Source organism: Convolutriloba macropyga, chromosome 2 (genome assembly GCF_964194025.1).
Source record: "Convolutriloba macropyga chromosome 2, txConMacr16.3, whole genome shotgun sequence".
NCBI classification, from domain to species: domain Eukaryota; kingdom Metazoa; phylum Xenacoelomorpha; order Acoela; family Convolutidae; genus Convolutriloba; species Convolutriloba macropyga.
Genome location: NC_134469.1, coordinates 52,591,141 through 52,663,229, shown reverse-complemented (window position 1 = coordinate 52,663,229; position 72,089 = coordinate 52,591,141). Strand labels below are relative to the sequence as shown.

The following is a 72,089-nucleotide window of genomic DNA, read 5'->3' as shown; positions in this document are numbered from 1 at the left end:
CCTCCTTATCCAACTGGAACATTGGACCGCCCTCTAGTGCAGCCTTCCTAAACCTACCCCCCTCCCCATAACCGTACCCCACCCCACTATCACTTGGAAATTTTTTATGCTAATTTTCATGTATAAACTTGATCGCAGCAAGGTACCTTTCACATCAAATTCATAAGAGGAATTAACTACTTTCCAACTCTTTGTATACTTTCTAAATTTTAAAGAGCCCTTGGCTGTTCTAAGCCGGACAATTTTCTAATTTTTCAAGTAGCCGCCTCTTTTGTTCTTCCTAAATATAATGCAATATTTTACAGCTTAATCGTTTTCAAGCTTAGTTCACTTCATATTTATTTTTGACTTGCATGTTTTCACACATAGTGGCACTGTTTTTTTTTTGTAGAATGTTGGCAATCTGATTCAATGACGCCATGACGTCACCCTGACCTATTCCAGTCATCTGTCGTCATTTTTTTAAATTTATTTTCTCGAATACGTTTGGTGCCATTGCAGGTTAGGGGGCCAAATGTACAGATTTTCCGATCAATTGTTAGCTACGTATTTATGGTTCTAGTCTAAGTTCGTGCGGAATGTGACGCCTTCTTTCATCTGGACAACGAAGACCAACATGACTTACGTTAAGAGGGCAGGAGTGAACACTTTCTACAACCATTTCCCAACCACAGCCTCATTCACCACTAAAGTATGTACACAGCGGTGTCATGACACTTTAGCCAATGCAATTTACCCAAAGCTATTAGACCCGCAATGCCGTCATACTCGACCTGCCATTTTACCAAATGTCATTTTCGTTTTACCCTATTGTGAAACTTACCAGAACAACTGATTAGCACAATAAAATGCCTTCGGACTTGATATAAAACTATCACAACGCAAAATGGGATTATATTGTTGGCTTAAGTATGCATAAAATTAAGTTTTAACATATGTTAAAACATCCTTGAAAATTGCTACTGCTAATCTGTAACTGTATCATTGAACGAAATGATAAAAGGGCATTGGGTATCTTGGGATTGGCATGCATACCTCTTGCGAACAGAGTTGTACCTCATCTCACCACATTGTCTAAAAAGTGTGACACTCCAAGAGTGTATTGGATAACTCCGTAATATAGCAGCTATTTTAGCGTTTAACCCACAGGTATATTTCTATCTATTATAATTCACTTTGGTAAAAATATAGTCTCAATTTTTGCTGAGAAATTGGAGGAAAAGTGCACTGATTTAGACTTCCACGAATCAAAAGACGGCGCCTTTTTGACTGTAAAGGGACTTTTGCTCAACCTAAACAAACTCTAGACTTCTAGAGCACCCAACTTATCAACTTATTGTCTCACTGCTTTACCCAGGTTGAGGTCCACACCAAAACCGTCTCTGATCAGACTTTCCCAGACCGAAGTGACCTTTGATCAGACTATTGTGCGCTCGAAACTCAGTGCTATATATAGCTGACCCTATATTTTCACGCTCGGTCGTTAGCTGAACACCGAATTGTGATGGGAAAGTACTTACTGTGTGAGTACATATTAGAGTTGCTTATTGTTGTTGTGTCTGTAGCATGGACTCACCACAACTTTGAAGAGTGTGTCATGGTACGGACAAGTGTGCGAGGATGAGATATACCCAAGATGTTATCGGATTGCAATCCCAGAGGAAAGACAGGCTTTCATTGGTTCGTTTTCAATCTTAAACTACCAGTTTTGATATGAATCAGATTAATGAAAAGGATTAGTTTCTTTTTCGAGAACTATAAAAATATAAGACTCGGTTAAAAATAATTTCGAAAAAAAACATTAGTAGCAAATCAACTTTGAGTCATTCTCTTTTATCAGAGGACTTTCGGCTCACAGCTTGTGTTGCCGTGATCACCATGGCCACAGAGGCATATCAGAGGGAGCAAATTCAACGAAGAACGCTGGAAGCACAACAAGAGAAAGAAAATATTTTGGAGTCAACAATAGATCACCCTGATAACTTGGAGAAAGATCTAAACAATAGCAGCAACAACAACAATAACAATAGTATTAGCAACGAGGATAACAGCGGTCAGATAAAAGATGATATCAAAGAAAACATTTCTAGTCCAGATGGCAATTTTAAGGAATTGAAGTTTAGTGATGAGGTCCTAATTGACAAGCCCAGCAAACGGGAACACGACGAAAGTGTAGTTCTGTCTCTCCTAAATGATGAAGCAAATAGAAGGCCCCCTTCTGTTTCTAGAAGACGTCCAAAGTCAGGTAACTCTCAAATGTGATTGATGAATATCTTCGGAATATCCTCTCGTAATTGCATTTCATCAAAGTTCAGAAAATAATTTCAAGCTCAGTTTTAGTTTCGTAAATCGTGCAAGCTCAATTTTCGCACGGATAATTTTAGCAAACGTCACATAGCTTGGACGTCACATAGCTTTGTACATAGCTTGGACATTATTGAAGAAAAAATTGGAAATCAGTAGTATTAAACTTTTATGACTAACAAGAAGCCATTTGCCAACGTATGGATGCCAAAAATAACAAGCATAGTATGATTACCAAGAAATCAAATGTGTTTTTGTAAGAGATTTTGCAAGAAATCACATATGAGTCTTGTGTGATCAAAACAGGATTTTGTGAAGAGAGAAATCATGCATGAAAAAATTGGACGATAGATTATTAAGAACTGTTGTTTCTTCGTTGTTACCATTAGAATGTCTTGAGTCCCGAGAATCAAGAAAACGAGAAACCTTTTCACCTAACTGTCATTACTCCAAGTTATCAGTAATCCAAAACATTTACTCCACTTTTGACTTATTTTTGTTTCCAGGACATTTATGCTTCATTTTCGAAGATTCTCTACTCAAACTCGTTTCAATTAAACCTTTTAAAAATGTCAACCAAAAATGCTGCGGTTTTTTGGAAATTTTACTGTAATTTACGGGCTGCTTTTATATATTTTGTTGTTTTGGGCACTACTTTGCTATAATTTTTCTTAGAACAGCGCTATATTACCTAATATTTCGTGTTATTTTGTTGATCCTTATTACATCTTTTTGCTTACAAAATCAAAGTCTTATTGAACCAGTTTATAAAAGGATTCGAGCGGTTTGTTTTGATAATTACTTGTGGTACGAACGGAACAAAATTTTAGTTAAAAATTATCAAGCAAGGTGTCATTTTTGTTATTAATACCCGCAAAGCAATAGCTGAGTCTAATATTGGATTTCTCTTAGATTTTTTAAAATTCAAAAAATTTAAATTGTATTGGGGCGCTATCTTTTTCTTGAGATCTGTTCGCACATTTTCATGATTTTTGAAGTCAAATTAGAGTATTGATTTTGGTCACGCCGAAACATGAAGTGGAGCGGAAAAGCGATTGATTTAGGGCGTAAAATTTTTCATTCGAATTTTAAATTAGAAGCGTGAGAAAATGGTGTTTGAACAAAAATTGGCTTTCTCGCTAAGGGTTTTTTGTTCACATGCGGCATTTTGGCATAGATATTCACTGTTTTTTCTTCTTTTATGATCTAATTTTAACTGAACTGCGTGTGTGACGCCATTTTTCACTCTCAGTGTAGGGTGCTTTTTTCTAGTTTGCGTGATTAAATTTTTGGTCACACGTGATTTTCCTCACTTTCAAAAATGGCTCCCTCTCTCTGAATTGACTTTTCTTTTTTTAATTCAAAGAAACAAGATCAAATGATTGTGTGTCACTTGAACTGAAGGTTATTTATGGGCAACTAAAACAATCAGCAAATCGTGAAACACTTAGAAATTCGTTAAATCAGCAATTAGAAAATGATAATCATTTTAAAGTTTTCAAGTTTTTCCGCAACAAATGTGACGTATTTAGCACTGTGAAAGATCATTTTACGTTTTCGCAAGACTTTTTCCTGAACTTCTGCCAACCTCATAACCTTGGTTCGATTTTGAAAATGAATGCTGTTGTAAAAATTTCAGAGTAATTGCCGTCAGCATATGACATTGGTGTTTACCTAAATCTAAGTTTTTTTTGCTATTGCGGATCATCATAAATAAAAATTTTTCATAATTTTCAATATTTGGTTTGAAAAAACTTTGAGGTCAATTGAACCAAGTTGACCTGAAACCAAGTTGCTTTAACTTTGTATATTACGATGCTAAAATATGGAAAAACAAAATTTTCTGTTAATTTTATTATGTTCTTCGTTTTGATTTCTGAAAACTATACATAAATTATCTACAACCAAGTTCTCCCAATTCGCGAGTCGATTGAGCATGTGCCGGCGTTTTGAATCAATCCAACATTGTTTGAGGACTACTACTTTTTATATCTGTTTGTCGCTTCTTGAAGAGCACAGCTGCACAGCGGTACTTATACCTTGTTGTTCCGACCTCACTTGTGGGGGGAGGAACTATATACTCAAATGGTTTTTTTTGTTCAGACAATTTTGGCGAATCGATATATTCATCGTAGAGACATGTGAGGGGTATCATTAAAAAGCTCGTGCAGTGTAGAGTTAGGAATTAAAGAGATTTTTTTTGTTTTTTGCGAGGAGTTATCGAGATTTAAAGTTATGTGTGAACACCGGATATTTGGCATAATTTGGTTCACTTTTAGCTTAATTTTCGACCAAATTAATATTTTTTCTATAAAAATATCAATTCAAGACTACATTTCATGCCAGTAAATGACACCTTTTTTCCTTCCTTATAAAGAAAGGAGAAAAAAAAGCTAATTTCGGTCTCATGGGTAAAACTTTAAAACATAAAACTCGAATTCTCTCCGAGAGCGGGTTTTTAAGAAAACTTTTCTTTTTTTTCTTTTTTAAGTCATTTTTCGACTAGACACTTTCCATATCAAGATTCTATTAATGAAGAACCTCACTTACATTCATAAGAAGCTCAATGAACAAGAAAATTGTTTTCGAGTGGTCGCACTTGTTTTCTTCTCGCTTCTACTCTGACTTTTCGTAATTTTCAAGGAAATTATGATTCTCTTTTTGAGATTTTACTTAATTACGCTTTAAGTGAACCTATCTAATGCTTTGAGTGAACAGCTAATGGCTGTTAAGTCATCAAAAACGAATTTTTTTAATGACATTAACCGATCTTAAACCTATTTTTTGAATTCTATGTCATTTTCAGTAGCAACAGGACCTTCCTCCTTTCTACTGCAACCAAAATTAATCTTGAGAGCGTTTTTGACTTCTAACTAATGGTTTTCCGATTCGATGCCACGAGCTTTCATTTTAATGAACTTTTCTTTAATTTTTGGTTTATTTTTTCTCATTATTTTGGTTCCTTTTGAAATCTTATTACATTATAATAATACCGATATTTCTCATTTGGTCAGTGAAAAACGTATAATGGATCATAGAAAAAGTTTTCACAGAAAAACTTATGGTTTAAATGGCGTAGACAATTTCCTCTCGCACTTTTCTATTGAGTTTTTGGTTTTTGCCTGTATTTGTTGTTGTTTTCTTAACCATAAGACTTATCGTGATGTCTCATTGAAGACTTATGAAGAAAAGATATAATAGTCTTCCCATCGAGGCATAATTTAGCGTTTTTAATGATTTCCTTTCAAAGCTATTGAAACTAATGGCGTTGATTTTACGTGTTTTTCGTAAAAATTTTAGGGTATTGATAAACTTTTTCACATTTGTCGATTTTTTTAAGTCGTTTTCTTAAACGAAGAAGCGTCCCCTTGCTGTTAAAAAATAATTGAAGATTGAAAATTTTGCTGAAAAAGTCACTTTGCTGTTTGTGATTGTGTTTTATACCGATTTGTAGTCGTAAAATGCTGAGAGGTCTCAAAAGCTTCGAATGAGGATTGAATGAAAGATTCTACTCAATGCAGTCAGTTTATAGCGAATAGCTTTAAATTTTATGATATTGTTCGTTTTCATTTTTTTTCAGTTTTTGTTGTTCTTTTCAAAATTGATGGTTTTCTTGACATGTTCTCGTAATAAGAGATCCCAATGATTTTCAAATAAAAATTTAGTGAACTTATAATCGTTCAGTATAATTTCAACTGAATAAGTATAAATAATAACTGAAATAAGAGAAACAGTATTCAGATAAAGCTGATGATTTTAATGGCTTCAATAATTTGTGTTTTCGCAACTTTTTTTTAGTTTTTCTGCAACTGTAGTTCATTTCTATGGCTTAGTCTAAGCAAATTTAGGTTTTTTAGGTCTTGTATTGACTTTTATCATGAAATATTTTGTTAAAGGTTAAGTGTTTTTAAGACGTAAGAAGTTATGAAACGTTTTTAAAAATATTCATTGATTTTTGACTTTTGCTTCATTATTTTTTTTGTCGACTTGTTACCTAGTCCCATTAGTGAAAAAATCCCATTTGCTGTGTAGTTAAGAAAGAGTAACTTTGTGTAGCTAAGGTTTTATCTGATTACAATTTGACGTTGTTACAAGGTGCTTTTATTTTTAGATTTTGAAATTTGTTTTTTGTTTTTTTCCTCGTAGTCCTTTAATAGCAGATCTCGTGAGCGCTTTAATGAGGCATGGCATTATGTAATTCAGTTAGTAGTTTGGGTGTGTAAAAGTTTTTTTAAACTCGAACATATATTTTTGATTATCTCTTCATTTGGTTGACAATTGAGTCAAAAATGTAGATGAGCTCGGGTCGGAATATCATGTGCGAACGCACATTAACGAGCCTCCTTGTTTCCTTTATTTTCAAATGTCCATTAAAATAAGCAAAAAGTTGTTGTTATCAAAATTTGCAAAACTAATTCAATTGCACATCAGCTGTTTCTCTTAATTTTTCTCTCACAAAAGATGAAATTTTGATTCCAATTGATCTCGTTTTATATTATCAACGTTTGATGGTTCTGCCTACTATTTTCTCTTCTTAGTTTAATCCTGAGTTTCATTACTTAAAGGTAATAAATACTCTCTAATGTCTCGAAAATTTAAAATTTTTTTGGGTAGTCGATTACTTTTTTGCTAGAAACGGCAATCATCTATTAAGTTTTGACTGCTTTTTTTGTTTTCTAAGTTATTTTTTACCTGAATTGATTACTGACGTGTTTCAAATGCCTTCTAATGATGTAAATTTACAATTAGTTTACAAGGATGCCTACACTTTTAAAATCTTTTTGGTGGTTTTTTCTTCCAAAACAAATATATTTTTTGTTTTATGGGAGAGTCAAGTATGAAAAGCAGTTTTTTTAGCATTCGAAAAGCGATAGCTGCTATTATTGGGGACATCGTTGTTTTTTTACAATCACAAAAAATTTTTTCACACTTTTTGGTGATTTTTGAAGTGAAATTGGAGTAATGTTTATGTTCACACCGAAATAAGAAGTAAAGAAAAAAAGTGAGTAGTTTTGCGGCGTGAAGATTTCACTCAAATTTAAAGTAGAGTGAGACAATGGTGTTTGAACAAAAATTCGCTTTCTCGCTAGCGATTTTTTTTGGTTCACATGCGACTGTGTTTTTTCCATATTCGGATCGGATTTTTTATTACTGGTTTTCTCAATCCATTCATAGTTCATTCATAGGCTTAGTTTTTCTGCTTTGAACCAAATTTCCTTTTTTCGCTAGTGGTTTTTTGTTCACATGCGGCATTTTAAGTTTTTTTATTTTTTATTTTTTTTCCCAATTCAATCATAGTCCGTTCTAGGTCAAGTTTTTTGTTTTGTCAAAGAAAATGCTTTGAATTGTACGCCAGGATTTGTGCTGCTAAGTTTTTATACCTTTGGTTGTATAATTTAATTGATCGGCTGGCTAGTTGGGTGATAGATTTTGTTGTTTTTAAATTATTTTTGGGTTGTTTTTTCAACTCTTTCACAAGAGCTTTAGTTGTCTGTCAATCGTTATTTTTTTTGTTGCAAATTATCTGAATTACAGGTTCCCTTACCAATATTTTTTTTCTGAAGTTGCCAAAAAACAAAAAAAATTTTATCAGGTTTTGCATCAGTTTTTGTCAGATACTTTTCTCATACTTTTCCTGTTGTTTCAGAATTATTAGTATAAATAGGTAGAATATGCATTAGGTCAGTGAAGATGGTCGCCTATCTACTTCGAGTCGTTTCCGGAATTCTTCCGGCTATGTTTTTTTAAAAGCCGCACAGCGATAGCTGAGGCTATTATTGGCCTTCTCTTGGTTTTTTTTTTATTTCGTCGTCATGATTTTTGTTACGACCATATGACGTCACAGCCATTTTTTGTTCATTCGTTCATGCAATTTCAATTGAATTGCATGTGTGACGTCAATTTTTGATCTTAGTGGAGCGAGTTTTTTTGTTCATGCGCGTGATTATATTTTTGGTCACACTTGACTTACCTCACTCTCAAAATTGACTTCCTCACTTTGAAATTGACTTTTATTTACTTAAATTCAAAGAGATAAGGTCAAATAGGTGTGTGTCACTCTAAATGAAGGTTATTTGAGAGAAGCTGATGGAGGCAGCAAAAACTTATACAGATTTTTAATCAAAATATAACAGATCAGCCTGCAATGAAAAGACGAATTTTTTTGGTCTGTCTTTTTTACTGTTTTTTTAGATTACCGATCTACGAATCTATTGCGGCTATTTTCTGGCAATCTGCCAGCTATGTTTTTTAATTCGCCGTCTCTATCGATGATTCTTGCTACCATTGAATTTTTCAATTTCAGTGACGTCTACTGCTTTGCAGTGAAAATTTGTGTGCGCGACGTCATTGGTTCTGCTTTCAGGTCGATTGCGTGACTTGCCTCACTCAAATAAACGACTTCCGAACTCAAAAATGAACTTTAATTTTATGAACATTTACCGGTTAAAGATCAATAGTCTGAATCTAAGTAGTGCCAAACGTTTACTTCCTTATTCTTGAGTATTAGTGTTTTGGGTTTTTGATTTTGAATATTAATTTTGAAAAAGCTTTTTTATGGTTTTTTCCGTATAGAGAGTTTGTGTCACATAAAAATTACAGTCCGACGATAACCCAAAATTTAGTCTATTAAAGGACTGGTGGTCAATCTGTCTATTTTATTTCTTTAGTTGTTTCAATTCCGTGGAAGGCCACAAGTGTTTATCACAGCTATTTTTCGGTAATCTGTCGGCTAGGTTTGTTATTGTTTTTGATGACTTTAACATCTGTTTTCGGTTTTAGATCTAGGCATCTGAGTTTTTTTTTACTTTTCTGATCGCATAAGTTAACAGTGATTGTTGCTTCAAAATGCTCCCCCAGTTTTTTTGTTTTATAGTTATGGTTCTAGGACAATATTTTTTTCGAATAGTCAGTCACGATTTGACGCCCTGTGTATTCTGTTTAGCTCTCTGACGGTTCTTTCCGTTTTACTTTCGTCCGCAAACTTCAAAAGCGTAGTTAGCCTAATTGTTGTGATAAACTTATTAAATAGTGACCCCTTTCCCTTTTTCAAATCGTGTATTTTCAGGAGTTTGATCTAGAGGACTGAACATTCAACGAAAATTAAGTTGAATAATTAAGTCCCACTGCCTCTAGATTAGTGGGTGAAGATATTCCCCAGAACACCATTTATGGTGTTTATCATCGGCGCTAGCTGCCTAGCCAACGCTATCAAAGTTGCTCCCGAGGCACTCAGAAGTCAAGTACAGCCTATACTTTTTGCCAGAAAAGGACTGAGCCTGAACCCCAACGCCAAGAATAAACGGACGAATCTCGAGCTCCTACTCACCCGTGGACCATTAAAGAACAAAAAGAACTTGATACTTTGGCACGGAGTGATCAGCAACTCCATCACCAGGCAAATCTCGAACAATTACAGTGCCCTACCCGTCTCCAGCCTCGTTGAACTACTGCGACGTTTCAGTGATCGGATCTCGGCTATAGTGTACTGTCAACGACTAGGATCCCCAAACATATTAGAGGAATTAAGAAAGCTTGACATCCTGGTGATCGACGCAGGAAAGAAGTTACTATCAAAGAGACGCCAACGATCAGGGTGGTATCGGAAACAGCTTTCATTGGTTCATCCGGACTCCGCGATAGAGTTAGGGCTTCTTACAAGAGTGCTCCAGAGAAGAAATAACCTGAGGAGCATCGTTCTTCGGAACAGGACCTCCGGACGGAAGCGCCCATCTCAGAAGAGAAGCGAAAGAAAAACAAAAAGGAAACGACCTTCAAAGAATAAGAACAAAAAGAAGAGAAACAAGAGTACCGGCACCAAGTAGTCGCTAGCGCGTGTATACCACTGCTCTGGTAGCTTCCTTGAACTTCTGTTCCGGTGCGGCCTAGGTGGTGGTATACTCCAAGTAGTCACTAGCGCGTGTATACCTCTGCTCTGGTAGCTTCCTGGAACTTCTGTTCCGGTGCGGCCTAGGTGGTGGTATACTCGCCCCTGACAAAGTGAAAATGCCACCCAAACAGACGAAACAATTAACTTCTACCAGTGGAGAGGAAAGAGATGGCTGGAATTGCGAGAAATGCAAGAAAGTGTTTATAGACCCCAATGACAAGATAATTGAATGCGACCGCTGTAGCAAACACTACTGTATCAAATGTATCAACATGCCAAGCGCAGCCTATGAATACATGACCAGACCAGAAGTTATCTGGTGTTGTGATGCATGTATCGACTTCGCCAGGACAACCATAAAAGAGGCAACACATCCACGGAATGATGTCGAAGAACTACGTAGCGACCTAAACACCACGATGAACTCGGTCAAAGCGCTGATGAATGACTTCTATTGCTTCATGAACGGACAGAAGAGCAGAGAAGTCCCCCAATCGAGCGGATCTACCGCCCAAAATTGGGTCCCTATTCCTCAGCAACCGGTGAAACCTATAAAAGAAATAATCCTAGAAGCATCTGCCGAACAGAAAAGAGAACAGGAGGAAGAAAGTAGACGAAGGAAGAACATTGTAATTCACAGAGCACCGGAAGACAACCAACAGGGAGAAGAAGAGAGACTCAAAGAAGACGACGAACCAGTTGACTCATTACTGTGCGAGATTGAACTACCAGACTTACGAGCCAAAAAATGCAAGAGACTTGGTAAGAAACCCACCCAAGATGACCCAAATGCAAAACATAGACAACTGATGGTAACATTCGAGACAGAGGAAGAGGTTGCAAAAGTTCTACAGAATTTGACTAAACTGAAGGTGAAGGAAAAACGACTCGTCAACCTGAGAGTTTCTCCAGACCGAAGTATGAAGGATCGAGAAATTGTCCGAGAACTAGTACAGAGGGCAAAAAACCTGACAGCAAACGAAACAGGAGACTACGTGCACCTCGTCCGAGGGAAAACCATAATAAGAGTCAGAGCCAGAAAAAAACATACAGACGGAACCTCGAACTCTGGTTCAGCAACGTGGACACCATAAGTGCCCAGAAGACATCAGAACTTAGGATACAAATTGAGGGATCAACTGTCAAACCGGACATTATCCTGTTATCAGAGGCAAAACCAAAGAACTCAACTCTACCATGGGACCCATTATGGCACAAAATTGACAACTATTCACTGGAGGGTACCAATATGAACCCAAAGGAAAATGGACGAAAACTTCTGACCTACATCCGAGACGACCTAAAATATAACTTGATAAGTGAGGAATCCATTACCGAGATCCAACAACTTGAGATCAAATTAGCCGGCAGCACTTTAACAGTAGTAAACATGTATCGTAGCCCGAGATCCTGCGACGAAAACAACGCGACAATCAACGAGTATCTGAAAAATATCGGAAGATCAAGGAAAAAAATTCATAGTGGTAGGCGACTTCAATTATCCAGATATTGATTGGGAAGTGGCACGTGCAACTGGTGAAGCAGAGAGCAACGAATGGAGATTCCTGGAAGCCGTGAAGGACTCTTTCATGGAACAACATGTGAAGACGCCAACTCGAAGTGCCAGAAACAACCGACCATCTTTGCTAGATCTAATGCTGACTCATAGTTCCCTGGAACCAAAGAGAATAGACCATTGTGCACCCTTAGAAAAAGGCGATCATGTAATGACCAAAACATCGTTTGCTCTAACTGTAGGAACTGACATCAAGTATCGCCGAAACTACAGGAAATCCAACTTCAAAGCCATCAGAAAGTACCTGAAATCTAAATTAGACACCAACTCCACAGTCACCCAAAATGTAAACGAGAAATGGGAGCTCTTCCGGGACACGATCCAGACCGCAGTGGAGAACCACGTTCCATTGACAAAAATAACAAGGGGAGAAAAAAGTAGATTACCACTTGACTCCGCAACTAGAGAAGCCATCAAACAAAAGAAGAAGACATGGAAGCAGTTCATCAAGGAGAACTCGGACTGGTCATATCGAGAGTACGCACGAAGACGGAACATGGTCAGGAAGCTAACTAGAAAACGCCAACATGAAAAAGAACAAACTGTGGCAGCGTTGTGCAAGAGCAACCCGAAAGCGTTTTGGTCTTTCGTCAACCAGAAAACGAAAACAAGGGAAACCATCCCCGACCTTGAGAGGGAGGATGGAAACACGACAAGCTGTGACTATGAGAAAGCAGAAACGTTATCCAAGTTCTTCGCATCTGTGTTTGTCCACGAAGAAGAACCAGACTGGGACATTGCAGTCACAAACCGAGACCAAATCGACGACAACATCAATATATCAACAAGTGAAGTCTTAGAGCAACTAAAAAAATTAGACGACACGAAATCACCAGGATATGACGGAATCCACGCTAGAGTTCTGCTGGAAGCAAGAGAAAAAATAGCTGAATATCTCACAGAAATTTTCAACGAATCTTGGAGAACAGGTACAGTCCCGGACGACTGGAGAAGGGCCAACATCTCAGCGATCTACAAAAAAGGACCAAAGAAAGACGCAGCTAACTACAGACCGGTTAGCCTGACATCCGTATGCTGCAAAGTTATGGAGAAGTTTGTAAGAAAACACCTCATGAACCATATTCTGACAAACGACCTGATTAGTCAGAAATTGTATGGGTTCATGACTGGAAGGTCGACAACACTGCAGCTCTTAAGAGCAATGGACGATTGGACAGAAGCGCTAGATAAGAATAACGAAGTGGATATTATCTACCTTGACTTCAAAAAAGCCTTCGACACAGTCCCTCACCAGAGACTCTTCAGAGTACTACATCAACTTGGAATTGGAGGTAAAACCCACGACTGGATCCGAAGCTTCCTCAATGGAAGAGAGCAAAGAGTGATGGTAAACGAAATTCCTTCAAGATGGGAACCAGTACTGAGCGGAATACCGCAAGGATCGGTACTAGGACCAGTCTTGTTCATCATCTACATCAACTCAATGACAGACGTGGTTCAGTCCCCACTCCTACTGTTCGCAGACGACGCAAAGCTCTACAGAGAGATCTCAACAGTAGAAGATCAACTAGTCCTCCAGAAAGACCTAGAAGAACTCCGAACATGGTCGAAGACGAGCCTCCTTGAGTTCAACGCAGAGAAATGTGTAAAGATGACATTGACATCAAAGAAGAAGACCACATCAGAGAGAAGGTACAATCTTAACAAAGACCAAAATCTGAAGAGTGTGTACAAAGAAAGACCTGGGAATAATGACCGACAGCAAACTTAGTTTCGAAGAGCACATCTGTATGAAGTTGAAGAAAGCGAACTCTATTCTTGCCCTAATCCGCAGAAGTTTTATTAACATCAGCGAACAAGTATTTTTACAACTGTACAAAGCATTAGTCAGACCCCACCTAGAGTACGCGAACCAAATCTGGTATCCAAATCTTAAAAAGCATAAGACCAGTATAGAAAATGTTCAAAGAAGAGCCACAAGGCTAGTTGGATCCCTGCGAGGTTTAAGTTATGAAGAGCGGCTCAGGGAACTCAAGCTACCAACCACAGAATACAGAAGACAAAGAGGCCGGATGATAGAAATCTTCAAAATCATCAATGGAATGTACGACGAATCTGCTACGGGAAATCTAATTCAGTTTATCGAACGAAACTCGAGGAAACATGGGCAGCAACTTTCCATCAGAAGAGCACGACTGGAGCTGAGGAAAAAGTTTTTCTCAGTTGATGGACCTAAAGATTGGAACGAGTTACCAGAACACGTCGTGTCAAGTGAAAGCTTGGATATCTTCAAGACACGACTTGACAGACACTGGCGACACAGGATGTTCCGCGAATTGTCCTAGGGTAAGGGACAACACGGAGGAGCTGGTCGACAGAGGCAACAAACCTACAGACCAGAATACTCGAACTCGAACTCTGTAGTTGTTTTGTTTATCTTTTGATGTCCTTATTTATTGCTGTAAATTAATCCCGTATGATGAAGTCTGTTAAAAAACATTGAGCCTAATTTTGAGAAGCGCGTCTTTTTCGTAAAACAATTTTTCTAACAGTTGCCTTTGTTTGATAGGTTTCCTTTATTTAATCGGCATCTCCATCAACTCTATTTTGCAGCATTTTCAACAATCTACCGGCTATGTTTGGCCTATATCGCGTCCATTTTTTTGAGAAGAAAACTTTCCTATCAGAACTGTGTTTAATAAATCTGTGTTTGCTTCAGGCAAACAATCGAGGAGTAACAATCAACTAGTATACCTAGATACTGCCATTTTGGAGTTTGCCGTCAAAATTTGTGCGCAGTATTTGAGGGAAGTAGATGTTGGAAACTTGGATGAGCCGGATCTGGACTATGGTCCAGACAAGTTCCTAGGTGCTACGGAGAGCGAGTGGCATGGATTCACTAACAACTACTACAAACTGGCACAGTTAGTAATTACAATTCTCGACACGACGAAAGAGCCACTAATCGCTTAGCTTACTTATTAAGTATTTTATATTTTTATATGCATGATATTTAGAGTATGCTGTAACGTAAGAAAAATATACAAAAAATTACCATTTCAGTCGCAAACGTTTGCTCAAAAATACTCCTAACAGTTTTGTGGAAGGTTGAGTGTTATAACCTGCTTTCCTAACTATGACACCATTTTTGTGATCATCGGAAACATAAAGGAAAATTTGCAAGAGAAAAATCGGATCTGAAAAACAACCTTGCTGCTTTGTTCTTAAACTGAGAACTAGGGGTGCGAAAAAGTTCCAGAACAAATTTTGCGTACTTTGGAGGCGGACCTAAATGAAAACGCTGGAGCTATTCATTGTTTACGAAAAGTTTTTGACCGGTGTGCTGTAAGTTGTTATCATAGCGACAATTTTTAGACAGATTGAGTATTTTTTTATAAAACCAAGAGGAGTCTGAAGTAGGTCTAAAAGTGTTTTAATTGGTTTTTGCCTACTTTCTACGAAATGTTAGAGAAATTTTTTTTGCCTTATACAAAAATTTCGCCTATAAAAATTAGTTTTGCCTAATCAAATCGAGCCGTCGGCTAATATCCTACGCCGCTCGTATTTAATTAATTTTCTGGGAAATAATTTTCGAGCAGGAGTTGAAACGCGTGAACAATTTAAGAGTGGCTTGAGTGTCAAACAAAATTGGAGCGAGCGATGTTTTCAAGTGCAGCTTTTTAAGCAGTCTTGTTGTTTGGAATGTTATATTCAGCTGAAAATATTGAACAGGCTATTTTAATTCGAAGGACTATATCGATAGTGTTACCAATTTTTTCGTTAGTAATCTAGGTTTCATTCTAAATTAGAGGTTTATCAGCAATTTTGCTGTTTTTAAGGATAGTCATGCATTTTGTGCTCTGTGTTTTTTTTCAATGCAGTCACTGAGAAGGGAATAGAGGCCTATTACCCCACTTTTGTCTGCCTGCTTCATTTTTTGAATTTTTTTAGCAATTGGATGAATTCGTGTGCCTGTTACGGGTTTTTTTTATTATATAAGCGTTTTTGTGATCTTCTTTTGGTTCAAAAATGGAGTCCAATTGTTGTGCAGTTATAAAACATGAGAAATTAATTGAATTTTTCTATCTTTTTAATTCAGTAAGAAAGAAATCAGACTTTTTTTTCATTTTCCATGGTTTTTTTCAAGACTTAGTCTTTTTGTCGCCGAAACAACGTCTCGATTTGTTTCTGGAATACTTCCGGTTATTTTTTATAAAATTACCCAATCTGATCTTTTCCGTTTGTGCCCCACAGTACGTTGCACACTCAGTTACAGAGACCTTACCATTACATGTTAAATCATTATGTAGAAAAATGGCACGTGCGTCGGGGGGAGGGGGTGCAAATAATATGCACTCACTATACTGGGGGCACAAGTGAAAAAGATCCTGTTTATTTTACTTCGAACAAAAATTTTCCTTCTACCTTATTTCTCTCTTTTTTAAAACATTTTACGCAAAATCATTTTAAGTTCTTCAGGCTAGTTTCAGTTTTCAATGACTTTGCTTAAAGTTCTATACTGTAGCAGTTGCTCATCAAAGAGACAGATTGAGTATTTTTTATAAAACAAAGAGGAGTCTGAAGTAGGTCTAAAAATTTTTTAATTGGTTTTTGCCTACCTTCTACGAAATGTTAGAGAAATTTTTTTTGCCATTTACAAAAATTTTGCCTATAAAAATTAGCTTTGCCTAATCAAATCGAGCCGTCGGCTATTATCCTACGCCGCTCGTATTTAGTTATTTTTCTGGGAAATAATTTTCGAGCAGTAGTTGAAACGCGCGAACAATTTTAGAGTGGCTTGAGTGTCAAACAAAATTGGAGAGTGAAGCGAATAGACATTGTTTTTTGTTTTTGCCACTGTGTTTGAGAGAGAGCGAGATATTGATGTTGACAAAATATTATGAAAGCGAGCGAATTTTTTTTGTTCAATTGCAGCTTTTTAAGCAGTCTTGATGTTTGGAATGTTGTATTCAGCTGAAAATATTGAACGGGCTATTTTAATTTGAAGGACTATATCGATAGTGTTACCAATTTTTTCGTTAGTAATCTAGGTTTTATTCTAATTTAGAGGTTTATCAGCAATTTTGATGTTTATAAGGATAGTCATGCAATTTTTGCTCCGTGTTTTTTTTCATTGCAGTCACCCATAAAGCCCAATTTTAAATTCTCGCTAACTGATTTTTGCTACTTTTTTGTCTGAGTAATCTTCTCTAATGCTAATTGTTTTTGACTATACTATGTATCTTCTCATTAAGAGACAAAAAAAATTGTCTTAATAAGAAGTGAAATCAAAAGAATGCTAAATATGAAAATGTGTTAATACATCAGTAAGTTTTAATTAACGAAGTTTGAAGCAGTCATACTAGTCCAGTGGTCTTTTTTAATGCAATTTTTGGCTGGACCAATTTGTCGTTTGACCCTAATAGCTTTTCGTCCTCACAAATGGGATGAACAGGTAAAGCCCGGAGGGCATTAGGTGACTGGGCAGCTTTCTTAGAGCATTACGCTTCTAACAATAGTCTCTAAGTATGGGATTCACCAAAACTGTTTTAAGAAGTTAGTTTCCCTCTCCCCAACACTCTGCCGTCCATCCTACTCAACCTTATGATTTGAACTCCTTCTTGTTCAGCCCTCCTAACCCTCCCCCACATCGCTTGTCCCCCTCCTATTGCTTGACCCCCAAACGTTTCACCCTCCCCCTGCTACTATCTCTAAGTCCAAGCTGGCCACTACCCAAGCCAGGCGCCAACCATTCGCCGTTGCTTTCTGTTCTTCAATCGCAATCGGGTTATAGAAATCGGTCGCAACTATCTTCTGGAATTCTTCCTGTATGTCTTAATTAAAGTATTAAGGAAGTTTAATTTTTACAAGCAAAATTCAAGCTCATGAAATGTCGAAATATTAAAAATTTTGGTAAATTATAAAGACGAAACGCCATACAAAATTTTTTGGTTTGCTTGATGATTGCTAGGACTCCAGGGAAATACAGAGTGAAAATTAGCCGAACAGGAGTCCTAATTTTAAATTAACCAATTAGACTTAAGAGAGCACGAACTTTATTGAGCTTGATCATTTGTCACAATTTGCTCGCTTGTTATGGATTAGTTTCAAGTTCCACATGCTTTGGAGGTGTGATTGGGTCTTGCGGGGCCAGGTGATCAAATGTACTTATCTTATGCGTTAGCTAGCGACACTGTTGTGTGTCCCTCTCGTGTTGCTCTAAATAAATGAATCAGCAATAAATTGTTCCAATATGCCTTTTTGAGCTAATTTTTGACTGATTTGCACGTTGGTTAATTAACAGTCATAATTTTCGATGATTTTTCCCTTATGCTTTTCCAATGATTTTTCCAATATTCAAATTTTTTATCCATTATGAGACTCATTTTAAATTTGTCCGCAAAGTAAATCTTTCCTATTTTTTTAGTTAAGTGTTATTTCTTACTACCTATTTGGTCTTTTTTGTAGTTTTTTTGTACAGCCAATTTTTCGTTTTGAGAAATGGGATAAAATGGTAAAGTCTAATGGCACTGAGTTGCTGAGCAGTTCCTCTTCTCTTCGATACTAGTTTCTTCACAACCTGTATACCCCCACCCCCACCCACCCATCTGCACTACAAACCTTTATAACCGAACGCTCATGTGCAATCGTAAATGCTCAGTTTAAAGGGAACTTTTAGAGGCATAATAACTGGCGTTGCAATATTTTACACGTCGTGTTTTTTTCCTGTGACCAAGTGATAAGTTTTCTGTAGCTGAATGTTGGAAACTTGGATGAGCCGGATCTGGACTATGGTCCAGACAAGTTCCTAGGTGCTACGGAGAGCGAGTGGCATGGATTCACTAACAACTACTACAAACTGGCACAGTTAGTAATTACAATTCTCGACACGACGAAAGAGCCACTAATCGCTTAGCTTACTTATTAAGTATTTTATATTTTTATATGCATGATATTTAGAGTATGCTGTAACGTAAGAAAAATATACAAAAAATTACCATTTCAGTCGCAAACGTTTGCTCAAAAATACTCCTAACAGTTTTGTGGAAGGTTGAGTGTTATAACCTGCTTTCCTAACTATGACACCATTTTTGTGATCATCGGAAACATAAAGGAAAATTTGCAAGAGAAAAATCGGATCTGAAAAACAACCTTGCTGCTTTGTTCTTAAACTGAGAACTAGGGGTGCGAAAAAGTTCCAGAACAAATTTTGCGTACTTTGGAGGCGGACCTAAATGAAAACGCTGGAGCTATTCATTGTTTACGAAAAGTTTTTGACCGGTGTGCTGTAAGTTGTTATCATAGCGACAATTTTTAGACAGATTGAGTATTTTTTTATAAAACCAAGAGGAGTCTGAAGTAGGTCTAAAAGTGTTTTAATTGGTTTTTGCCTACTTTCTACGAAATGTTAGAGAAATTTTTTTTGCCTTATACAAAAATTTCGCCTATAAAAATTAGTTTTGCCTAATCAAATCGAGCCGTCGGCTAATATCCTACGCCGCTCGTATTTAATTAATTTTCTGGGAAATAATTTTCGAGCAGGAGTTGAAACGCGTGAACAATTTAAGAGTGGCTTGAGTGTCAAACAAAATTGGAGCGAGCGATGTTTTCAAGTGCAGCTTTTTAAGCAGTCTTGTTGTTTGGAATGTTATATTCAGCTGAAAATATTGAACAGGCTATTTTAATTCGAAGGACTATATCGATAGTGTTACCAATTTTTTCGTTAGTAATCTAGGTTTCATTCTAAATTAGAGGTTTATCAGCAATTTTGCTGTTTTTAAGGATAGTCATGCATTTTGTGCTCTGTGTTTTTTTTCAATGCAGTCACTGAGAAGGGAATAGAGGCCTATTACCCCACTTTTGTCTGCCTGCTTCATTTTTTGAATTTTTTTAGCAATTGGATGAATTCGTGTGCCTGTTACGGGTTTTTTTTATTATATAAGCGTTTTTGTGATCTTCTTTTGGTTCAAAAATGGAGTCCAATTGTTGTGCAGTTATAAAACATGAGAAATTAATTGAATTTTTCTATCTTTTTAATTCAGTAAGAAAGAAATCAGACTTTTTTTTCATTTTCCATGGTTTTTTTCAAGACTTAGTCTTTTTGTCGCCGAAACAACGTCTCGATTTGTTTCTGGAATACTTCCGGTTATTTTTTATAAAATTACCCAATCTGATCTTTTCCGTTTGTGCCCCACAGTACGTTGCACACTCAGTTACAGAGACCTTACCATTACATGTTAAATCATTATGTAGAAAAATGGCACGTGCGTCGGGGGGAGGGGGTGCAAATAATATGCACTCACTATACTGGGGGCACAAGTGAAAAAGATCCTGTTTATTTTACTTCGAACAAAAATTTTCCTTCTACCTTATTTCTCTCTTTTTTAAAACATTTTACGCAAAATCATTTTAAGTTCTTCAGGCTAGTTTCAGTTTTCAATGACTTTGCTTAAAGTTCTATACTGTAGCAGTTGCTCATCAAAGAGACAGATTGAGTATTTTTTATAAAACAAAGAGGAGTCTGAAGTAGGTCTAAAAATTTTTTAATTGGTTTTTGCCTACCTTCTACGAAATGTTAGAGAAATTTTTTTTGCCATTTACAAAAATTTTGCCTATAAAAATTAGCTTTGCCTAATCAAATCGAGCCGTCGGCTATTATCCTACGCCGCTCGTATTTAGTTATTTTTCTGGGAAATAATTTTCGAGCAGTAGTTGAAACGCGCGAACAATTTTAGAGTGGCTTGAGTGTCAAACAAAATTGGAGAGTGAAGCGAATAGACATTGTTTTTTGTTTTTGCCACTGTGTTTGAGAGAGAGCGAGATATTGATGTTGACAAAATATTATGAAAGCGAGCGAATTTTTTTTGTTCAATTGCAGCTTTTTAAGCAGTCTTGATGTTTGGAATGTTGTATTCAGCTGAAAATATTGAACGGGCTATTTTAATTTGAAGGACTATATCGATAGTGTTACCAATTTTTTCGTTAGTAATCTAGGTTTTATTCTAATTTAGAGGTTTATCAGCAATTTTGATGTTTATAAGGATAGTCATGCAATTTTTGCTCCGTGTTTTTTTTCATTGCAGTCACCCATAAAGCCCAATTTTAAATTCTCGCTAACTGATTTTTGCTACTTTTTTGTCTGAGTAATCTTCTCTAATGCTAATTGTTTTTGACTATACTATGTATCTTCTCATTAAGAGACAAAAAAAATTGTCTTAATAAGAAGTGAAATCAAAAGAATGCTAAATATGAAAATGTGTTAATACATCAGTAAGTTTTAATTAACGAAGTTTGAAGCAGTCATACTAGTCCAGTGGTCTTTTTTAATGCAATTTTTGGCTGGACCAATTTGTCGTTTGACCCTAATAGCTTTTCGTCCTCACAAATGGGATGAACAGGTAAAGCCCGGAGGGCATTAGGTGACTGGGCAGCTTTCTTAGAGCATTACGCTTCTAACAATAGTCTCTAAGTATGGGATTCACCAAAACTGTTTTAAGAAGTTAGTTTCCCTCTCCCCAACACTCTGCCGTCCATCCTACTCAACCTTATGATTTGAACTCCTTCTTGTTCAGCCCTCCTAACCCTCCCCCACATCGCTTGTCCCCCTCCTATTGCTTGACCCCCAAACGTTTCACCCTCCCCCTGCTACTATCTCTAAGTCCAAGCTGGCCACTACCCAAGCCAGGCGCCAACCATTCGCCGTTGCTTTCTGTTCTTCAATCGCAATCGGGTTATAGAAATCGGTCGCAACTATCTTCTGGAATTCTTCCTGTATGTCTTAATTAAAGTATTAAGGAAGTTTAATTTTTACAAGCAAAATTCAAGCTCATGAAATGTCGAAATATTAAAAATTTTGGTAAATTATAAAGACGAAACGCCATACAAAATTTTTTGGTTTGCTTGATGATTGCTAGGACTCCAGGGAAATACAGAGTGAAAATTAGCCGAACAGGAGTCCTAATTTTAAATTAACCAATTAGACTTAAGAGAGCACGAACTTTATTGAGCTTGATCATTTGTCACAATTTGCTCGCTTGTTATGGATTAGTTTCAAGTTCCACATGCTTTGGAGGTGTGATTGGGTCTTGCGGGGCCAGGTGATCAAATGTGCTTATCTTATGCGTTAGCTAGCGACACTGTTGTGTGTCCCTCTCGTGTTGCTCTAAATAAATGAATCAGCAATAAATTGTTCCAATATGCCTTTTTGAGCTAATTTTTGACTGATTTGCACGTTGGTTAATTAACAGTCATAATTTTCGATGATTTTTCCCTTATGCTTTTCCAATGATTTTTCCAATATTCAAATTTTTTATCCATTATGAGACTCATTTTAAATTTGTCCGCAAAGTAAATCTTTCCTATTTTTTTAGTTAAGTGTTATTTCTTACTACCTATTTGGTCTTTTTTGTAGTTTTTTTGTACAGCCAATTTTTCGTCTTGAGAAATGGGATAAAATGGTAAAGTCTAATGGCACTGAGTTGCTGAGCAGTTCCTCTTCTCTTCGATACTAGTTTCTTCACAACCTGTATACCCCCACCCCCACCCACCCATCTGCACTACAAACCTTTATAACCGAACGCTCATGTGCAATCGTAAATGCTCAGTTTAAAGGGAACTTTTAGAGGCATAATAACTGGCGTTGCAATATTTTACACGTCGTGTTTTTTTCCTGTGACCAAGTGATAAGTTTTCTGTAGCTGAATTTTTTACAGACATCATTTTGACATTTTTATGTGTTTTTTAGTTTCTTAAACAGCATCCATAACTATAGCTTCATCGACTCATTTCTGTAGCTGTTCCGCAGCTATAGTAGGTAATCTGGGCTATGTTATTATGTTGATGCTATTTGGTGATGCATTTATAGAAAGGTGATTCAGCTAGTTTCTTTATTCCCTTCTCTATTCATTACAGTGAAGGTGCAGTGTTGGACACAAGTGGAGGGAAAACTCACCCATCTACAACAGCTGCCGCATGTGAAAATATTTTGGCCAGAATGAGATTGGCTCGGCCGATGACAGACGTTGATGGGGTGAAAAACATGTGGATATGCAAACCAGGAGCACTGTCCAGAGGAAGAGGTACCTTATAGAGATTTTTATGTCGTTAGCAGTTCCAACTGGTTATACTGCGAACCTTGACTATAGTGTTAATCATTCGATAAAAACAGGTATGACCACGATAAGAAACAGGGCATAAAGTAATGGCATCCAAATGACCATATTCAGGGTCAATTGCATGTTTTGGCATTTTTGTTCCGACCCTCTTGAGGGGGGAGGAACTATATACTCCTATAGATGTGTTCACACATTTTTCAATGACTTTGATCGTTCAAAACGGGATAAACGTAAAGCCCAGCGGGCATTAAGTTTCATTAGAGGCCCAAAGCAAAGTGGGCTTTAGTTGTCCTTCAAGTGCTAATAGTGGTGCAGCTGCTGGGATGGCCTTAACTTAAGGTTGAAAGGTCATTTTTAGGAGTTTTTGGGCTCAAAAGGTACAATTTTTCATGTTTTTGTAATTTTTTTGGGTTTTTTTTGTTTAATTAGTCTTAGGTTGAAGTTTTAAAAAGTTGAATAAGGTCTTTTGCGTCACAAAATTGCTTGTTATGACCATTTTATGAGCTATAAGTTTTGGTACTACAAACACAAACACGCGAAAGGATACTAATTTTTGCAATTTTTTCAGGTTTTTTGAAAGTTTTTGTCATTTTTTGAGTTTTTTAGCCCTAGGTGCCAAAAAATCTCCTCTAGAGTTTGATAAAGGGTTTGATGATAGATTCCTGCATAATTTCTAGTGTTAATGGAATGGTTTCCAACTTTTTGCCATCATGAATTTTAGCATTTTTTGACAAACCTTGCAATTTTTTCATTTTTTTCGACATTTTTTGTCATTATTCAAGTTGTTTGAGTCCCAGGGGCCAGAAAACCTCATTAGGGGTTAGATAATGAGTTACTGAAAAATTTTTATTTGCCATGGAATAGGTTTCAACTTCTTAATATCACAAATTTTAGCAATTTTTTTGACAAAATTCGCATTTTTTTTCAGGTTTTTGAAAATTTTCGTCAATTTTTTTTTAGTTTTTCAAGCTTCAGGGACCAGGCAGTCTCCTTTAAGTTTTGTTAATAGGGCACTTCATAGTTTCTAGTAACAATGGAAGATTTTTTAACATTTTAATGTCTCGAATTTTAGCATTTTGTGGATAAAATCTGCAATTTTTTAAAGGTTTCCTGAAATTTTTGTCAGTTTTTGATATTCGTCCATTCTCAAGTGCGAGAAAACTTATTCCACGTTCTGATAAAAAGTTACTGCATGGTTTTTAGTTTCAATGGATTTGTTTTCAACAATTTAACCTTTCGAATTTTGGATGTTTTTTTGATAAAATTTGCAATTTCGGGTTTTTTCAAAACATTTTTGTATTATATTTATTTTTTCTTGTCTCAGTAGACAGGTAACTTCATCCAGTGTTTGTCAGTATGTTATTAAATAGTTGCTAGGGGCAATTGAATGGCTTTCAACATTTTAATAGAACGATTTTTTTTTGAAGTTTGAAATTTTTTCTAAAAGTTATTGCCTATCGATCTCTGAGCCAATGAGTTTTTTAAAGCTTGGAATTCGGTTACTGGGTAGCCTCTAGAGACCTAGAGACACAGAAAGGAATCTGAAGATATTTATATCACGATTTTCAGCAAAATTTTCTGATTATTTGCAATTGATTTCTTTTCTTAAATTTTTTGGTCACTTTCGAGTCAATCGATCTTCAAGGGCCAATGAAAATTTTTCAGGTGTTGCAGATATAATACTGGACCGATTTCAGAAAAAAAAATTGAAATTGGACATGTTTTTGAAATAGGTGTTTTTAAAGGGAAAAAATTCTGCCTTAGGTTTAAAAGCTTCGAGTTTTAGCAATGAGTATATTTTTAGTTTTGATTCTTTTATTTTCTCAAATTTTTGAGATGATTTTGTTTGTGTTCTGCTGATCAGTTAGAGTACGTCTGAGTTTTTCATTCAATTCTTTGCATTGTATTTCAGGACTTGTTCTGCTATGTTTTTTTTTTGGTTCCGTGAATTTTCGTCGCTCGATATATTCATCGTAGAGAGTTGAGACTGGTATCATTAGAAAGCTCGTCCAGCGTAGAATATGGAATTAAAAAGATTTTTTTAATTTTTGTTTTCTACAGGGAGTTATCGAGGTTTAAACTTCTGAGAAAAGAAGAGTGAATTCACGTTGTTTTTCTTCACATTATCTTCACCGACAGTACACCCCCAAACAACACTCATACAATCTTTGTAGACTCAGAGGGGGGCTATTTATACTCCAGAGTCCGCTGAGAGTGCACTGTAATTAAAACTTTGCCGTTTTTTACTAACTTTACTCGTTGATTATCAAAAATGCAGAATTTATTTTGAGTTTTCAACTAACAATTTATCTATATCTACAAAATTCTAAAAATCAATTGTTCCTAACGGACAATAAGTATTAGCAGGGATAGTTTTGGGCCATTCTTGTATTGTTACAATGCAAAAAAAATTCGGGTTGTAATCAGTCGGTCTTTTTTTTAAAAAAAAAGACTTTTTTTTAATAATAAAGAACAGAACATATCAAATCAAAGCTCAGGAGTGATAGGTCCAACCAATTCGCTTGCTACGCAGCTCCAAGCTAATGCATTTAGTTTTTTAGTTGAAAGTTTATGGTCGTTTCTTTTTAAAATAATTGACTTTTCAATAAATAATGGCTTAATTAACTTTTCCTCTATTTTTTCTTAATTTGTTCAACTTCCAGCTTAGTGTCAGCAAAGAAAGACTGCTTGTTCTTCCTACTGATTTAACATTTATTCTCAGTTGCAGTTTTAAGCCTGAAGTTATTGTTTTCTGGCTTTGATACTACAAGATTTCAGATTTTTGTTTGTTTTGATATTTGCCAATTTTTCACGTTTTCTAATTTTGTCACATTATCACATTATTGACAGTTCTCATGTCACCTTATTAGCATTCAGAATAAGGCACAATTGAACATAATAAAATCTTGAAAGATATACATTATCGTTTTAACGGCCTCGACGCCTCTTTCTTGAAGAAATCAATTGAATTTTTTAATTTTGTCTCTAACTGTCATTTATACTTTGTCGTTTCGGTCGTATGAAATTTCCTGTATAGTGATAGCTTTCATTGGCTTATCATGGAAGAATAGAAGAACCGATATTCTGATATTAGTGGATAGCTGTTGGCTTTCAAGACTTTGAAAACAATCGTTTTCCAAAATTTAGAAAAAAACTTTTTAACTTCGCAATTTTTTTCTTTTTATGTTTCTTTTTGTTACCTAATCTCGTTAGTTAATTGCAGGTCAAATATGACATTATTGGTGTTAAGGGAATAAAAGGGATTGGTGTCCCAAAATCTTTTTTAAAAGAATTTTATGACCTTACTGGCTTCGACACCGGTTTTTCACAAAAAAAGTGAATTAATTTGACTTTTGTCATATTTGACGTTCTTTTTGTAGATGCAGGAAATATTCTGGATAATTACAGGTCTCCAGGGCTTCCTTTTCACGAATAAACGACCCTATTTAAATAGCTCTTTTTTTAATTAATGCCTTTCATGACATTGAATGTAATTTTGTTTCGAAAAAAAATTAAAAGTATTACATACGTTAGCACTTCGCTTTTTTGTCTGCTTGTTACCTAGTCTTACTAATGAATGGCCACGTACTACACTATAGCTGTTTGAAGAAAGCGCAATCAAATATATTTTGAGTGCCGAAATTTGGCTTGACGGTTTTGACAGCGTTTTCTGGCAAGTTTCAATTGAAATTTTGTTTGTTCTTTGTTGTTCTTTTTAGCCGCTTTAAAAAATGAATAAGGACAGGTCCTAATGCCCTTCTATAGAAGCAGTGGTAATCGCAAATTTGTGGTAATATTAATTGATTCTTAATGGTATTTATTACTTTGAAGTTAACTGTTTCAAAAAAGTAAGTTAATTTTTTTACTTTACTGTTTGTTCTTTTTTGTATAATTGTTACCAAACCTTTTTATGGACTGGTCGCATATGTTTTCTGGTGATTTATAAGTTATTTTTGTTTAGTTTTCGGTTTATCTGACGGTATGTTGACTGTTATTAAATTTAGTTTTTAAGAGGGACAAATTTTTTGATGTAATTAATGTTTGTTGTTGTTGTTGTTTGATTTTGCTGTTCGTCTTGACTCGCTTTCTTAATATTGACATATTACAGCAATCTAATGCGTCAATTTTTACTCCACTGAGTTATTTGCTTTGGAGGCTATCTTATCGTTCATACAGAATTTTTTGAAAAAGACTTGGGCTTTTTTGGGATTCGCAAAAAATAATTTTTGGGTTTTTCTATCTGTTCCTCATTTGGTAGACAATTATGCCAAAATTGTGGATGGGCGGGGTCGGAACCTTATGTGCCATCGCACCTTACCGAGCCGCCTTGTTTGGAATATATTATTATATGGGACAAATTTATGGGGCAGATTGTACTATAAGAAGCAACTTCGTGAGAAACTACAGCAACGGCAATAACTTATAGATCTCACAAATTACCGCTTGAGCGGCTTGCCCTTTTTACAGTCTCCAATTTAAAGTTAATTTTTTCATCATTCCTTTCTACCCCCTTTTACACTTTACTTCCTCATTTAATAAGTCCTGACAACAAGCTTAACTTAAATAAATGAATTCAGCTCCCCTAAATAACAAATGATTATGGTTAGGTTCCAGGCAATTATCACTCATTTTGTATTTATTAATTGCTCTCAAACGAAGTTTGTAGCAATTATATTAGTTCTGTCGGTCTTTCTTTATGCGATTTTTCGCTTGACCGATTTTTCGTCTGACGCTTTCGACTTTTCGTCCTCAAAAACGGGATAAACAGGTAGCGCCCAGCGGACATTAAGTGCTTTTAGAGCCTTTCAGCTCTGTTTCAGCTCAAACTGTTTTGAAGACTTATACTTATGTTGTGAATGTTGTCCACCCTCCGTTTCTAGCTAGTCTAAGGGCCAGAAAACATCCTAAGGGGTTTGATAATAAGCTACTGACAAATTTTTATTGTCCATGGAATAGGTTTTTTAGGTTTTCTTAGCCTCAACAGCAAGAAAACTCCTCTAGGGTTTGAAAATAGGTTATTGTATAATTTCTACATGTAATGGAATGTCTTGCATTATTTTAATTAACATCACGATTTTTAGCCTTCTTTGTCAATTTTTGCCATTTTTTCAATTTTTTGACATTTATACTTATTATGCAGGCTTTTTGAGCCTCAATGGTAGAAAAAGCTCCGTTAGGGTTTGATGAAAAGTTTCTGGAAAAATTTTGTTGGTCATGGATTAATTTTCAACTTTTTAATATCACAAGTTTTAGCATTGTTTAAATAAAACATGCAATTTTTTGTTTTTGAATTTTTTTGTTTTTTTTTTAGATTTCTTTAGCCTCAAGAGCAACGGAAATTCCTCTAGATTTTGAGAATATGTTACTGCATAAATTATAAATGTAATGGAATGTTTTTCAAGATTTTAATATCCCGAATTTAAGAATTTTTAAAAATTATTTGCATTTTTTATCATTTTTTGGAAATTTTTTTGGTACCAGGGGCCCTGGGACCTCCTCCAAGGTTTGATAAAAAGCGGTTGCTTAGTTTTTAGAGTTAATGGGGTGGTGATCAATGCTTTTATGACTCCAGTTTTAGTAACTTTTGGATAAAATTTTGGATAAAGAGTTTGATAAAAATTGGGATGAAAAATTGAATAAAAATTTTGGATTTCTTCGAATTTCTTTGGGAAATTTTCATATTGTTCCAAGTGTATAGATCTATACGAGTCAGTGAAACTATCTCAGGCTTTAAACAGGGATAATGAATAGTTTCTTGAGACAATGAAATGAATGATTCTTAAGGTTTTAATATTTTGAATTTTAGCATGATTTTGTTAAATTTTGCAATTGTTTCCAAAATTTTCTCAGTTCTTTCGTCCTTTGCAGAGTTTATCGACCAATACTGGCCAACGAAAATTTGTAAGTTTTCAAGATGTGTTACTTGACAGAACTTTTGAGACAAAAAAAGTGGTTCTGAACTTACTTTATTGAGAATTTGAAAACTTTTTTAAATTTTGCCTTTTGCATTTTTTTCTATATGATTTGTTTACAACGCTAGAAAACTAGAAGCTGCAGAGTTGGAAGCTGTCTTGGAAAAACTCTTTCTCACTGTTATACTATCTTATACTATCTCTCTTTCTCTTTCTGTCCGTTAGGTTTCCTTTCCTTCTCTTTCTTGTGTACGCTTTATCTCTCTCTCTCACACACTCTCTCTCTCTCTCTTTTGATGCGGCACTTCAGCAGCTGTTATGTGGCGTAGTGTCATCAAATGTAATCCTCTTTAACGGTGAATTATAGTTGAAATGTTTTCATCATTAATGACTTAGCAAGTACTCTAAAAAAACATTGGTAATTGCTCTCAAAAGCAGTTTGTAGCAAATATATTGATCTTGTTTGTCTCTTTTATGCAATTTGGCGCTTGATCGATTTTTGGTCTAACCCATTTGACTTTTAGTCTTCAGAAACGGTATAAAGAGGTAGTGCCCAGTTTGCATTGAATTCTCTTAGGGCCATTCAACCCACTAGTCTTCAATTGCAGACAGAGACTGTTTTGGAGACTTGACAGAGACTGTTTTGGAGACTTATAGTTATGATGTGAAAGGGCGGTTCTTAGAAATTGATCCCACACCCCACCCACCCAGCCACCGCCCCACATCTGTCCACCCAATCCATGTTTGCACCCCCGCTGCAGTGCACCCCTGCTGCGCTCACCTTACGCCCCTTTCAAATACTTTAAAGCTAGCCTCACTAAACCGTGGCTAGCTACTCGAAGCCAACCACTCGCCGGTCGTTTGAGGGCAATTCGCTCGACTTTAGTCGGTTATGTTTACTGATTTCTTTAAAAATTACTTTACTCTGTTTACTTTTCTTTCTTCTTTTTATATTTGTTATAGCTGCAAAGCTTTAAGCTGAGCAGGGCCATATAGCGGTGTTCTTAGTTATTCTTCGACTCGAAGAAGAGCATTGGTTTTAAGGATTCTTTTATTGGAAGTTCTATTTGTTCAAACGACGTTTTGACCTAGAAGCGAAAATGGGTAAAAATATTGTCTAAACTATTTTTTTGAGCCAGAGAACTATTTGATTATGCACGCTGTAGAGTGAATAGCTTTTGGACTTTGAAAATAAATTTTTATCGATTCTGCTTGATTATGAAGAAATCTAAAATTGAGACCGCAATGTTTTTGCGCGCCAAAAATTGCATTTCAATCGCCACAATGGCTCAAATTTTTTTAGTTGTTAGTGAGTTTTTGGCATTTTTCCATTAATTTCGGTAGTTTTTTTTAGCTTTGAGCGAACCTTTGTGAGAGCTCAGTAAATACGGCAACGTCCTTTTGATAATTTATTAATTGAATGCCTCTTTTTGCTGTGAAATTTCCTTGTTTTTGTTTAATCTCAAACGAATTTCGTATCAATTATTGTACACGTGTTGATCTATTTTCTGCAAATTTTTCATTTTTTTCTTGCGCTTTTATACAACCATTCTTTGACTTCTCAAGTGACATTTTCACAATTTCGTTCTGCGTTTATGAGTGATCACTATTGCTCTCAATCCGAAGTGAACCTTGTTGCTAAAATAAAATCGATTGCAGCTTATCAACACTAAGGACCTGATATCCGAGTGGGCAGTGCTTCTGGTGAGGGATCGGGAGGTCCATGGTTCAAATCCCGGCGTGATCAACTATTTGTGAACTGAAAAAAATTATATAGGCTACAGCCCGTTGATTAAACTCCGTTGACTGACGTTTGAGAGCAATTCTTCTGACAATAGTCGTTTTATGTTTATAAATTTGTACACAAACTAATAACATTTTGGCTGTTTTTGTCCAAGTTTTTTTTATTTTTTTTTCTAGTACTTTACCAGTAAAACTCTTTAGAAAGCTGTTTTGTAGCTCGTGAGGGATTTTAGCTTAGCTTTATTAGTTAGTTCTATATAATTTGAGTTCTTACTTGGTAATGAGCATTTGAAATTGAGTCAAAAAATTTGACCAATTTATCGGCTTTTTTCTTTTAATGTTTGTTTTTCAAAACTGAACTGTTTTCACTTCATAATGAGACATGACAATTTGTATGCCATTTTTTGCCTCGGTTGCTTAAAATAAAAAAATCCGTGTTTTTCTGCTTCAGTTGTTTTTGATTTGATAATGATTTAGAGTTTCCGATTTGATTTTTAAATTTATACTTTAAAAATTACGAATTCGTTTTCTTATCTTTTTGACAGTCTCTGTCTTCTACAAACTGCTCATTGGGATTTCAAACTACTACTGCAAAAATTTTATTGAGTTTTTAAATGATTACCGTTTTTGGTAAAAAATGTTGTTTTTACAGAGAAGAGTTACAGAGGTCGATAATTTTTGTAACAATTTTATCTAGCAATGTTTGATTTTTTCTCTGAAGATAGAAAATTTTCACATTCTAACATAGCTTGCATGCACATTGCTGCTTGAGCAGTTTTTTGTTTCCAATTCCGTAAAGCTGTTTTCGTAGTAATTTTTTCTTGTATTATAAGCAGGAATAATTTGCGTTTTCCATTTTTAAATCAGTTGGTTTTTTGGAATATTTTTCAAAAAATGATTTTATTTTAGTTTTTTGCGGTTCCATTTGTTAGTACCAGTTAATTTAAAAGTTATTTTTTTCAGAGAGGACTCTTCGTGTTGTTTGTGGAATTCTTCTGTGGCGATGTTTTTTGCTTCGTCCTCTTCCGCTCTTTTTTCGTCTTTTATATTTGTTCACACCGCAAAGCTGAAAACGTCAAATTTTCTGACGTAATTCTTCCTCTCTCTAACTTCATTTTTGCCCGTGATGTCATTTCTCTCTCTCTCTCTCTCTCTCTCTCTCTCTGATAGAAATTTTTCAGTTAGTTACGTGATTTTGATCATACTTGACTTACCTCACTCAATAAAATGACTTGAGTTTTAAAACTTAAGTTCATTTTGAATTAGTTTAAACTCAAGGGATCTCATATGTGCAGTTAAGGCCTCTAATAAAAAAATATCCCGGAGTGATCTTTAACAAGCGTTTCCATATTGTCATTGAAAGTGTGTCAGTGAAATGAACTTATATTTCTGTTTCTGTCTCTATCTATATTATATGGCACGCAAGTCTAGTTCGCAGTTTTTCCGACAATCTGCCGCCTATGTTTCTCTTTTTTGCTGTTCTCAATACTGAAATAATGCGGCGAACATTTTTGAATTGATCTGTTTGAACGAAGCGTCCTTGATAATTGTCTTTAAACTTTTTCAAGGCGTCACTTGACAAGGCTTTTCAAAGCCCATTGATAAGCTGTCAGTTCGAGTGTTATGTTTGTATTTATTCCAAAATATGTCCTTAGATTCTGAAAATCAATTCACTATTATTGTAAAGCACTGTAAAATGTAAATATAAATCTGGTCGGACATTTGTATTCCTTCAAAATTCGGAAAAACTTTTTTCCTTTTGATGTAACTCGCATTGTACTAATTGATATCTTGCTCATAGGAATCACTTGCCAGACGCAACTGCCTCAGATTCTATCAATGGTGTCTTCCACCCCAAACCCAGCACAGAAAGAGGGTAAAATTGTAGTTCAGAAGTACATAGAGAGGTGTCTGCTCATATATGACACCAAGTTCGACATCAGACAGTGGTTCCTCGTCACTGACTGGAACCCTCTCACCGTGTGGTACTACAAAGATTGCTACATACGGCTCTGCTCACAGCTCTACTCCCTAGAAAGGCTAGACAAGTAAGAACTATAATCAGTTTTTACAGAAGTAGATTGGGAAATTGACTCTTGGCATAGGATTGGGAAATATGGGAATTACAAACTCGGTTCAGCTTATTTTTATCTGATTCTATTTTGAGTTTTTAGTAATTTTTTTGAGTAAAACAGATAGACATGGCCCTAAGTAATGCTCGTTTGTTTTATTTGATTTTGTTGTTGGTCTTAATCGCTTTTTAATCGCTTTCGTGGCAGGCATCATTTTTGGCTTTTAAAGAGTTATTGTTTTTTTGTATAGGGGTTAGCAATTTTTAACTTTTGAAAATGAAGCAATTTGGGGAAGTTGAAGCAATTTTTAAAATTTGAAAATTTTCTATTTTAAAAGTTTTCTATTTCTTCTTCATTTAGTGGACAATTCAGTCAAAATCTTAGCCGAGCGGAGTCAAAACTTTATCTGCGAAAGCAAATTACATAGCTGACCTGCTTCATTTAATTTAGAAATGTATATACATTTCAAATGTGTTTAAACATAACCGACTTACGTCAAACGAATTGCCATCAAACGACCTGCTAGCTTCGTCAGTAGCTAGCCACGGTATAGTGAGGCTAGCTCCAGCTCACTTGAAGGGGCTTGGAGCACAGCGGGGGATGGTGGATTCGCCGGGGGGGGGGGGGGTAGATGAGGCATCGTCGGGAGGGAGTCTGTGGCTGCACGGGGCCCTTACAGCCTGAACGATCCGCAGGAATGGGGATTGGGGGGTTGTGTGTGGGGGGGGGTTAGGGGGGGTCAACCTTTGAAACTGCCCTTCACACCATAAGTATAAGTTTCCAAAATAGTTTCTGTGAATCGCATACTTGGAGACTAGTGAGCTGAAAAGCTCTAAGAGCACTTAATGCCCGCTGGGCGCTACCTGTTTATCCCGTTTTTGAGGACGAAAAGTCAAATGGATGAGATGAAAAATCAGTCAAGCAAAAAATCGAATTAAAATAAACCGACATGACTTTTATAATTGCTACAAACTTCGCTTGAGAGCAATTAAAAAGTAAGAAGATAGAAATTTTGAGAAATTTTTAAAAATTCATTTTATCTTTGAGAAATAATAAATGGAAATCATTTTTCAAAGACTCAGTTTATTTTTCAAGATCAGTGTATAATGATTACTCTTTGTTAAGTCACCGCAAAAAATGATTCAAAATTTAGGGTAGCATTAATTAATGCTACCCTAAATTTTGAATCATTTTTTGCGGAGACATAACAGAGAGTAATCATTATACACTGATCTTGAAAAATAACCTGAGTCTTTGAAAAATGATTTTCATTTATTATTTCTCAAAGATAAAATGAATTTTTAAAAATGTCCCGAAATTTCCATCTTCTTACTTTTTAATTGCTCTCAAGCGAAGTTTGTAGCAATTATAAAAGTCATGTCGGTTTATTTTAATTCGATTTTTTGCTTGACTGATTTTTCATCTCATCCATTTGACTTTTCGTCCTCAAAAACGGGATAAACAGGTAGCGCCCAGCGGGCATTAAGTGCTCTTAGAGCTTTTCAGCTCACTAGTCTCCAAGTATGCGATCCACAGAAACTATTTTGGAAACTTATACTTATGGTGTGAAGGGCAGTTTCAAAGGTTGACCACCCTAACCCCCTCCCCCCCCCCCACACACACACACACACACAACCCCACAACCCCCCAATCCCCATTCCTGCGGATCGTTCAGGCTGTAAGGGCCCCGTGCAGCCACAGACTCCCTCCCGACGATGCATCATCTACCCCCCCCCCGGCGAATCCACCATCCCCCGCTGTGCTCCAGGCCCCTTCAAGTGAGCTGGAGCTAGCCTCACTATACCGTGGCTAGCTACTGACGAAGCCAGCAGGTCGTTTGATGGCAATTCGTTTGACGTAAGTCGGTTATGTTTAAACACATTTGAAATGTATATACCTTTCTAAATTAAATGAAGCAGGTCAGCTATGTAATTTGCTTTCGCAGATAAAGTTTTGACTCCGCTCGGCTAAGATTTTGACTAAATTGTCCACTAAATGAAGAAGAAATAGAAAACTTTTAAAAATGAAAATTTTAAAAATTGCTTCAACTTCCCCAAATTGCTTCATTCTCAAAAGTTAAAAATTGCTAACCCCTATACAAAAAAAACAATAACTCTTTAAAAGCCAAAAATGATGCCTGCCACGAAAGCGATTAAAAAGCGATTAAGACCAACAACAAAATCAAATAAAACAAGCGAGCATTACTTAGGGCCATGTCTATCTGTTTTACTCAAAAAATTACTAAAAACTCAAAATAGAATCAGATAAAAATAAGCTGCACCGAGTTTGTAATTCACTATAAACGACTTAAGACTTAATCAGAAAATCAGAAAATATTCATTAAATAATTTCAACGTCATACGACTACATAAAGAATTATTTTTTTTAAAATTAAAAAGTCAAACCAATTTTGTAAGGAACTGATGCGAAGCCTATAAAATCAAAATCTATTTGCCGAAAAAGGAATATAAATAATTGTGCTTTATTTTATAAAGAGTGAAAAAAGAGTTTTTTTAAATTGGTTTGAAAATAATGCAAAATGACAAAAATACAGACCCAAAGTACAATCGAAATCATTTTCGATTGCAAAAAAAGATGAGAGAAAAACTGGCCTTGCTATCGCTGCGTGGTGGTTAAAAAGGTTTACAAAAAGGTCATGTGTTCTAAAAAAAATGGCGTGATAACTCTTCGCAAACGAAAATCTTAACATAACAAAAACAAACTAAACATTTTTAAAAATCAGTATCGGTTTAAATTAGCGAAAAACCCCAAAAATTTTATTCCCAGAAAGAGTCTTTTGGAACCGGAAGTAAAATTAGCGCATATCTCAAAAAACGAAATATTTTCCTTGCAATGTTTTTGTCAGTCACAACACTTATTTCTAATACGATTTTCATAGGCTAAGACAGTGTGAAAAGCATTCCAACAAATTCATTCTGACTTTGTAATGATTTCGTTGTAGTTAAGTTTCTTAATTTGTAGCGGAAAATGAACTTTAAAAAACATATCGACTGAAAAGTTTTCTTTGCAGTTAGCTTCACTAAACCGTGGCTAGTTACGAAGCCAGCCGGTTGTTTCAGGGCATTTCGCCCGACGTTAGTTGGTTATGTTTAAACACATTTGAAATGTATGCATATTTTTTTATTTTATATGAAGCAAGGAGGCTGGGTAATTTGCACTCGCAGATACTGTTTTGACGCCGTTTGGCCACGATTTCGACTGAATTGTCCACTAAATGAAGAAGAAATAGAAAACTTTTAAATTAGAAAATTTTCGAATTTTAAAAATTGCTTCAAGTTCTAACCCCTATACAAAAGAAACAATAACTCATTAGAAGTCAAATGATGCCTGCCATGGGGGCAATTAAGAAGCGATTAAGACAAACAGAAATCTCAAATAAAACTAAGGAGCGTTATTAAAGACCAAAACTTTTTTTGATTCCCATATCTCCGAAGTTAACTGAAGTTGGTGCCGATGGTAGTTTTAAACAAAAATTTTTATTAGAATACTATTTCGTTTATTTTAAGTTGGTTCAATTTCTCTCCTTAAAAAAATTTATTCTCGGAGAAAAAATAGATTTTGAAGAAAAATTGAGCTATAGAAGTTTCAACTCATCGATTTTTTTAAACCTTTTTAAGCCTGCCTAGCAGGTGACCAGAAACAAATTAAAACAATCAAAAGCGAACTTCAGAATCTCCAAAAGCAGCCTCAAAAATATTGAAAGAGTCTCTATTGACACAAACAAAAATCAGAAAGTTATAACAATGGTGAGCATTTTGGGCAAGTTTCAAAGCAATTTTTTTGACGTAAATTTTTTTATGTTTTCATATTCACGAAAAATTGAGTTACGGGTAAATTTTTGTATTGTTGTTCCAACCCACCTTTATTAGTGAATACTATCATAAGAGAACCCGTCCAGCGTTGAATGTAAAACCAAAAAGCTTTTTTATATTCGCTTTTTCAACAGAGTTATAGAGGTTTAAAATATAGTGAACAATTGACCAAGTTCAATTACTTTTTTCATATTTTCCGTATCTTTGCTCATTTTTGTCTTTTTTGGTAAAAGTAGGTTAAAAATGGTTTAAAAAGTGTTAATGGTTTGAATATTGGAAACAAAATAAAGTTGCTGAACAATTTGATTCAAACATTTTCCTAACAATTAGGCTGAATTTTTGAAAAATCAAGCTTGTCTCAAAAATGCACTATCGTAGGTCGCTTGTTGTTTTTTAATTTGTTTCGCTTGTTCTGTTTCTTTTAAGAAAATTTCCGAAAAGCTGTTACAACTGATTGATTTCATTTTACTGTTCAATTATTTACAAGACCTCAAGACCTTTTTATGTGCAAATGAGGCCCAATAAATATAAATCATTTATCTTCAAGTTGAAACTCAAAGTTTCTATTTCTTTCTTCAACACTTTGTTTGCGCAAAATTGTTTTCTTTAGAAACTTGTCCGTATTTTGAATTTTGTTCACTTTTCTTCAGTGTCTTGTCAAATTTGGAGATTAGTGACAATAAACATATCCCAACAGTGGTGTTGAACGAAAATGCAACTGAACTTCTCTTGGGCTTTTGTTGAATAGGTTATGGTTTTAAAGCTTTCGACTTCGTTTACTCGAAAAATTTTAATCAATTTTTGATTTCTGCCTGTTTTCATCGTTTTATTTTTGTAGTCTTAATATATATTCGGGAATACGTTTTAACATAGGTCAACCAATGGCCAGTTGGATCTTTTTTGATGAGTTGAATTTTTAGATACCGCTTTCATGCTTACGAAATGGTTTTCTGGCTTTGGTTCTACGAGTTTTCATTAAATTTTTTGTGCTTCGAAAAATTTTTGCCATGTATGAATTCAATTTTTGACGTTTTGTCAAATGAGCAATCTGTCCCACTGGCTTTGAATGCTGGTCCATTTATTCATATGTAAGTTTATTTCAGTTAATAGCTTAGGACTTTAATGGCTTGGAAACTGATTCTTTGCGAAATTTCCTTGAAGCTTCCATTGTTTTCAGTAATTGTTGCTTTTTTTAGGCGTAAGACATATGCTCGTTAATGAGAAGTCTCAATGACTTCTCTTGGACTTATAAATGAAAATAATTTATGATTTCAGTTGATAGCTAATGGTTTTTATTATTTTAAAAAAATCGTTTTATTTTTCAAAAATATATAAACGTATTTTTAAGCTTTTCCGTTTGTGTTCTTTTTGTCTTTATGTTACTTAGTATAATTAAGGTTATGTCCTATATATTTTTAGTGAATTACAACTTACTTTGTTAAATTTTGATTTTATGTGATGCTACTAATTTGACATTGTTAAGCGTTTTTAAAAAATTTACATTGAGCTTTTGTCGTTGTTAATGTTTGCTTTTGTTATTTTATTGCTTGTTTGTCTTGCCTCTTAATCTTATTAATGACATGTCACATTTGTTCTCTACACTGGCATTGTTTTATTCGTTTATTGGTTTGAGTTTAAAACAATTTTCTTTTAATTCATTCAAAAGTTTTTTTAAGTTTTCTATTTCTTCATCTTTTGGAAGACAATTTAATCAAAAATTTGGATCAACGCTGTCGGAATATTATATGCCAACGCACATTACTGAGACTCCTTGTTGAGATTTTAAGAATATTTTCAGCTGAAATGAGTAAGTTATAGTGAGATGTGTAAAAATTTTTCTGTATCTAATAGAATGAAATAGTTCAAATGGTCCAACGGATTGTCTACTGTTCTACAATTGTTGAGTGAATTTGTTTCATTCAGCTTAACTTTTATCTGTTGCCAAAAACAAAAAAATTTTCCTTAAACATTGAATGGGAACGTAATTTTAGGAAAAACTTCTTTCTTACTTCATCGAAATATCAGAACATTTATTTATTTTTTAGCTGGTATTCTATAATATCTTCGGAAATTAGTTTTACGTTTTCTAATTGCTTAATAGAAACCAAACTGTTATTGTTATAGTGTTTTTGGATGCAAACATTTTCAAAGCCGAATTTCTGGTCGAAAATTTTGTGAAAACTTCCTTTTCTCATATGGGCTTCCCAATTTCAGCGAAGCAGTCAAACTTTATTATTGATATAGACGTCCATCCATTGATCGCAACATTATATGTAAGTACCCTTATTCATTATTCCATGTAATTTTGGATTTAGCTTAAGATTTTGCTGAAAAGGTAATAAAATAGACTACAGAAACTTGTTGAATCGCAACTTGCCTTTGTTGATTGAAATGGATTGTAGATGACATTTATGAGGGATTTTCCAGCTATCAGTTTAGTATCTCGGGCTGAGATATTCGATGTCAACTTGCAGCCAAAGTGAGTTTTTGAAATATCACTTTGTGGTTTGCTCCCCAAATTAAACTAAATGAGCTTTAATGATATAAAATTAAAGCTCAAACGCTTCAAAAAATTTGTGAATTTCTATTATGAAAAATATCTAATAACTGAGGGTCGTAGACGGCCAGATTTTCTCGATTTAATTCATTTAGGATCTCAGTTTAAGTGAACTCAAATTTATTGCAGAATCCTTCCATATATGGCCAAGTTAAGGTCGTTCAACGTATGGAAATACCTATTCAGACAGTTTTTGGTCATGAAAATACCCAGACAAATCGATACAGCCAATGATCCAGGTTTTGGCTCGTTTAAAATTTTGAATTTAGTTCATTAATGTCAGGAATAGACTAAAAAAGGACCAAAAGCTTTTTCCTTACAGGGGCACACACCTCTCCAACAACTCGATCCAAGCGTACTTCCAGAATGACAAGAACAGGTCACATAAGCTGCCAGAGGAGAACATGATGACGTCAGACCAGTTCGACAAATACCTTCGGTCAGTATCTGCCAGTTCATATAAAGTTATTGAATTTATCGTTTTCGACTTCATTAGCGCTTGGAGAAGTTGACAGTTTGTCATATTATGTTAGTTGTAAGGGAAATTGAGTGATTACTGTCTATAAATAATTAATTATGTCAATGTGAGTGAATTGTGTAATTTGGTGTAGAGAGGAGGGCCATGGAACCGTGTATCATGACTCCATCTACCCTCGAATGAAGAGCATCATAACATGGGCCATGCAGTGCTCCCAAGAATCCATGGAGAATGCCAAAGTACGGTCACACCGGTTACAAGTGTACAAAAATGATCACTTCACGAAACCCTTTGTATTGCCTGTATCAAAGTCTTATGCAAGTTGGAAGCAATAGGTTTAATCTTTCTCGAAAATTGTAATTGTTAACTAAGATTCGACGATTTTCAATTGCTCTCAAGCAACTACTCTGTAGCAACGAGTGTCAGTTCTCTCAGGTCCTTTTCAAATTTCAATTGCTCTCAAAACGAAATTTGCAGCAACTATTTTAGTCATGTGGTCATTTTAATTAGATTTTTCGCATGACCGATTTTTCATCTGACCCTTTTAATTTTTTCGTTCTCAAAAATAGGATAAACAAGTTAAGCCCGGAGGACATTAACTGGCTCAGCAGCTGGCCCCCAATCCCCGTGTCCATAATCCACCCAACCCCCCCCCCACACACACACACACACAACACAAATACACACACACGTACACATACACATGCATACACACACACAAACACACACATATATACACACGCATACGCACGCACACACACACACACACAAACACACACAACACACACTAGTAAACACACAAACACACACACATACACACACACATAAACACACAGACACACATGCTCACACACATTCACACACATACACACACCTACACACACACATACACGCATACATACACACACTTAAACACGCATAAACACATACAAAAAACAAACACACAAACACATGCTTTCACACATACACACACACTCATACACGCACATACACCTACACACACAAAAACATACACACACACAATTATACACGCACTCACACACACACAAACACACACACACATTAACACACACACGCACACATACACACACATACACATACATGCACACACATACACACACAAAGAATCACATACAAACACATACAGACACATACACGCACACATACACACACACACACAGACATACAAACATATACTCACATACACTCAAATACACACACACACAAACAAACACATACACACACATGCACAACACACACACACTTACACCCACACGCACACACAAACACATACGCACACAAACATAAACACAGTTCTCTCAGGTCGTTTTCAATTTTCAAATGCTCTCAAAACAAAATTTGAAACAATTATATTAGTCCTGTGGGCATTTGAGTTCGATTTTTCGCTAACCTATTTAATTTTTTCGTCCTCTAAAATAGGATAAACAAGTTGAGCCCAGAGGGCATTAAATTGCTCAGCAGCTGGCCCCCACTTCCCTTGTCCGTACTCCACCTTCAAGCCCGCCATCCTCCACTTACACCTACACACAACACACATACAAACACATATATACACACATACACACACATAAACAAACACACAACACACACACACATAAACACACAAACACACATTTATACACGTACACACACACAAACACGCACACACATACATACAAACATACACACACATACACAATATACACATAGACACACAAACACACACACAGTCACATGCACACACATACACACACGTACACACACACACAAACAAACACATACACACACATGCATGCACACATACACACAGCCACACAAACACACACACACACAAATGCAAATACATACACACATACAAATCAAATTCATACATGTACACACACATAATTAAACACACACACGCACACATACACACACATCACAAACACATACACAAACATTCACACACATACACACACGAACGATAACATAAACATATATTTGAACACGCATACACCCACACGCACACACAAACTCACAACACACAAACGCATTCACACATACTTACAGATACAGACACAAACAAACACAAACCAACTTATACACACACTCATACACACAGACACACTAACACACTCACATTCTCACATGCAAACAAATACACATTTATACACACTCACAAAAACACACACGCAACACACATACTTACACACACACTTACAAACACAAACACACACACACAGAGACACTTACATAAACACCATTCTCTCAAGTCTTTTTCACATTTTAGTTCCTCTCAAAACGAATTTTCAGCATTTCTATTAGTCCTGTGATCATTTTAATTCAATTTTTAGCTTGGCCTATTTTTCATCTGACCCGTTTAATTTTTTCAATCTCAAAAATAGGATAAACAAGTTGAGACTGGAAGGTATTAACTGGCTCAGCAGATGGCCCCCCACTCCCCTTGTCCATACTCCACCCTCAAGCCCGCCAACCCTCACACACACCTACACACAACACACACAAACACAAACACATATATACACACACATACACACACAACACACACACATTTATACACGCAAATACACACAAACACGCACACACATACATACACACATACACAATATACACATAGACACACAAACACACACACACAGTCACATGCACACAAATTATCTACACACATACACACACGTACACACACAAACAAACACATAAACACACATGCATGCAAACACACAACACAAACACATACACAGCTACTTACACATACAGACACAAAAAAACACAAACCCACATATACCCGCACACATACACGCACAGACACACCATCACACTCACATACTCACATGCACATACATACACATTTATAGACACTCACAAACACACACACAACACACATACACACACACTTACAAACGCACGCACACACACACACACTTACATAAACACCATTCTCTCAGGTCCTTTTCAATTTTTAATTCCTCTCAAAATGAATTTTCAGCAACTTTATTCCTCTGATCTTTTTATTTCGATTTTTCGCTTGGCCGATTTCTCATCTGACCCGTTTAATTTTTTTGTTCTGAAAAACAGGATGAACAAGTTGAAACTGGAGGGCATTAACTGGCTCAGCAGATGGCCTCCACTCCCCTTGTCCGTACTCCACCTTCAAGCTCGCCATACCCCACACACACCTACACACAACACACACAAACACATATATACACATACACAAACAAACACACAACACATTCATAAGCACACAAACACACATTTATACACGCACACACACACACACAAACACGCACACACATACATACACACATAGACACACATACATAGTATACAAATAGAAACAAACACACACAGTCACATGCACACACATACAAATCAAATTCATACATGTACACACACACATAAACAAACATACAAAGGCACACATACACACACACGTCATAAACACATACACAAACATTCACACACAAACAAACACAAACACACATTTGCACACACATACACCCACACACACATAAACACACAACACACAAATACATACACACATACTTTCACATATACACACAAACAATTACAAACCCACACATACACGCACTCATACACACACAGACACACCAACACACTCACATACTCACATGCACACACAAACACATTTATACACACTCACAAACACACACACACACACACACACACAATACACATACTTACACGCACACTTACAAACACAAACACACACACATTAACTGGCTCAGCAGATGGCCCCCACTCCCCTTGTCCATACTCCCCCTCCATTATCGCCCTCACCCCACACCTACAAACAGCACACACACATACAGACACACAAACACACACACACATATACACAAGAGTACACAATATACAAACAGACAAACAAACACACACACATGCACACACAAACACACACACACACATGCACACACTTACACACACACACACGTAAACAAACTCTCACACGCACACATACACACACATCACAAACACATACACAAACATGCACACATATTCACACACAAACAAACACAAACACATATTTGCACACACACATACACCCACACACACACAGACACCCAACACACAAACAAATGCACACATACTTTCACATACACACACACAAAAAAACACAAACCCACACATAAACGCACTCATACACATACAGACACACCAACACACTCACATACTCACATGCACACACAACACAATCACACACATAAACACAATACACATACTTACACACACTTACAAACACACACACACACACACACACATAAACACCATTCTCTCAGTTCCTTTTCAATTTTTAATTCCTCACAAATCGAATTTTCAGCAATTATATTAGTCCTGTGATCATTTTTTTTTAGATTTTTTGCTTGGCCTATTTTTCATCTGACCCGTTTGAATTTTTCATTCTCAAAAATAGCTTAAACAATTTGAGAGTGGAGGGCATTAACTGGCTCAGCAGATGGCCCCCCACTCCCCTTGTTCATAATCCACCCTCAAGCCCGCCATCCCTCACACACACCTACACACAACACACAAACGCAAACACAAACACATATATAAACACACGCATACACACACAAACAAACACACAACACACACATAACCACACAAACACACATTTATACACGCAAACACACACACAGTCACATGCACACACATACACAAAAAACAACTACACAAATACACACACGTACACACATACACACACGTACACACACACAAACAAACACATACACACATGCATGCAAACATACACGCAGACACACAAACACACACAAATGCACATACAAATCAAAATCATACCTATACACACACATAAACAAACAGACACGCACACAAACACACATCACAAAAACACATACACAAACATGCACACACATACACACAAAAACAAACACATAAACATATATTTGCACACACATGTAACCACACACACACAAACACACAACAAACAAACACATACACATACACTTACACATACAGACACAAACAAACACAAATTCACATATACACGCACTCATACACACACAGACACACCAACACTCACATACTCACATGCACACACACACATTTATACACACTCACAAACACACACACACAACACACATACTTACACACAAAAACACTTGCACACACACTTACATAAACACCATTCTCTCAGGTCCTTGTCCTTTTCAATTTTTAATTCCTGTGAAAACGAATTTTGAGCAACTATATTAGTCCTGTGATCTTTTTTTTCGATTTTTCGCTTGGCCTATTTTTCATCTGACGCGTTTAATTTTTTCGTTCTCAAAAAAATGATGAACAAGTTAAGACTGTAGGGCATTAACTGGCTCAGCAGATGGCCACCACTCCCCTTGTCCATACTCCCCCTCCATCCTCGCCCTCCCCCCACACACCTACAACCTACACACACACAAACACACACACAATACACATACTTACACACACACAAACTTACCAACACACACACACATAAACACCATTCTCTCAAGTCCTTTTCAATTTTTAATTCCTCGGAAAACGAATTTTCAGCAACTATATTAGTCCTGTGATCTTTTTTTTCGATTTTTCACTTGGCCTATTTTTTATCTGACCCGTTTAATTTTTTCGTTCTCAAAAATATGATAAACAAGTTAAGACTGTAGGGCATTAACTGGCTCAGCAGTTGGCCCCCACTCCCCTTGTCCATACTCCCCCTCCATCCTCGCCCTCCCCCCACACACCTACAAACAACACACACATACACGCACAAACACACACACACAAATTTATACGCTTGCGCTTACACACACAAACACACACACACAAACACACATACACATACATGCGTACACATACACACTCACAAAGGAACACATACATCTATATACACGCACACACACACAAACCCACAACACACAAACAGATAAACATACACACACAAACAAACACATACACATTTACAGACACAGGCACACAAACACACACACTCACATGCACACAAATACACACACACACACATGTTAGTCCGTTCTTTATCATTATTTGTCAAAGAAAAATGTGTCGTTCATGTACTCAATGTATGAGAAATGTTTTCAGGGCTGTTTTGAGCTGTATGGAGCAGACTTTGTGATAGGAAGTGATCTGAGTGTGTGGCTTATTGAGATCAACTCCTCCCCCGCCCTCACGCCCTCAACCCAGATCACTCGCACAATGTGTGCCCAGGTACTAGAGGACACGGTCAAGGTAGTCATTGACAAGAAGACAGACAGAATGGCCGACACGGGAAGATTTGAACTGGCCATCAAACAGGTTTACAATCTTTTTCAGAATATAGGATTCAATGTATTCATTTCTCTCTAGATTATCGATTTTTTGATGGATCCAACGCCAATGAAATTGTTATGGGCGCTATAGTTTGGTTTTGGGTCTTTGTATGCTTCAGTGTGCACTCCAAAAGTCTTGTATGAACGCCTCCTTAAAATTTCAAACATTGTTGTCTTCTTCAAATGACTGCTGCTCTAAAAGCTCTAAAATTTTAAAGAGAAGTGGCGTAGTTTAGGGTCTCAAACATTTAAAAGCCATGATAATGCTCTAGCTCCGCTTATCCACTTGTGGGGTGGGGGGCTGGACCGCTTTTGCTATCTTTCTAGGATGTTTTCTCTTAAGTTTTAAGTGTTTTAATTCATTTGGTTTCAGCAATATTTCCGGTTTTACATCTTCACTTTAGGGCGTTACAACTTGTGGGTCAAAAAACAAACTTACAAAAAAGCGGATCAGAGGCTATGAAAGAAGTTAATGATCAGCATTAAAATCCAGTTTAGCCGTTTAGGTCTACAACATTTGATCAATACTACAACAGTTGTCATCTTTTCAATACCCACAAAGCAATAGCTGGGGCTACTATTTGCATTCTCTTGGTTTTATCAATTCAAAGAATTTGAATTGTATTGCGGCGCTGTCATTTTAGGACTCGAGGAGGAGTATTGGTGGAGCGTCTTTTTTACCTGTAATTCTGTTGGAGTGTTTTTGAAAAAGGAAATGAAATGCGTGAAAACTAAGTGTTTAGGTCAAATTGCGGAAGGAAAGAGAAGAGTAGAAAGAAAAAGGAGTGATTTTCTTTTCATGCCATATTTTTGAGAGAGAGCGAGAAAAATAGGTAACGAAAAGTTTTCGGTTAGCGACCGAATTTTTTTTATTACATGCGGCATCTTAAAGTAGTTAGTTTTGTAGAAACTCCAATTTTCTCAGGTCACAGTGTTTGTCTCAGTTTTATACTCTAGGAATGGTGCGCTTGGAATAACTTTGAATATCTTAAGCATTAGTACACTTTTAGACTCAATTTTTAGGGGTTTTTTTAACCATTTTATCATGTTGCAGGCATTTTAAGTGTCATTGTTTTTTCTTCAAATCTTAAGGCGTTTGGTGAGTTCTCTGAATTAAAAAAAATCCTCAGTTTTTACTGCCTTTTGATTCGGTCGATTTTAATTCTGAGTTGGGTTACCTACCTATAACGGAGTAATTTTAGCAAATTTTGGCTAAAGATTAATTTATCTTATAGGGGTTGCTCCTAAGAGTTGCCACCAATTATTAGGCTAATAACTTTACTCCAAGGGTTTTTTTATTTTTGAATATTTTGTTATTATTTATTCTGGTTTTGTCGGGTTTTGGGCAAGTAATTGCTTGCAATGGAAGAATGATAATAATTTTTCTCAAAATAACTTTTTAATAATCTTTTTTTTCTTTGGTTTGATTTTTTTTCTGTAGAAACCATCTTTGTTCGTTCAGCCTTCAATTGTGAAAACTTTGATAAATGGAGACTAACCATATCGCAATGTTTTTGCCAAAAAAGTTTTGGTGTCACAACCTGTAAGGAATTTTATCAAATGCTTTTATTTTTTGTCAGATACCATTTAATTGTTACTTTTCCAAACTGATTGTATAATTAAGTAGAAAGTTCTTTCTTTAATAATTATGGTAGATTTTTTTAATTCGAGTTATATCCGGAGTTCTTTCTGTCATGTTTTTTTTATAGATCTGTTCACACCTTTTCATGATTTTTAAAGTAAAATTGGAGATGATCCTGTTCAAGCCCTAGCAGTAGGTGGAGCGAAAAAGCAAGCGGTTTTGCAACGTGCTTTTTTCCAGTCCAATTGCAAAATAGAGTGAAAAAAAAAGTGTTTGAACAAAAATTTTCTCTCGGTTTTTTGTCCACAGGCTATTGACTTTTTTGCTATTTTCTCATTTCTATTTTTTGATAAAAGTTTTTCTAAATGGTTTTCCCAATCCATTTCTTGGTTTAGTCTTGATTAGTCAAGGGAGGTTGTTGAATTGTGCCAGGACCTGTCCAGCTATGTTTTTAATTTTGTCGTGAACATTTCTGTTGCAGCCGCATGACGTCACTATTTCTTCAAGATTGATTTTTGTTCATTTGCTTTTGCGATTTCAACTTAATTGCCATCGTGAGATTATTTTTCACTATTTTTGGAGTCAGTTTTTGTTTTTTCTCTTGATTAGTTATCGGGTCACACATGACTTACATCACTCCCTAAAATTACTTCCTCACTCTGAGATTAACATTTCTTAACTATAAACCAAAGAGATAAGGTCTAGCGAATGTGTCTCCCTCTAATTCAAGGTTGTTTTTGATCAGCTAATAGAAACTGCAAAAAAATTAAGGAGATTCGTAATCAAAATATGACATTTCAGCACTTAATAAAAAGGAATTTCTGTTTTGGTCCGCTAGTTTACTATATTTTTCAGAATGCAGATCTACGAAGCTATCGCGGCTATTTTATGTCAATCTACCCGCTAATTTCCTCCAATCCCATGAAATTGTGTGAAAATTTTCTGAAAAGTTTCGGTGCTCAAACCTCTGACTGTTCTCACGCAACGAAAGACTAACAAAATTTTTTTATATAGAGGAATTGTTATGATTAATTTTAAGTTGATATTTTCAGGTGCAAAATTCAAAATGCAAGATTTGTAATGCCAGATCCGATAGCGCTAAAATATGGAGAGCAAGATTTTTTATGCTAGGTTTTAAAGTTTGGAAAGTTTGCCCTTCAAGCAAGTTAAGTGATTTTGCAAAAGTGACTTCCAAAATCTGAGTCAGAGTCTTATATTCCATTCAAAAATTTGCTGCATCATAGATCCAATTAGATAAATTAATGTCATCATGACACTAGCTAGCTCCGTAGAACAGACAGCCGTCTGCTATGGACACCACTAATGTGAACACTTAATTTAATTGAGTTTATTACTTTACCGTATTGTCACTAACCCCCGCTATTACATTACGTTTAATTAAAAGGTTTTGTTGTAACAAAGTTTATTTCTTCTCTTTTGGGAGTGGAATTTGAGTTTAATTCGACTGTTTAGGTTTAAATTTTCTTTATTTGACTTGGCCCGATCCTTCATTTAGTTATAGGTATTAGCCCAGACGCATGACATAGTGACGTCAGAAAATGATTATCAAACAATTTTCAGGCGTCGATGTTTCATGGGAACAACTTTCATATGATACTGCTACCATATATTAGGCCAATTGGCAGCTTAGACACTACTTTCTGCTTAACCGGCCCATGTTTCTGTTATAGATTTTGAATAAGTAAAAGCTACTTGTGTAACAACAAGTGCGTCTAAATTTTAGAACAACAGAAAGCAGAACAGTTACACTGCGTCATCGATGAAATTTTGGGGTTCAATTAATTTAGTTTCACCAATTGATGCCATCTTGTTTTTATGAATGCACTTTGATCCATCGATGTGATTTTGATTTCTATTGAACTTTGCTTATCCATCATTGAATTTACGTACTTCTAACTTCTATTGAGTCGTGCTGGTTCGCCAATTAGTAGATGTGATTCATTGCTCTCGAACGAAGTTTGAATCAACTAATGTAAACGTGTGTGTTCTTTTCAGCAAAATTTTTTGCTTGACCGTATTCGTTTAGAATCTTCTTTTTCACTTCTCGAGTAACTTTTTCACGTTTGACTTTTTGAAGCTTTTGAGTGATGTTGCGAAAATAGAAGAGGTTGTGAGCGGTTACTCAGCATGGTCCGTGCAGCTAAATGGCTAATGTCAACGATTCTTTTCTGGGCTATCGGGGGGTTCGAACTCCAGCCTTGTCGGAGTTTTTGCACCCATAGAAGTTTTATAGAAGTATATATCCCTCTCTAAAATAGCCTTCTCTCGAGAACAACTTGTCAGTATGTTTATGTTTAATTGCTCTCAAACGAAGTTTGTAGCATTTATATTAGTCTTGTCGGTCTTTTTTATGCGATTTTTCGCTTGACCGATTTTTCGTCTGACGCTTCTGACTTTCCGTCCTCAAAAACGGGACAATCAGGTACCGCCCAGTGGGCATTAAGTGCTCTTAGAGCCTTTCAGCCCTCTTTCAGCTCAATCTTTTTTGGAGACTTATACTTAGACTAATGATGTGAAGGTCGGTTCTTAGAGGTTGAAGACCTCCCCCCCACTCACTGTTGACCCCACACCCCAACGCCCTGTTGCCCCCATCATAATGTTGCCCCTCATCAGCACCCATAGGTAATAGAATGGTTTCAACATTTTAACATGGCGAAAATTAACAATTTTTTTTACGAAACTTGAGGTTTTTTTCAATTTTTTCTGTCATTTATTGTCATTATTCTCTACCCAGGAGCCGGAAAATATCCTTAAGGGTTTGATGAAAAGTTACTGGAAAAACTTTATTAGCGATGGAAAAGTTTTCAACCTTTTAATATCACAAATTTTATCGATTTTTTTTGTAAAATTTGCAATCTTTTTCAAATTTTTCAAAATTTTTTGTAATTATCTAATGTTTTCCAGCCCAATGAACAAGAAAACCTCCTATAGAGTTTGATGATAGGTCATTGAAATTTTTATATTGCCCATTGATTACTTCAATTTTTTACTAGCACAAATTTTGTCGATTTTTTTATGAAACTTGCCATTTTTTTTCAAGTTTTTTTTGAATTTTTTTCGTAATATTTTATGTTTATCCTGCTTCAAGAAGCTCAAGAAACCTCCTCTAGGGTTTGATAATAGGGTATTGTACAGTTTCTTGATCAACTGAAATATTTTTCAAGATTTTAGCATCATGAATTTTTGCATTTCTTTGAAATTTTTGTTTGCAATTTTCAAGTTTTTTGAAATTGTTTATCGTTTTTTAGTTATCTCCAGCCTCAAGAGCCAAGGAACCTCATCTATGGTTTGATGATAAGTTACTGCATAGATTCTAGATGTAATGGATTTTTTTCAAAATTTTAACATCACGGATTCAAGGAATGTTTTAAAAATCTGTTGAAATTTTTTCAAGTTTTTGGTTTTTTTTATTTTTTCGTGCCCCAGGGGCCCAGGAGCCTCCTCCAAGGTTTGATGATAAGCTGTCCTATAGTTTTTGAAGTAAATGGAATGGTTATCAATTTTTTAATGACTCCAGATTTAGCAATTTTTTGATAATATTAAACTTCGAATTTTCGTAAAATTATTATCATGTTCCAAGTTTATGGATCTTCATGAGTCAGTGAAACTATTTACAGCTTGGAATATTGAGAATAGATTGTCTTTTGAGACAATGAAATTGTTTTGAAGATTTTTTTATATCTAAATTTAAGCAAGATTTTTTTTAAATTTTCGATTGTTTTCAAAATTTTGGAGTATTTTTGTCCTTTTCTGAGTTTAACGATCGTTACTGGCCAACGAAGTTTTTCAAGTCTTGCAGATAGGTTACATGACACAATTCCAAAGACGAAAAATAGTTTTGGACATTATCACTGCAAAATCTGGAAGCTTTTCTTTTAAATTTTGAAGTATTTTGCCAATTTTTAAAATATCATTTTTTATTTGATTTGTTTACTAACAAGGCTAAAAAAACTAAAAGTTGCAGAGTCAAAGCAAGCTAAAGCTAGCCTCACTAAATCGTGGCTTGCTAATGACGAAGCCAACCCCTCGCCGGTCGTTTGAGAGCAATTCCGTTATGTTTAAATTTGTATGCCTACAAGCATCAAAAAACAAGACAGCATTCAATCTGAGATATGTTTTCGGAAGCTAAAATATAGTTTCTGGTCTTATAAAATTCGATTTTTAACTAAATATTTGTAAAAAAAAATACTTTCCGTTTACAAAAACAAATTCTTTTTGGCTGTTGAAATCTCCAGAAAGTGCAAAAATGGGTTGATATCATCTCGAAGGTTAATATATTTTTAACCTCAACTTCATAATTCGAACAACACGTTTGCAGTCGATTTTTTTGTTTTGTTTTTATTAAGCACTATTTCATTTCTGATTTGCGTAGGATTTCATCCCTCAACCGACGTACTGCGGACAGAACTTAGCTCTGGAGGGAACACAAATTAAGAAATCAGGTCCATCTGGTCATCCCACCCTTCAAAGGTACTTCTTAGCCTTCTAAATAGCAATACGCCGGGTAGTTTTTGCCTCCCTGGTCCCTCCCCAGTGATTGTGGAATTTTATCGTGTAAGATCTGACAAATTTCTGACAAAACCATCTTGCTAATAGCCTGTAAGGGGATGCATCTTCTTATCAGATCTGATAAGACGTTTATGAGATCTTACACGATAAAAATTTCTCTTATAAGATCTTACACGATAAAAATTCCTCTTATCAGATCTTACACGATAAAAATTCCACAATCACGGGCTGTAGCGAAAAATGCCAAAGTGCTATGATTCTAATTTTAACTGACATTCAGATTAGTTGAAATGCTAGCCTCACAATTCCTTGCTCATATTCTCTAAACTAATTACCAGCCAAGTCGAAAGACTCACTTACAATTGCTTGGTCAAATGAAGTTCAGTTGCGTAAAAGTTAATTTTCTTCAGCAATTGATAACCAACCTATAATAACTTTGTGTAAAAATAAACAAAACATGATGCTAGCCGTGGTGAAATTGACTGTTATGGGAACTCAGCTCTAAACGTGCTTTTTTTGTTCAGATCAATAACTGAGGGTAGCAATCTAAAACTGAAGTTACTTGAATCGAGAAACAAACCAGTCGTCAAAACCAGATCCCAAGTTGCTCCTCGACAAACTTTCACCTCAGTCAACATAGCCGAACTTCATTCATATCGGTGCCCTCCTACTCCTGTTAACGATCACGATTCCTTTTTCAAAGACTGGCACAATCCCAAGCCAGAGTTACCTCAGAACAAACTGCAGTCTCAATCAAAGCAAACTTCAAATACAAAACAAAAATCCTTTGACCTGCGTTCGGATTTAGAGCTCTCGGCGACTTCATCAGTAGCCAATAGAATTCAGGAACAGAATAGGAAGAAACTGCAAGCATATATGAGAAGTTCGAACGACCGACAAAACGTATTGCGACATTTGTCGAGCTATAATTTCGAAAGTGGTTCAAACTTAAGACCCACAAGCAAAGAATCGTTCCAAGCCGCCGAAAAGAGTTTATTAAGAAGTCAGGGACTGAATCTAGAAAGTTCGAACACTCTTTCCTCAAATTTAAAGACTGTTAATATTCCCCCGGATAGGAAAGACGCCCAACCTAGAAAAAGAAATAATAACCCAAACGATAGTGATCAAAATAGTGTCGCATATGGAAGGATGATATCACAGCGTCAGAAAGAGGCGGTTCATAAAATATACGGTGCTAAAAACAGTAGATTTGATAATCAACATCAGTTAGAGATTTTAAAAAGTAAATATCAACTGAATGGAAGCAAACAGTCATTTTACTACATGAACTCAAATAATCATACTGTATTTTCTAATTGAGAAAGTGGAAGCAGATTTTTTATTGAGGTCTTTAGCTATTTAAACAGGAAAACGTGTCGAATATTTGAGAAATTTACTGGCTGCTAAGTAATGTTTGAACATGAATCTTAGCGGCTCGATGGGGGGCTAAGACTCATGTGCTAACTTATTTAGAGAACCAAAAGGTACGAAGGTGGTTAAACTTCAATTAAAATTGAAATTAAGAGCTCAGATTTGCAAATTATTAAACGAGAAGTTTTCGCCAATTTTTCTAATTTTATCCTGTTTTTCAGCTGTTTCAATCATTTTCTGCTCCAATTCGTCATTGCTACCAAAATCATTGCTATCATGAGACCCTTTTGCCCTGTTTGGTAACCGCTTATTTCAATTCTTCGAGAGATATCAAACTTTTTACCACCAGAAAGCTGAGCTTTCTTCATGTTACTAGCGTCAGGAACTTTTTTAAAATTGCTGGAACATTGAATAAGCTCAACTTTTGATTTTGATTGCTGGCTCATATAGTCAAAAGTATTAGTGGGTTTGGCCTCACCACCAAAAATTAGGTTTCCTTACTGCGAGAGGGATGCTTAGTTAGGGCCGCTAAGTTAGGGCCGCAAAACTTAGCATTCCACTTTTGCACGCGCTAATTGCTAATTGCACGTGAGTAGTAACGTATACACCATGGAAGATCGGGGGGGGGGGGGTTGTCATCCCATGTAAGAGATAGGGTTGTCCTGAGGACAACCCTACCTTTTGCATTTGGAAGGACAACCCAACCCGATACATGCGCTATGACAACCCAACCTTTTGCATGGGATAGGACAACCCAACCTTTTACATGCAGGGACAGCTCCCTTCCGGCCGAATTATTATCCAAACCTATTCCCCCTCCATTTCCCGCTTTTGAAGGAATTATTCGGTTTATGCCGAATTATTATCCAAACATTTCCCCCCTCCTTTGAGGGAATTATTTATTCTTATCAAAGAGTGAAATATTTAGACTTATCAGAAAGACTGGATATAAACTGTGAATTTACTGTAGAACCAAACCACGCAATTTGCTCAAATCTAGCAATTGAAATTTAGCTAAACAACACAAACTTGGGTTGAGAAATTGAACCAAAACTGAACACAAAATCTGTACAATCGAAAGGTTACAAATCACGACAAAACGCGTTGTTACTGAAACCAGTGTTAAGCACGGGTAGGTTAGAGTTTTGAAATGGGTTTTGAACAAAAATGGAGCCATTTTTAACGAAAAATGACAACAAAATTAGCACGAAATGAACGAAAAAATGCAAATATTTAAATCTTTTGAATTGTCATAGGGAAAATATATACAAATGGGGATAAAATAGAGTAGGTTAAACAGTTTTAATTGAAATATAAATCATAAAACACAATCTTAACAATTACAGACGTAAAAATAAGGCTGAAAATTGCTGTTTTTTATGTGCGTCGACCCCTTTTACGCGGTGGGATTGCTTCTTCCTCCTCCGAATCGGTTATTTCTCTTCCGTCCTCAGATTCAACAGCTTCATAATCTATGAATGGACAATTGATTGGAGATTCTTTGTCAATTACTGCCTCGAAATCGACATTATCGTCACTATCCAAGTCCGATTCGTTTATTATTCTGTTGAATCCGGGATCAGGTGGCTCCCAACTTTCAAGGGCAGGATCGGGTGGCTGCCAACTTTCAGTAGAAGCAGGGAGCGTGCTGTCCGACTCATCCGTTTCCCATTCTTCCCCAAAGAGATCCTCAATTTCATCTTGCGTCGGTGCATCCCACTCTGGATCACTTTCAAGATCAGTGGCTTCAATTGCGTCGGCATGACCGTACGGCAAAGTTTTTATACCGCCCTCAAGAATGAAACGTTTGTCATGGAAGGGACTCAGGGACAATTTATTAATTGAAACAGTCTGTAGAACGTGACGGTCTGACACAATTCTGTTGTTCGGTGTTCGTAGTGTAGATGAGAGGAACAGAGCGTCTTTGTATTTCTGGTGCGTTAATTGTTCCCTGGCAGCTCTGGTAACACCTTTTGCAGAGATTTTTCGGGAATCTAAATACAAAAAAGTTGCGACAAGTTTTATCAATTTGTCCTCAGAAAGTTTTTCAAAGAAATGCTTGCTTGCTTCTCTTAAAGTTTAGTGTGATGTATGTGTGATAATGACTAACCATAATAACACAAAAGTTATAAATGAACATAAATCTGTTTTACCTGTTGAAGTTATGGAATATAACTTCGGCTTCAGCGAAACAAACTCGTCGATGAGTTTTCCGGCGAATTCATCTTTGTATTTGAGAACGACGAGTTTGTTGTTGTTCTGAAAAGTTGATGCTCCTTAGGGTAATTTGAAAAATCAAACTCCGACAAAATATTGGGTTTTGCTGCTAATTCCTTGTAGAAATCGTCAGATCGAATTTTATATAAAAGACTGTCTGTGTCAGAATATAGCAGGCGACAATCAAAATGCGGCTTCATTATATTATAGTGAAACCTATACATTTGAAATTTAGCTAATTCTAGAATTGTTGCGCCAACAATTGTTGGCTTATCCCAAAAGATTCTTTTTGGCTCGTGCGTGATAGCAGCTAAATTTTCGCCGAAAATTTTGAATGTCTTGAAGGTAAAGCGTGAGACATTCTGGAGCACTTGATCTGCATTCTGCGCTAAGGAAAGTTTCATTCTCCTTCTTTTTGACTCACAGGTTTTACCATAAGCGCTATTGTTCATAAGTTTGAACAAATTTTCTTCGAATTTGTTCCGCGCGGTCTGTCTTTTTTCCGTGTTTAATCTGATATATGGCTCCATCCAGTTTTCTTGTGAAAATTGGAGCACGCGATGTACTCTGTCAACAACCAGACCAAGTTGTACATAAAGTTGAAGATTCCGGTAATGGAGCGTGTACCGCCTTTTGTCCGTAACTGTTTGTAGTAACTTGGGGACAGATGACCGCGGCATGTTGACATTGAACTTCAACTCTCTCTGGTAAGTGCTCAACCACTCATCGGGTACTAATTCTTTTGTTGGCGCGAGAGGGAAATCACGATGGAGGTCTCGTATATTGTGTGGGTACATCAAATCTACTTCAAGGATGTAACCTATGGGAGAATCTGTTGGTGTATTGAGTACCTGCTCGAGTGGGACTTCCACCAGCAAAAAGTCACCAACAGGTAGATGCTCTGTTTTCATGACGCCACCATACAAGTTGTTAGCATCTACCATGAAACCAAAAGTCGACTCGAGCGCACTGTCGTAATTCTCCATATACTTGTTGTTCGCCTTGAAGTAACGTTCATCGTACACCGATGCGAGACCTCCTCTAATCATATTTTCAACAATTTCCAGATGTTCCCTATTTGTCAACAATTGAATATTGGCCCGGCAAATTTTAAGAAATGCATCACCAGCAAGGTTTGAGGCACTGTAGTGATGTGCGCAGTCCAGTCCATATGTGTTCATACACAGTCTCCGAAACTCTTCAAACACGCACGCAAGCAAGAGTGTATCGCACTTCAGATATAAGTTATGATGTCCTTCAAGGTTACAACATTGGAAAGTTTCAAAAACAATTTTTGCTTTTTGTAGTTCTTCCTCTGTAATTTGCAATTTTCCATTGTCTAGGCTGTTTTTCCACTTCTCGAGTGGAGGAAGTTCTGTTTCTGCGAACTTTGAGCGGTCAGTCATGTACGAATAGGGGTATATTCCTTTTTCTTTAATCAAACTTAGAGCATCAGCTGACTGGTCACTATCGAACATTGAATCGAAAATTGCGAAAGCCGAAGCGGGCAGGTTAGCAACTAACTTTTCTAAGGATGAAGTTAAAAACTTGAAAGAATCGATGAAGCGTAAATATTCGTAAATTTTTCTGACTTTTCCATCTCTCCCCGTGACTGTTTTGATTAGGACACCGAACGTCATCGATATGTACTTCTCATCTGTAGATGGGATGACGCTTATTGTTGTTGTTGGTTCAATTTCGCGAAGTGCCAAGCATACGTGGTGAAGGTCATAGTTAGCGATGTTGTGACCAATTACGGGAGTGAAATTGATTGTGCGTCTTATCCAGTTGCACTTTTCATGAGCAAAACCAAGGAAATCTCCGCGGTGGTGGCAATGGTCCAACACTTTCGTATCTTCGGGTCCGAAAGGTTCTTCACAAATCCAACACTCAATTGTACTACTTCGATTTGGCACTTGTTGTCCCAAATATACTGGAAATCGTCTCTTTGAATAGTATACTTCTCGCGCCATCTCATGTAGTTTTTTAATGAAATTTGTCATGCAGTTTTCGGAGCTGTCGATAACGAATTCTTTTGGTGTTGAAAAACCGTTCTCAATCAACGTTAGAGCAAAGCCGGAGGGTATGTGTTGTTCGATAACTTCAGTTGAAGATGCGTCCGGATTAGCTGGACAAGATGAGACTGGCATTAGAAACGACTCAAAGTCGAAGTAAATAGTAAATGGAGCAAACCATCGGGCCTTAAAATTTTTGAACCGGAAAGAATTTTTATCATCGCCGGGCATCTTTATTGTTGCTGGTGCATGGTTTCGACATGCATCATCGTGAACTTGACGTTGCTCTTCAGAGTGGGAAAAAGCAAAACAGTTCCTGCAAAGACGCAAATTGTTTGTGAACTGTTTTTCTTTCACAGTGCATTCCAGTTTAATGAGGTTATTGATCAGAACATAATGATGTACATCTTCGTTAAACAGGAGTAGAAGATCCATCGTTGGTTCGATGTTTCTGTTATTAGAAAGGTACATAGGAAGGAGGTCTCCTTTTGAAAATTGAAACACGTTGACCTGCACGTCATTCATGATTTCGAACTGATGAATATCGTGAAAGCCCATTGGCATAGAAAACTCACCACGGGGTTTGGTAGCCTGAGGTTTCCTGTATGTAGCCGGGTTAGTCAATTGTGTTCTAATGTCTCGTGAAGGGTCAGCTAAGTTGGGTCCGTGCAGTTCGTGGTACCATGCGGTGTAGCAGTAGTTGAAATATTGGAAATCATCATGGTTGCGTATATTCAATAAAAAGCGTTGATTACGAAGACAGAGGGGCAGCTCAATGAAAGATGAACCACGTATTGGCGAAAATTTAGCGAATTTTAAATCAACCCACAGAATTTTTTGAAGAATCCAACCACTTCCATTAGATGCGAATACGAAGAGGACAGTGAGCATCTTTTCCACCATGTGAAAAAACGTTTCGTCAGACAATTGATGATGAACAGGTGTCATTTCTGAATTGGCGTAGATATCAATGTCCGATGCTTCTCCGTTGTCGCGCGCTTCTTTATGAAGTGATAGTTTCGCACTGAATTGAACTTTTTGTGGACCTTCGTTCAATGTTTTTTGTTCTATAATGTCACTGATTTCATCTCTCTGAGCAGTCATGAAATCGAGAAGGCCAACGGTGTTGTTACTATCTACAATACGATAAGACTGGAGACTCTTTCTAAAGGCTGACTCTGTGAGGGTACCTCGTTGTTGTTGTTGTTGTTGTTGTTGTTGTTGTTGTTGTTGTTGTTGTTGTTGTTGTTGCTGTTGTTGTTGTTGTTGTTGTTGTTGTTGTTGTTGTTGTTGTTGTTTTCCCTGTTGATGCACAATTGGATTGACAACTCTCGAGTTGTCAAGAACAGGTAACACGTGTTGTTTTCTGATGTGTTCGTTAAACGAGTTTTTGTCGTTGAAAGCAAGATTACAATAATGACAAAGATTTGTAAATCTACCATGGCAGTGACTTTGAATTTCAGATAATTGACGGCGAGTAACTGGACAAATTGAACAGCGGTATACGGGTATACCTTTCTCATCAGCATGAACAGTGCGTTCGTGACGAGCACGGTTACTTTTGTTGCTAACCGACAATCAAATTGAAGTAAACTTGAAAGCGCGCCAAAAATCAAATTCAAACTTAAAAATGACTATCACTCAGTCAAAGCAGAGACAGAAGTTAAACAACCAAAAAAAATGGTTTAAAAAGCATGCAGATTGAACCTACCTTCCATTTTTATTGTTTTAATATACAATTAAAAATAACTTTAGTAAAAGTTGAAAATTTCGAAATTGATAAAGTTCTTGTTTCATGTCGCGGAAGCATGCATGCTAAGGAGCATATAAAGGCATCTACACTAAGGGTCTATATTAGGGTATATCATACAAGAAAACAAGTCCTGGAGTCACCAAGGCTATCAGGAAACATCAGTTGAAACTGCATCGAAAGCCGAGTTTTTTCAGAAGACTTTAACCTCTAAATAAAGGACTTTACCAGGGGTTCATGTGTTGGCAAATATGACTGAGAAGCACAGGAGGACCTCTTTGTTGATGGAGTGTTCCTATATGAAACTTTTGTGTAAACAATTGAAAGAAAACATCACTTTTTTTTAAACTTTTCAATTTTTTTGATCAAAAGGATTAAGGGGATAAGGCTTTTTCTCCAAGAATAAAGAAAAACGTTATAGGTATGTTACTTCATCAGCTCTCTAACAAGTTCCCATTACAGAAAAACTTCTGTTTAGTAAGGGTAAAAATGTCTCCTTCATGTTAAAAAATGGCATTTTTTCACTTTTAGGGATTAAGAGGGATTAACTAAAATAACAAAAGAAAAAATGCAAAAAAAACCATGTTGCAGTAACTTTTTTAACCTGGAACTTCTGAGATCTTTGATAGCGGGGACAATTGTCCATCGTATGAGCCTATCCCCGTTCATTTGAGATAAATTTTTCATTGCTTTCGGATCATTACAAAAAAATATTTTGTTATTTTTGTAAAAATTGTTGAAAAAAAAGACTGTTTTTGATAAAAATATGGTACCTGTTACAGCGATCAATAGCACACTACTCATTGGAATCATCGCTAAGTCACTCTCGTTTTGGATGATCATGAGTTTCAGCTGATATAAAGCAAAAAAAAGTTTTTTTGATTTCAAGAAAAACGGTCAAAATATTTATGCAAAGAACACAAGTTTGAAAGTTTTAAACTTTTGTTTAGTGAAAACAGTAAAAGAACAAACACTGGACCAATCTCACTGGAATTTCAATGCTGGAAAAAGCTCCTTGTTTTACCACAAAATCACCAGAATGACAATTTCAGTTGTTAACCACTTTTTGTTGAATTTTAGATTCGCTCTTAATATTCAAAGTTTTTTTGCAAACTTTTCCTCCAAACAAGAGCTTTTCACTGCAAACCTAACTGAAGCACCTATTTGTTGAAGCACCTAATCAAACCTATTTGTTTAATGACCTTGCTCAACCAAATACAATTTCCTCAAAGTGCACTGTTCTTTTGGGACATGTTTGAACTTGTTCAATTCCTTATGAAAAGGTTGAAGATCTTTATTGTGAATTAAGTCTATATCAAAAATTGTACAAAGGCAATCAACACAATTTAATAAATGTCAGATACACAATTGAATGAATGTCATATACACAACTATTGAGCAATCTAAAGCACGCATATATTTATAGTTTTAGTTTTAAATATCAAATATATCCATCAGGTTGCTTTCTGGTCTTCGTTTTTTTAGGAGCAGCACAAAGTTGCGGTGTCTCACCGCTTTCCGGCGTTTCAAATAGGGCTGAATTCGATTGCTGTGGGGTATGAAAGCTTGTCCCGGATAAAATGTTCAAGTCGAAATCTTGATTTCCGTTGCAAAACTTTTCTTGATAACTTTTACTGATTTCCGCAAACAGGGATGGGCTAGGAGTCGGTGTAACTGTAGGACTAGGGTCCACTGCAGGCGTCACTGGCACACTTGTGAGACTGGTGGGAGAATCGGGCGCAGACTTGAGTCCCCACATATCTGCTAATTCGTCGCATGCTCGATAAACTCCGAGTTGATTTTCACAAAGTGGAACACATTCACAATCGTAGCGATAGAATATCCTCCGCACTTCGTCTGTCAAGGTATCAACATCGTGATTTTCAAAAGCAGGCGTAGTTTTGGGAGGCAATAACCCACCCGAAGTGATAATGCTGCTCTCAGAAGGCTCCGTTTTGTTAGGTAGAGCTGCAATTGCATTGATAAAGAGTTTTGGAATAAGACAATGCTGGTATACTGTCCAAACATCGCCAATTTTTTTCTGTTGAATCAAGACAACAAAGTTTTCGTACAATGTCTGATAAACAAGAGTTCGTTCTCGGGAAATTGCAGATTCAGAAAGAATTTTTACAGACATTATAACGATCAAAACATAACACTAGTTTCAAGTAGAGAATGAAATTGTTTAGCAAGAGGAACCAAAAGTTTTCAAGTAGAGATTGACTGTTTAGCAAGAAGAACCAAAAGTTTTCAAGTAGAGATAGACTGTTTAGCAAGAAGAACCAAAGGAAATGAACGCAATAATTTTAATGGTGCAAATACGTTTTTAACACACCGCTTATCTAGGATCACATTTGTTTTTAATTTCTAATTAATATAACGTAGAAACCAAGTTAACTTTGCATTGCATTTCTTATATAGGTTAACAACTGTTTTGAATTACTAATACTGTACGTTCACACTAAATTCAACTTTTTATTCACGTCACACCTAGGGTCACATCTGTTTTTAATTTTCATGTGTTATAACGTTATAACCAGTTGAATTATATTGGTTTCAATTCTTATCTAGGTTAACATCTGTTTTGAATTTTCTGCACGTTCACGCTAAATTCAACCTGTGGTCGTCACACCTAGGGTCACATCTGTTTTTAATTTTCATGTGTTATAACGTTATAAACAGTTGAATTATATTGGTTTCAATTCTTATCTAGGTTAACATCTGTTTTGAATTTTCTGCACGTTCACGCTAAATTCAACCTGTGGTCGTCACACCTAGGGTCACATCTGTTTCAGTTTTTGTGGTACCACCAACCATTTCAGTAGGGAAACCTTATCTAAGGTCACATCTGAAATTAATTATGCAATCCAATGTGAATGCAAGAGACAGAATCAAGTACGCCATAGGCGTACTTGACTCTGTATTCACATGTCAGCTGGATTTAATTAGACTAAATGACTACACTGGTTTAATCCCAACTTGCCGCCGCCATTAGTTTGAATCTTTACACATTAGAGTACCTGAAAGTGATAAAAACAAGTTGCACACTATGCCTTTCACTTCCACTAAAGATACAGAATTTGGAGATTGCTATTTTGATATTTCCAAAACTGATAAGCGTTTAATAAGGGCAACGCTGAAAACTTATGAAAAGACAGGAACGTATGTGTTTCTGAAACTGTTTAAAAAAGCAGCAGAAGAATACGAGTTTGAACAGAGAATTTCGTTAACTCTGCAAGAATTTGGGAGTTTGGTCAATACGGCAGAGAAGATACTTGAATCAGAAGAAAAATCATCAAAAGACACTTCAACAAAACCGCCACCAAATAAAAGGCCTAAGCTCGAAAGCAAGGATGGTGGAAGCAATGTATGAACGTTCTCCAAGTTATTTCAAACAATTTCAGAAACAATTTAGATTCAAAATTGTTGATCAAAAGCCAACACACATTACGAGTTTGAATAATTATGCAGTTTGTCCTCACTTTGAGTCTGACTTTTGCCAAATAGCAACTAACCATTTTCACCTTTTGATTGATAGTTCAACTGATATTGGCTGTACAAAGCAAAACAAATCTTTTGCTGTCCCCTGTCTTTTCACAACTTTCAAACACCTGTTTTCAAATTCTTCAAAACTGGAAACGAATGGAGAAGTATTTACAAAGTTGAAGTTAGCCGTTGACTTCAATGACAAAACAGGAGAAAAAATTGACCCAGCAACGGTTCACAAGCGTCTTCCAATTTCAAACACAGCAAAGATGTTGACGACGACAAAAACGACGGCCACAAAAACTACAGGAATCACACAGAAAACAATCCACAATACCATCTCAGCAGAAACCGGCCATGAACAAACTCAAACTGATCAAATTTGTACAGAAACTTTAAAACGAGTTGAAAACATTTTAAGTGGTCCTCACTCTGGTGCTTTTTGTTAAGTTATGGACATATTTGTGAGTGGTTATGGAAAATTAGATATTGATTCTGAGTTACTATTTGTTCGTCTTGTATTTGAAGAAAAAATAAAATTTTGAAAAAAAAATTTTTTATTCAACAGATATTAAAACATCATATGAAGTGCAAAGCGAAGCAATTGAACATCATTAATTTTTACAATTTGTCTTTTACTAAATATAACATGCGCAATATAAATACAAAAAAGTCCACACAGTTCTGAGTTTTGACTCTGAATTGGTTGATGTTCGAGAAATTGACATATTTGTGCATTAGTGTCAGAGAGTCTGCGATATAAGTCTCTATAGGCAATAATCGATTGTCCCAAGGGGTCCGCAAAAATAATTTTTTTGTTTCGATTACATAGAAGAAGCCAGTGTGTACCAGGGTTGTTCGAGGGCGAAGCATTTACGATGAGAAAACTGTTTCTGGGGAATTTTTGGGGAAAGTTGTTTGCAGCGAATACACCACAAAATTTGTATTTCAGTTTTCTACATTTTTGAATTAGGTCATTGATGTCATCTTCATCCATTAGTTGGTTAAAATGTGATTTTTTGAAACCCGGCGCGCAGAATCCACAAAAATTGTGCTAGCTTTTTCGCCAACAATGAATATTTCAATATTGTTGGGCAAGGCAGCCGAAAATTTCAGCTCGATCGAAATTGAGCAATTTGTTAGCTCGGGATGAACAAAATCGTGAGAAGCTTGTTGAGTACTGGTCAAGTCAAAAACCATAATAAAATGGTTCGGGTAGTCCGTCAAACTTATGCCATGACCATTGTCAATATAGGCTAAGTCTGATATTGTATTGAAGTAAAGCCGTTTGTCATCATTTGTTGATATTGGACTATCAGCGACTGGCATTCCATTTCGATAGATATAAATCTGTTCCAAATCAAATTTTCGGAAATGAAATGGATTCTGTCTGTTGTTACCGAGAAAAGCTTCGTTTGTGTTCAGACATAAAGCTAGTCTTCGGATTGGTTCCCTGGAAAATATGTCTTCTTGTTTCCAACTGTGCAGACCAGTAGAAGCCAAAAATGTTTTTGTTAGGGTTTCAAGGTACGGATAGGAAGCCGGGCTGGAAAGCAAGGTTTTTTCAATGGCCGACACGACGTCATCGTTCAAAGTCATCTTGCGCACATACAAATTTGCCTCGACAATTTTCACTTTATAATGCTTAGCGGCATCATCTGACATAATAACAAAGTCATCAATTGATCTTCGAAAAGCAATCCGAAGAGTTACAACACTCATGAAAAAGTCGACTGCAACCTTTCCGTAAAACGTGCATTCATTTGACTGTCTGACTAAAGCTTTTCTTCTATTTACTTCAGTAGTTGATAAGGCTCCCGGATTTTCCTCATACGAGTAACCTTGACCAGCTAACCAAGTGTTTTTTGCGTCTTTGTTGTGTGAAAACTCAGTCTCAAAAAACTTTTGTGAGCATAATTTCCATTTGCATTCGATATTTTTAGTCCGTTGGCTGACACTGTGCAGTCAGAGAACAGTGAATGCAGCACATTATTGCAAAAGTAGGGAGCGTCAGTTTTAGTCACATCTGCAGCAGCTGTACCGTCATATTTTAAATTTGCTTCGGACGACTGAACAATTTTACATTTGACTTCGAGGAATATTTTTTGTAAATCAATAAAGTTGTTTCTATCGCCAGCAACTTCAAATTCCAACATTGGACCATTGGGGCTATACACCGGGCCCAGTTTTTGACAAAAACTTCCATGAAATGTTACTAAGAGGGATGGTTTCTCGAACAGATCGAGGGAACTGTAAGTTGCCTCGGATGGTAATAAATCAGCGATCATCTTTCACCTTTGCAAAAAAATCTGATCGACTTCTTTTTGGAGCTCTTGACTTTGAAATGAACGAGGTTTTACGCTGTTTTGTTAACTTGCTTGAACGGCTTCCAATTTGTTTCCTTGGTCGTTGTTGTCGCGCTCGTCCACCTGTTTCTTTTTTGATAGTGTTTGAGACTGTGTTTTTCAAGGCTTGTTTTGGTGACTTTTTCTTTGAGACTACATCCACAAGTTCGGGAACACCCTGTTTTAAAAGCTCTCTCCCGATACGTTTTGCAGCCGGTAAAATAAAACGTCGAGCCAATGGTAAAGCAACGCGTCCAATTCCCGCTGCTAAAGCCCCAAACCCACTTCCCCTTTGTCTATAGTGCCCGGAGAAGTGCGGCAATGATGTTACCTGATTAGCATAATAGGAATCCATACTAGTCAGAAAACTTCTTGAATTGTAAAGTTAAAATAACTTTACCTGTTCCCGAAAAAGGAACCAATTGTCCTGTCTCACTGCGAAGCTCAATTGAAATTGATTGTATAGTGTTTGATAACAGTTTTTTATAGTCTAAATTTGAAAAAACAATTCGATGTGTTGGTTCAAGTTCGCACACGCTACCGTTTTTCAGACGTTGTTTTGAATCAATGACACGCAATAACGGAGCTTTTGCGTCACCCACATACTGATACTCAATAATGTTTGTGTAAATGAATATTAGGTGCTTTCCCGCGCAAAGATCAGCAGGAAATTCTCCAAAGTATGCTTTTGTCTCATCACTCTTCATTAATCTATTTGATGTAACTGAATCCATTTTGTAACCAATATGTACACCGCGTCCATCTGGAATTCCGGTAAAGCCCACAATGCTAGGTAATTCCTCACTAGGAAAAGTGATTCCTTCATATTTACCAAAAATTATTTCGTATTTTCCAGTACTCTTGATCTCTCGAAACGAAAAATTGGGTAATCCAACTGTTCGCTTGATAGTACCCAGAAGTTGATTAATATTGTCAAAATTACCAGTCATGAAGGACAGTTTTTCTCCATTGTAAGGCCGAGAAATGACACTAGCATCAGACGAAATTTTTTGCGAGTCTTCGTATCCCTTAAGACTGTATGCTGTTAAATCTCCATTCACGACGTGCTGTCGGAAAAATTATTTCACTAAGAGCCACCCTCCAGTCACCAGAGAGTTGAATTTCATCATTGAAAAAATTGCGAAAAGAGGCCAGAGTGTTTGACCCAAATATTTGCATAGAAGCGCATGAAATAACATGCACAGTGAACTCATCGTCAAAACGATTTCTACTCATTTTCCTTTACACGAACAAGCTGCAATTCTGATTGATAAAATTTTCCTTCTATTTGTTCTTTGTTTGCATCAATGAGGGAATATGATGGCGGAAATAATGTCGGAATATCTGTTTTCTCAAAAACTTCGTCAGTAAACGATTGTTCGTAGCCCTTTCTGAAAGCTTTGTCTTTTTTGACAATTCTGACAAAATCTCCAACAAAGAAACGAGGTTTTTGGGAAACAGTTGTTTCAGCGCTCAAGGACACAAGCCGTGGTACGTCTTTTTTTTGTAACTTTGTTTGGTGCCAGCTTAGTTATCCGATTAACACGTGAATTTATTGTTTTCACAAAGTCTTCTAATTTGTCAATGTACGAATATGTCCATTTTTCTTCAAGGTACCTATGAATGATATTTTTCAGTGAACGAATATTCCGTTCGGCAAAAACAGACTTTTTCACTAAAAGTGCTATACAAATGAATTGCTCGTGAGTTGCATAGTCTTTTGAAAGGTCCGAGAAATTCTGTTCCATCATCAACCCATACTTTCTCGGGTTGTTTATGTTTGATCATTTTTTTGAATGCATTAGCTGCTTCTGTTGCATATTTTGTCTTCATTGGCTCTACTCTAAGGTACCGTGACAGACAATCAACTGCTACCAAAAGGTACTTTACATCGCGATTGTATTTTGCAAGATTGTCAACATATGCTAAATCCAATGACCAAATTTCATTGATATCTTTCACAATCACTTTTAGTCTGGGAAATTGCTTTCGATGCGAGCGGTATTTTGTGAAGGACGGCTTGGTATCTAAATAAGACTTGACTTTTGCTAATGACCTTTTGCTGTGTTTTTGTAATCGTTTTGAGCTTCCAAACGATGCAGGACCTCTCGAGTACAGTTGTTCTAATGTTTTTCTCTCAGAAGACGAAACGAGACCACTTTTTCTGATTGGCCTTTTTTTGCTTTGTCGTTTCGTTTGTTTTCTCTTTTTCTGTTGTGGTTCGTTTTGAAGTACCGCGTCCTGTTTGCGGACTTTGCTGCGTTGGGAAAAATTCTTGTTCGCTCTCATAGCTTTCCAATATTTGCTTGGCGTAAGTGTTTGAGACGAGATCAGGCTCAAGTCGAAGAACTAACAAGATTCTTGAATATGCCTCTTGATCAATTTTCTTGGTTGGTTGTTGCAAATTATACAAAAAAGATGAAACTTGTACATCCGTGGGTTTATTGTCAATGTAAATTGGTTGGCTCTCTTCCCCAATAGTTATTTGGTTTGATTGGAGAATAAAATCAAGTACTATTTCTGCACGTGTGAGCAGAAATATCTCTGACTTTGTGAGCTTCTTTTAATTTAACGTTTTTCATAATCGACTCAAATGATTCAACTGTAGGCTTTTTTGTAACAATTGGATCCATTTCACTATCATCACTAGAAGCCTCCATTTTTTCATCTTCAAATTTGGTTGGATCTGTTTGGACCACTCCATCTGCTTTATCTACATCTGGTTCAATATTTGTTGGATCTGTTTGGATCACTCTGTCCGTTTTTCCTATATCTTCCCTTAGCTTGTTTCGTTGCATAAGTGATAACTGAATAGCTTTGTTTTTATATTGTGGGTTTTCAATAATTTCGCTCTTTTGGGGTTGCTTTGTTATAAACATTCGTTTTGGAATTAAAATGAACTCTTCTGTATGCATTATGATTTCATCAAGTAGAAATAACAGGAAAGACCAACGGCTTTTAACAGTTCTGATTCTCTGCCAAGAATTCTTTTCTTTTCCCTCAAACCTGTTTGTTTGGATAATATTTTTCGAAATGATTTTTCGTGATTTTCGATTAGTTTTTTATTAATTTCAACATTACCGTTGACTACGTTGAGAAAACACTCGCAGAGAAATCGAATAAAGTTTTTAGAAGCTGTCTTTATCAGTTTTTTTAAGTTCATGTCGCTTGACTGAAGCATTTGCCGCAGCATACATAGTTCTCTCTGTTTCATTTGTTAGATTTGTTATTACAGCTTTCGCAGACGGTAAGTAGAAAATTGATGGTCCTGGAGGCACAATGTTTGAGCAATATCGCAAAACGTCCGACGTCTTTGGGTCTAAATCAATTAATAAATGACCAAAAGGCTGTTTGGTAGCTAGCTCGTTGCTTTCTTTAAGAAATTGTGTGTTGTTGAGCTGTCGACCAATTAAACCAATTTGTTGAACGTCACGTGGTGATTTGAATAAGATGATGTGTGTTGTATTCAAGTCAATTGTTCTCGACCACTTGCTTTGTTGGAATAAATTGTGCTTAACATAAATAACACTTATATTTTTGTGACGACCTGCAGTCGCAAGTTTTGAAAACTCTTTATCGTTAAAAATTTCTTCGCATGAATCATCAAAAACAAGAAGACAGTCTTCTAACTCTGAGATAATTTCAAAACTTGTAAATTTTTTAAACTGTATATTCAATTTTCTCTCTAAGGACTCAAATTTTGGTTGTTCATGCTGATAGAAATAAAAAATGGATTGAAATTTTGGTGAAAAAGTGTTTTGAAGTAACATTTTGAAAATCAATTCGGTTTTGCCACAACAAGATGGACCAGACACTGCCATAAAGAGTCGATCGCTTGTTGAAATAATTTTATTCATAACTTTGGATTTGGAAGCGCGTAGCCAACTGTGCAAGAGAGGAGCGAAAAGCAAAATGTTGACTCCTCAGAATCCAATTGAAAAAATACCAACTTGATGAGAGATACTGCAATAAGAAAAACTATAATGAAAATTTGAGTGAAATAAACAACTTCTGATCGTGGCACTCTTGAATTACAAAATCTGCAAGATCTCCTTTCCTGTTGATTCTCATCAGAAACCAAATCGGTTATGCCACCTCCCGAATCTAACTGATGCGCAGTTGAACTCATGGAGAAAACGTTTTTTCAAAAATGAATTCAAACAAAATAATTAAATTTAAAAATCAACATGAATATTGTTAGTCTACTATAAAAAATTCATAAGTTGTATAATGAGAATTTTTGCCCTCTTTTTTGTAAACAACTGTGTAGCTTGCTTTCATGCCATACTCCATCCCGTAATACGTAACTGAATCCACACATCCTTGTTCTACAAGCTGCTTAATTTCCTTAGGCAGATTGTCATCGTTCAGAGGCACTTGCACTGGAACTGACCGCTTGGGCATAGGTAAAGGGGTTAGACTCAGTCTTTGCATTTTCTCTTTCATAGACATGATACAGTTGAAAATATTCTAAGAGTGAAAGATATTTTTTGAAGGATTCTATTTCGGCTCCTGTGCAAACAACTTGCTGTTTCCTCAATACAGTTTGTCCCCGACTGTCAATTTTTTCCTCCTTGACTAGTGTAACAGTCAATTGATTTTCAGCCGTTAAGCAACTGTACACGATCAAATTTGGAGACAAATTCACTTGGAGTACAGACGGTGCTGTCTTTTCTAATCGACGGTTGTTCATGGATCAGCCAGTAGTAGAACAATTGGGCCTTTTTCCTCGCACAATGTTTGTTTTTCTGTCGTTTTGGGCAAGTTGTTGAATGCAAGTCACAAATTGGGGTCTCCCGATAGAAACTCAAATGTTCAATTTTGGGGCATAACAAATCCTCAAGGTTTGTAACTTTCCTCTGAAGCAATTTTTGCAACGTATCAGTTTTCTCTACACCCTTCGCATAAAAATCTGATAGAGGAAATCGAAGCACTACACTTTGAAGAATTTGTTTTAAATAGCAATATGGGTAATCTCCCTTTTCCCAATCCAAACCATGAAGGTATTTTGAAACCCACTGATAAGAGTTTTGTTCACTCAAAGTAAGAGAATTGAATGAGTGCGGAGGTGAGAATGAAATTGTATCCGTGTAGTTATTGCAAGTTATGGCTAGCTCTTTCACAATAAAATCAGATTTTTTGCTTCGAAATCCTTCAAAGTCAAGAACAACCACTCTTGCAGTCAACATTCCAATCGATTGAATAAACGGTTTTTGAAAGTCTTTAAGTAAAAACAAAAAGCAATACCAGTCACATGACCCACATATTCATTTGTGACTGGACAGGGTAAAACGTATGAATAACCGGGTCCCTTTTCACTGTATTCATAAACAAAACCACAAGCATCATGAAGAATTGCATGTAGTCTTAAAATTTTAAAATTTTTGAAATAAACGTCTAACGAAGAATTGTCAATCCCAATCAATCCACCATACGGTCTCAATTTCAATGCAATTTCCAAATCGAGGTCAGGATCCAAATACAAGCAAGTTGCTAAAAAATACAAAAATCTTTCACCGTATTGCGAATATTCTTTTTTCACTTTCTTGTATATCTCATGAATCCTATCCAAATCCACCGTAGCAATTGTTGTCATCGCGCACTATTTCAGAAATGGTAATTTCTAGACAGTAACCCAATCCCCTTAATCCCTTTGTCAAGTCTCCCTCAATAAAAGGGTAAAATGTTTGGATAATATTTCGGCTGTTACATGTAAAAGTTATGTTGTCCTTGCATGTAAAAGGTTGGGTTGTCCTATCCCATGCAAAAGGTTGGGTTGTCATAGCGCATGTATCGGGTTGGGTTGTCCTTTCCAATGCAAAAGGTAGGGTTGTCCTCAGGACAACCCTATCTCTTACATGGGATGACAACCCCCCCCCCCCGATCTTCCATGGTGTATACGTTACTACTCACGTGTCTCTGCAAGTTTTAACGACCAAAAAAACTTACCTTGGGTTCTCTAATGGCATTCAAATGTTCAGAGGAGGCCATTTGCGCACTAAGCGTTGCTGTTTACTGAAAGTTTGACTAAAGTTGATCATCCGACGATGCCTTTAAGCGCCACCTCAACGGCGGCTTTTTCAGAGCTTTTCAGTCCCAATCGCATGAAAAATTTTGTTATCGGGGGTAAAAGACAGAGATTCTCTGATACCTATATAACTGGCAACAATCAACAAAGACATTGATAACTTTGTTCTATTCTAGTTTTCTGAGAATTGCTGTTTAATTACTCGCGTTCAAAGTTTAAAGCCATCGTTGTCGTTGTGTGTGGGTTTTCTTGAGATAATTTTTTGTCTGGCCAATTTTATTTCTCTGTCAACTTTTTTAGTCTTAATCTTTTTTTAAAAAAATTTTGAATAATCTGCATAGCTATATCTCGCTGGCAGTTTTTAGCAGTTGAACTAATAAGCGAATTCTCAGTACTAAATGCGCAATGAAAAAAACGTTTAACCGGTTTCAATCTAATCAATTTAAATTATTTACAGGTCAACAATAATATGGAGGATTGGTAATGTACGTTTACACATATGTTCTAACTTGTCGCATCCCAAGAAATACCAAAAACCGACAAGGCACTCATTGACAAAAAAGTAAACGCCCAAAAAGCAAATTTTCATGATGAACAGTCTGTTTTTGAAGTCAATTTATGGGAACATAGTTTTGGTTTTTTTATTTTTACATCAATTGACGCATAATCAGAAGTAGTTTAGTAGATTTGAATTCAGAGAAAAAGACTGGCATACTGACAAGAAAAATGCTGATAGAATTTGGCCAAATTTTTGCAAGCAGTTTTATTGAGTTAAATTTCACATGAAATCTGTTCAAATTGATGATGCTTCTATCAATTCAAGCAAAAATTTGCATTGTGAACTAAATAACTTATTGATCACGTTGAACCGATATCACGTAGAACTCAACTCACTGCTGCTTAAAGAAAACCGGCCAACTTCTGGATTTTTCCTGTAATTAATCCAGCCACTTTCCCTGATTTCAGATCTAGTAAACTTCCTCTGGATATGCGTTAATTGA

At 36.2% G+C, this 72,089-nt stretch overlaps 2 protein-coding genes across 4 annotated transcripts in view; both read left to right on the top strand.

Annotated features, from left to right (window-relative positions):
• LOC142358761 (uncharacterized) overlaps positions 1-15,026 on the top strand; it is a 49,359-nt gene extending 34,333 nt beyond the window's left edge. For all 3 annotated transcript variants that reach the window (XM_075410334.1, XM_075410335.1, XM_075410336.1), the window contains 4 exons: positions 563-691; positions 1,566-1,680; positions 1,841-2,245; positions 14,449-15,026. In XM_075410334.1, the coding sequence (XP_075266449.1) occupies positions 563-691; positions 1,566-1,680; positions 1,841-2,245; positions 14,449-14,702 (903 nt within the window). In that variant the 3' untranslated portion in view covers positions 14,703-15,026. The remainder of the gene's footprint in view (positions 1-562; positions 692-1,565; positions 1,681-1,840; positions 2,246-14,448) is intronic.
• Positions 15,027-17,847: 2,821 nt separating this feature from the next.
• LOC142334929 (protein monoglycylase TTLL8-like) lies at positions 17,848-53,229 on the top strand. Its single transcript, XM_075383258.1, has 9 exons — positions 17,848-17,883; positions 18,484-18,596; positions 22,641-22,807; positions 32,300-32,546; positions 39,283-39,399; positions 39,572-39,677; positions 45,538-45,750; positions 51,740-51,837; positions 52,401-53,229. The coding sequence occupies exons 1-9, from the start codon at positions 17,848-17,850 to the stop codon at positions 53,194-53,196; spliced, it is 1,893 nt and encodes a 630-aa protein (XP_075239373.1). The 3' UTR covers positions 53,197-53,229.
• The last annotated feature ends 18,860 nt before the right edge of the window (positions 53,230-72,089 follow it).

Bases quoted from the DNA above. Each gene is read 5' to 3' on its own strand.
- LOC142334929 (XM_075383258.1), top strand. From the start codon at position 17,848: ATGCTTTGGAGGTGTGATTGGGTCTTGCGGGGCCAG. The intron at 32,547-39,282 runs GTAAGAACTATA...TTTTCCTTACAG, and splicing joins TCCCTAGAAAGGCTAGACAA to GGGCACACACCTCTCCAACA. The intron at 39,400-39,571 runs GTCAGTATCTGC...AATTTGGTGTAG, and splicing joins CAGTTCGACAAATACCTTCG to AGAGGAGGGCCATGGAACCG.